The following is a 70,739-nucleotide window of genomic DNA, read 5'->3' as shown; positions in this document are numbered from 1 at the left end:
GTGGGACCCTAATTGAGAGTAAATAATTATATATAACTGCACTTATCAAATTCAGCCTTAAAAAGGGGCACAAAGTTCAAACTTTGGATTGTTTGATTATAGGTCAGTCATCAAAAAACATCACCACCAATGGTTAGCAAAAGGATATAACAAATAAAAGCATGATCTCACCGGATTCACCTTCAGCTCTTCTTCATTCATGCCTAATCCAACTATCCGATCTTGCTTGTATCCTGCTGGGAAATGGCTGACCTAAATATAAGGTTGATAATGAGGTTATGACAACATAAATATGTGAAATAACAAGACCTAAAGATTTAAGAAATTTCTTACCCAACTGCTACACATATCCAAGATGCTTACTCCTGGAGTGTTGCTAGGAGGAAAGACCTCTGAGTAATACTTGGTCAGTGCAGCAATGGCAGGATCATCAATATGTGTTACCAAGCGTGGGGTTTCGTAGAACAATGAATCTGGTGACCTACAGAAATCAATTGTAATGCTTCAGAGATACACAATTTAATCCTAGTACTTAACCTGAGCAATACAGCACTGGAATTTCAGTTTGATTGTAGCTTCTTTAGAAACCAAAAGCCAACCCTAACAGTTTCTCCAGATTCCAATTTCTTATTATATGGCTTTTTTAACAAAATGAAATTGCAGAATACTATTTCACACTACCAGGCCTACATCAGGGATTGAAAATTGTGGTTAATATAAGCTGCTATAGATTGTCAAGGAAATGAAGTCACTTCAGGCATTAAAAACAGAACACTCAAAAGCATAAAAGCAAATTCAAAACCCTAAGAAATAAACAGGACTGAGAACAGAAATTGATGCCAATAAAAAATTTAGTTTAGAGCCTTTACTCATCAAAGCGCTGGAAGTCCTCCTCTTTGAAGGGGAACTGCTCTGGCCATTCCGCATTCTTCAATATCTTTGAGAGGAGATAAAATGCAGATTGTTGGCAATGTCATCAAGTATGAAAAAGAACAATAAAATTCAAGCAACAATTTAAACAATTCAGAGCCTAGTACATTATCCTTTAGCAATGGCCTTGGAAGTTGGTACCCTGAATTGGCACTATGTAAATTTAATTTGCAGAATAGAATCCAAGTATTTCAGATAACCACTATACAATTGGTTTGATAAAAACAATGATATCCACTGCACAATTTTTTATTTCATGTTTGGAATTCTTGTCTGCACTAATGTCTATCCCCATTTTTTCAGCATGAATCGATCACAATGATTCCAAAACGAAAAGACCAAGCACTAAAATATCTAAATTAATAATCAATGAACAAAATTCATCAATGCACCACCCATTAAATTAATTGTCTTCTTTATATTACCATCCACCAATTCTCGAAATAACCAAATAATACCAGCCCAGAAGCTAAACAAATGCAATTAATCAAATTCCCAGAGCAATTAATCAAATTCCCAGAAACCAAACCAAGAAACATGGATTACTCTTTGAAAATTCAAGTCTATCACAGCATTTCATCAATACAGTACCAACCAGTCTTCAAAATTGAACATGCAAGAAAACCCAGAAACTAAACCAACATTCAAGTAAATGAATGGTGAAAGATTTACCTCTTCAACAGCACCCTTTTGTCTAGCAAAGGCAATGAAAGAATTCCCTCCAACAGAACCACCAGCCATGCTCATATACTGAGTCCAAAATGAAAACCCAAGTCCCAATATCAAGCGCCGAGGGGCTCTGCCTCCTCCTCCTCCACTTGTCCACTTCTTCAGTGCTTTTGATAGACTAGGATGTACAGAACCAATGGCACAAGTGACTGAGTAAGAGGATGAACAAGGATACACACCACCAGCTAGAACTACTGGCAGCCTGTGATGTATTCTGAGTCCAATACGATTGGCCATATTTGACCTTCACTGGGACATGTTAGTATGTTTACTATTCAACTTTTGCTTACGTACGTGTGGTTATATTATATAAACGTTGGAACATCTGTACGATGAGTATGTACAGTGTTTGGTCATGGCTTGGAATTTTTTGATCACATACTAGTGATGGACATGCAGTTACGTGGCTATGTGTTCAATCTCAATTGTCTTATATGGATTTCTTAGCCCAAAAATTATGTCTTTTATTATATGGATGATGGATCATTGGAATTATCTTATATGGATTTCTTAGCCCCAAAGAAAAGGTCTTATATGGATCATGGGAATATAATTTTCGTTGTAACTTGTAAGATCACTTAACCGAAAGGCAAAAGGTTGACTCATCAAAAATCAAAAACAAAAAAAAAAAACCGAAAGGTTGATCATAAATTTGGAGAATTTGTTTCTACACGGAAACTAGACTTTTGAGAACTAATTTTGGACTGGGAAGAAAAAAAAAGTCTTAAGCACATATGGCACGAAAGAAAATTCGATTTGATTTTGATAATCCGTGGGCCAAAAAAAAAAAGTCTTATATGGTTGAAGGGAATAGAAATTTCCTCCAAATTATTTTATTTTAAAAAAAAATAGTCTAAATCAGAAGCAAAACTTCTTTGACTGACCAAGTCATTAATTAAGTAACAATTTAATTTAAATAGTTATTTACAATTGTCTAAACCTCCAATAAATAATTGACATTTTCAAAGTGAATGTGGATGGGACAATCTCTAAAGATAGGTTATGAATGCCGGAGAAAGAGAAATCATGGCAGCAAAAGGAGGACTCCAAATTGTAAAAGAGTTGGGTCTCCCAAAAAAACAAAAAATTTGGAGACAAGGCTCCTTATTGGTGATGGTGGGTGCTTTTACTAAGGCAAAAGCAAAATTGTAATCCATTTGGAATCATAATTGAAAACGAGCATTAAAAGAGAATTTATCAAATGTGAGTGAGTTCATGAAAAGAATTTGTAAAGAAATAGTTCAAACGTTAGCAGTGGCACAGGAGGCCACAAAAATAGAAAATCCAAAACCTCATAAGCAAGCCCATGCGTAGGCCACAAATAAAATATAGAAAAACAAAAATAACTGATTGATCATACTGTATTTGCTCAAAATTTTATCCTAATTACTTCAAACCATGAAAAATATTCTGACTTCATTAAATGCTAATTAGCGAGATTACTCAAATTTAGTAAGCTCTTCAATGGGTCGTTTTCCCTAAAAATGCATAGAAAAGCTGGTTTGGCTAATCCGATAGATTATCCAAATTGGATTGTTATAATAACCCAAAAAAGGCAATAACTTAAGGCTGCCATCCTTCTAAAAATCCAGCAACCAAGAACTCCCAATAAGATGAATATTAGACATGTTCCTGACCTATTAAAGCATTGTCCCAAAGTCATGCATTAATCAAATTTTATCTATCTCACCAACCACATTCATACCTTTAACTTAAGCCCAATCTTCCAAGGGTCTGTTTGGAATTCGTTTATTTTGCTGAAACTAAATTTTTTTTGCTGAAAGTACTTTATATAAAAGTAAAAGTTAGCTAAAATAATACAGTAAAACTCATGAATAGTACCAAAAAGTGCAGTATGCCCATAAATAGTAGCAAAAATAAGTTGGCAAAAATCATTTTTACCAAACACACACTAATTGTAAGAAGCGGACTTCCAAATTAAGTTACTCTTTTGTGTGTGCGGTAGCATGAATAAGTCTCTTTCTCCTTCACCATCTTCTTTTTTTCCCCTCATTGTATTATGATTTTAATATAGCAAGGGTTATTTTTTTCAATTGATGTCTTCCCTTTTGTGAGCAAGTGTATTTGAGAGGTTCTTCATGAAGTATCACTAGCCTCCTTTTTTTGTATTGGAGTGAGTAGTGGGCTTGTCTCTTTTAGATTTTCGAGCCTACATTAATAGGCCCAAAATTCCCTTTACTTTCCATCTCAAATCAACTTTTATTTATTTATTTACTATTTTAAGAAGGCATCTCAAATCAACCTTGACAATGATTTAATGGCTCATGTGATTAAAATATGTATAAATAGCCTTTTTAAATCAATACATAATGGATTAGAATATATTCCACTTTAGAGGAAAACTTTGATTGGTCATGAGTATTAATAAAAACTTGATAGCATTAGAAATCACTGGTCCCCTTGTTAGTGTATGGCTATAATTGGCGATCACACTATAATGTGGTGCACGCACATATATGCGCACACACACAATAAACTCCATTTGGTAGATGTTATTGCTTCACAGACATAACAATATTTTTTTGGTAGAAGAGATGTATCCTTTGGATAGAATATATATTTTCACCAATGGATATGTCCAGTATTTATAAATAGGACTCTCACTTGGTTTGGACACTATTTTCTTTGCAGGCATATTGTTTTGCATATGTGATCACCACTCTAACAAGATTGTCATCCACATTAGGGACCAACACCCTCCACCCATCTCCCCTTTCTTTTTAACATAGAAAGATATTGCCATACTAAGTTTAAAATGATACCAAACCTAAAAAAAAATTCACTAGTACTACCTATCAAATAAAAACAAAATCACACTACAAAAAAAGGGGTTGTCCCAGCGTTTGCAAAACCGTTGGGATAGCCCCAAAAAGCGCTAGAATAGGCCCAAAGTCGTCGGACTTGTACCAGCACTTTTCAAAAGCGCTGGGATAGGTCCTGACGCTTTCCAGACCTTGTTCCGTCGTTTTTACTTGTATCAGGATAGTCCTTACCAACAGCTTTGAAGACCTATACGAGCGGATTTAAGGGCCTATACAAGCGCCTTTTAATATATTTATATATATATATATATATATATATTTATAAGCGCCAGTATAGGTCTATCTATAATAGTGGTTTTATAACTGTCCTTATAGGGTATTTATAGAAATATGAATATAACCTATACCAACGCTTTTAAAAGTGCTGGCATAGGTAGTATCTATTCCAGCATTTTCGAAAGCGTTGGTATTGGTCTTCAATGGATATAATAACAAGGCCTATACCAGCGTTTTTAAACCGCCACAATAGGTTCTACCTATGCCAGCACTTTGAAAACCGCCAGTATAGGGCATAACAGTCTTGCCTATGCCCATGCCCTATTCCAAAGGTTTTTTAAAAAGTTTATAGCACTTGTAATGTACCTACAATACATATTTTCCAATATATATTTTATATCAACTGTAAAGAACCACTATTCATATTTTCCAATAGCAAATACAATACCACATTAAACCAACAAACTAAATATATTTAATTACACCATATCAATAATTACATCCCAAATGTCTAGAATGTTATACCCAAAATAGTACATCCCAAGTGTCTAGAATGTTATGAACAAAATAATACATTCTACACAACTATGTAGAATGTCCTGCACAAAAGAATACATTCTAACTATGTAAAATGTGATGCACAAAATAATACATTTCAATTGTCTAGAATGTTATAATAAAGTTTCCAACTATGATGTGTATATATATCAAAGTTTGAAACTTTATTATTGTTGAGGTACAAATTTTCGGGCCTTAATTTCATTAGCCCACTCTCAAAAATACCCATACAAGCCCATAAATTATTTTGAGCCCACATAAATATTCTCCATATATATTACCCAAATATTCTCCATGTTATTGGGTTTTCATAAATATTCCATATATAAGCCCTATAAATTACCTTGGACCCCCTTACAAATATTATCCATTATATCCCACATATTATCCAACTTGGGTTTTCACAAAAATACTCATCATATTGCTACCCTATTGAGCCACAAAATTATACCATCTCTATAAAAAGCCCAAAAGCATTTACCTTGTGGGAAAAATCCAAAAGGCCCAACAAAACCCCCCTCTAGAGCCCGTTACAATACGGCACTCTAAAACCCGTTATGATACAGCATCTCTAAAGTCCGTTATGATACGACATCTCTAAAACCCGTTACGATACGGCACTCTAAATCTCTAAAGCCCATTACGATACAACATCTCTAAAATTCCTTACAATATGGCACCTCTAAAATCCGTTATGATACGGTACCTTTAAAACCCGTTACGATACGGCACCTTTAAAAGCTCGTTGCTATACGGCAATATTTTTACAAAATCTTACGAAGCCCAAATATTAATTTGGCACTTATTTTACGAAGCCCAAATATTATTTTGGCATTATTTCACAAAGCCCAAATACTAATTTAGCAGCTATTTTACAAAGCCCAAATATTATTTTGGCAACTATATCATAAAACCCAAATGCTACTTTGGCCCATATTTACAAAGCTCAAATATTATTTTGACACTTGTTTTACATATACTAAATCTCCCACTCATGGGAAATATAATTACTCATCCCTCAAGAAATACCTCTCTTATAAGATTTATAAAGTCCCATGTATATCACCCATGACAAAACTATTCATTTTGTAGGGATAACCAAGCCCAAAGAAGCTTAACTACAAAGCCCAACTGGGCCAGCCTAGCTCACACACAAATTCCAACAGCTAGAGATTACATGAGCTGACCAGCCAAATTTTAGCACAACTAAACAGCTAGAGCCCATTCCCATCAAGTCCCAACTTGTCCAATCAAATCAGAAGATGACACATGTCCATCAGGGGTTAAACCCTTCCTTCACAAGCTGAAATTACATCATTTCTTATGTGACATAAAGTTGAAGGTGATGTGACAGAAAGCTAGGAAGTTTCAGCTAGCTGTCACTTCTTTCTTCTCTAACCCATCTGGTTATGAACCAGGAGTAGCCATGACCAGGCTATTAAAGCTCCTGAAACAACTTGAAATCAATTCATTTTCATACTAAAAATGTGTATTCTTTGGTTTATGGACCAAACACATGAACCCCAAATGAAGAAACTTAGGGAAATGTGGTTTGAAGGGCACCAAGGGGATCCCAGCAGAGTTCCCAGTAAGGGCTCCAAGGTTGACACCTGGTTTGGGGTGATGCAATCTGTCCTAGGGAGCTCTGATTCTAGCAGCAATATAACCAAGATCATTAGCCTAATGCATGCTCTAATCCCACCAGCCAAGGCCAATCAACATTCAATGCTAAGTTAGAATCTCAGCTGTTATTACCCAAAACAGCAAGAACCTTCTAAAAGTTGAGCTTACCACTCTTAGTTGAAATCCTAGGAACAATTTTCTAAGGATTTTCTGAAGATTGAGAAAGATTTAGCAGAGATTATTTGCTAATTACTCCCTAAAAACCCAAATATAGATGGAACTTTCCATTAATGCTTCACCAACACACTAAGATACACACCAAGAAAGAAGAACTCTTCCTTAACCTCTCTGTTTAAGCCTTCTCTAAGCTCTGAAAAAGTCACTGACTTCTTAGTTTCAAACTTAGAAACTAAGTCCCCAACTCCTAGCTCACAGACACTCTTCATAGCTCTACTCATAAACACTTATCTACCCCCATCAATTTTACTATACACACTCTCTCTTACTACTCATACTGCCTGAAATGTTCCTTATTACTCACTATATTCACGAGCATGTCTTGGCACCATTATGATCTTGCTGCGCTAGCTGGAATCTTTCCCTCTCCTTTCATCTCACACTAAGTTTTCTTCATTATTTGTTATAATGGAACCCATGATATTTACTTATTCATTTACTATTGATGGTTATGATGTAGGTGTTACTATAGAATTTTTCCCTCATATTGTTGTATTAGAAGACTCTTCTCTAGAACTAATGGATGATGAGTCTGAAAGTGTAGATATTTTCCTTAATCTGTGAAATAGCTAACAGTCGGAGGTTTATCCTTTTTTATCTTACTTTACCGCTAGACTATTTTCTGCAGAAACACCTTACCGCTGGGTCATTTTTAGCAGAAATATTTTATTGCTGGCCTATTTTTTACAGTATGTTTTTTAACCATACTGACGTGTCTACTGTAGGGATTGTTTATGAGCCATTCTTGTCAATCTCAATCTAGGCCCAAGGCATAAAATACAGTGAATTCTTTGAATCTTCACCAATAGCCTTTGGACTGTGCATCAAGCTCATCGTCGAGTTTCGGTTTAGACCCCCAACCCAACATAAATCTCATTTGTCGAGAGGGAAACTTTTTTGCCCCCAACAATTATAAATATCAAAATGTCATAGTAACTACTCCAAAATAGGGTCCAAAGTATGGCCTAATGCATATCATCAGATGATAAGCGCTGATCACCGGGAGACTGGATATCCACTGCAGAATCTTCGTCAGCATTCTACGAATTAAGAAACACACAATGAATTAGTGTACTAAACAAATAGAGTTAGTAGCTAAATGACACAATATCACTAGTATTACTACCAAGTGCCACATTAGCAATTAAAACATTAGTTATATTCAACCAGTACAATAATAATTTTGTGTCACTTATATAATACTTGTAAATTTTGAGATACTGCTAGTTTTTCCGAGTATAAATTTATAATTTTGAGTTGATATATCTACATGGATATACAATGAAAGAAACATTGCTTAGGTGGGTGACATGATGTGACCACCACTAATTGTAAGGTCAACATCAAAACTAAAATACAAAAAGAGAAAAGGTTTTACTTGTGTTATCGGTGTTTCTACTGGTGTTGATGCATAATTGGACACTCTAAGGAAAGGGTTATTAATGTGTAAAATTTTGAATCTTGCGACAGTGAAAGTTGAATTAGATGTTAAAGTTGTGTATGGTTGGATAACTAAGGAGTATAATTGTAGTTTAGTTCATGGTTCTCTTATATTGGATTGCAAGACCCTAATCATCCAAATTTATTAAGTGTAGATGAGTTACTATTTCCGTGAAGCGAACAAGTGTGTTGACGCTTTGACAGAAAGAGCTCCAGCTCTTGATCAAGACATTGTATTTTTTGATGGTCCATTTGTGAACTTATGTATGCTTTTGTTTTATGACAACCGACGTCTGTATTAAGAGAGGCGTTGTCCTCTGAATTATGTAGGCATTGATTCTATTTGTTAATGCTGTCCTGGTATTCACCCAAAAAAATAATGGAATGCTTGTTTGTCACTTTCTTGCATGATAAAAACTTTGAAGTTTGAAGCATGCTTTAAATAAAATGCATGTGAACATAATTTACCTGACCACAGCTTGATTTTTACCCTTGAGACAAAAATTAAAAAAGAAAAAGACTGCTTGTTTGTCTAATTAGTAATTCTAGCGGCGAGACTATTTTAAACTTTCTTGCATGATGTGAATAAAATGCATGTAAACATAGTTTTTGTTTCCAAAGTTTGATTTTTACTTTTAAGATACGATAAAGAATCACATCGAAAAAAGCTTAATGCTTTTCTTGGGATGGTAATGATGATGATATATTCTCACTTCGTCAAAAGAGGTAATATCTAGACTTTTTGATATCTATACCATATCCAAGGTTGTTATCCTTTTGTAAACGTAACGGAAGGCTTTTGCTATTATACACGGAATTTTAACATGACCAATTCAAATTGTATAATCGAAATTTCTTGGTCAATCTTTCTCTAGTCTAAACCATTGCCAATTCAAACTGCTAGTCTAAATATCCTGATCAAATTCTCTTAAAACCATTGGTTTAATCACACTTTCTAACAAAAATTGGCTGGTTAATCTCATTGAAAAAAGGGTATGATGATTATTTGGTTGGGAACTCTGGTTCTATATGAGAAGCACACATATACTTGATGTGTTTTCAAGTGGGGCTATACATGCTTGAGAAATATGCTATATACCTATATGCTATATATGGGTTTTACTAACATATGCTGTTAGGGTATATATTAGTAAATTATTTTAGAAAGTTTTTTATGAAAAAAGTGATTATATTTTTTTGATAATTTTTTCAATTTTTCATAAAAAAATTTCTTAAAATGAATGACTAATATATGCCCTAAAGGCATACATTAACCGACACTATATATATATATATATATATATATATATATAGCAGGAGATACTTTCTTACTGTTAGAGCCCTAGAGAGTGGATGACAGGGGAAAAAACCAAAATTACAGGGACCCAGTCTTAAATAGCTGAGGCGGCCCATTGTTTTGCAATTTGTGACCTTTCACCAAATTCAGCTGATCAATTTGGTGTTCATGAGCCATGACTACCATTGAATTCAATCAGGCTCATCCCATATATGTATATAAACAGTTTTTGAAATTAGATGTAGAATCTATATAGGTGCATAAACAACAAAATGTGAGTAAACTAACTTGGTTGTCATAGATAGGTAGGTAAAGCTTAGGGGCCCCCATGGAAGAGCAATGTAGGGTGGACAATTGAGTTCTCTCAAATCTAGTGACAAAAAAGAAATTGTAGTGTCTCTGATTAGAAAGGGTATGAAAACAAATATTTTAACAGAATAATGAATGGGGATAAATTGCTTGCAAGCTTGCAGCAACTACTAGTACAATATAAAATAAAAATTGCCAAGTGAATGTGAATGTGAATGTGAATGTGAATGTGAATCCAATGCCATTATTATCAGCTGGCATAGGCATATGTTTTTTAGTTAGGTTGCATGTGGGGAAAGAAGTCTTCTTTATCATTTCTTTCATGGATCATTTAAAGTAATGTTAAACCTGCCACAGAAAGAGACTCACTTGGGACACTACTCACTAGCCTATCCAAAAAGTATATGCCAAAATGTATCGTTATCATAGCTCTAAACAAAGTGCTAAAAGCAAAATGTAAAGTGTAAAGTGCAAACGCCTCTGTGTCACTTACTATTTATTTTTCATATCAAACACCACTTTCTGAAATAAACAAAGTAAAAAAATAATTGTGCAAACAGATAAGAGGTGTGTGGATTGAACTTAGATCAATCAAGTAGGAAACAATTTCTTAAGGGCAGCTTTGGCAACCTGAGAACCTAATAAATATTTTGGGAAATTTAAATGTGGTTTGGTCATTTTACACATCCCTAAAATTCACTAAAAACATAAATTTAACAGCAATCATATCATCTTATGTTACTGGGAAAAAAAAAAAAAAGAATCATGATCACATTTAAATTTATATTTTTAGTGAATGTTAGGGGTGTATGGAATTTTATATTTTCATATTCCCAGTCCAATGATGATGAAAAATTATTTTCAAGAAAAGGCTTAAGATATTTTAGTGAATTTGGTTGTATTTGATATGGAAGTTGACCTGACCTTTGCATCCTATCACATGCAAATGAAAAGGCAAAAGGTGGTGGTGGATCACTGGATCCCCTTTCTAATTTTGTTATAAAAAAAAATTAATTACTATTTTGAGTTACTTTTATGCTATTTCTCAATCAAGTTAGCTTGTCATATTTTCAACGAGAAAGGTTATGCTTCCACTCAACAAAATATGTGACAAAAATAATAATTTTTATTTTTGTGATGGTGACAAAAATCATAATTTGGCACGAGGTGGCATCTAGAATATCATGGAGGTGGCGTTTATATTTTACTTCATGGTTGAAGTACAAGTAAGTTTACCTTCAAATAAAATCTTGGTTTACTAGGAATATTATTAGAGCTTATATATAGGCTTATAATTAAGAGTGAGGCTTGTGTCCAATGACCAGTTCTACTAGATACGTTAGGATACAAACAAGTATCTAAAACTGAACACGTGTATGCATCTTAATATGTCTAGTAGAATTGGTCACCGAACATATGCCCTCCTATAAGCTTATCTAATGCACTCCTTTAACACAAGGGACAATTAGCTAGCACTCAAGTACACCCTAGTGTCAACTGTCGCGTGGGAATTCATCCAATGTTTCTGTAGTTTACTTCAAATATTTCATTGAATATCACTAAGTCAAATGCCAACAACGCAAAGTGTGTTTTTATTCACCTAATGTTTTACTTTATTGTCCACTTGAGCCATACATATAATTATAGTGAAGCTTAAGACTTTATAAAGTTTATACAACTCAAATGTAAGAGTTAAACTTAAAGCAGCAAGTAGCTTATCGAAACGAAATCTTACTTGACTTGGAACAAAGTACCTTCTCCAATGCTTAAAATTCCTTTGCTAATTGCTTGGTTCAAATTGAAACAATGGGTAAGTTTCTTCCCTCTTCTCCTCTTGTCCTGAGATACCTTTTTCCTCTTTCTCTTTTCTGCTTGGAATCTTTGGTTATCTTATATATATAATCAACTTAAACGTTTTCAACGAGATTACTCATTCCAATATCTCATCTTTTAGATCACTCAATGTGGCCCTACATATTTTCTTCTAGATGACCAAATAAAAAGCAAGTCCATTGCAAAGTAATATTAGCTTCTCTCACACACGTGTCAAGAAAACGATTCTATAGCTCATAACCAGCGCCTTGTTAGACATGTTAAATATGTTACAGATTTTTGTTATGGGTAAAAGATGTTTGTTTACATCTTAATACTGTAACCCTTCGATTTAACTTTTCTTTAATGTTTTCTCTTTAAGCGGTATCCAAACAAATATTAAATAACCAATGAAAATACTTGTGACAGTTGTTATGGCAATTCTGACAAATTTGGAGCAGGTGGGTTTATTATTACGTGACTATCTACGTAGACGGATGGCAAGTTTCGCCTACAATTAGGTCATACTACCAGCTTTATGATATAACTTTTGGACTGTTTGCATGAGCAGATATCTACCCTAGCACATCATCTTGATTAAAAACACATAAAACTTGAATTTGAGATTAAGTTAGCCTTTTTAATTAAATTTCTTTTTAGTTCTTACTTACATGCTTTTCTTTCCAAGAAATTATACTCTCAAAATACAACTAACATGATACTTTAGTTTCATATCAATAAAAACAAACCATTTAATACAAAAAAAAATATGACACAAGTTCAAAAACTCTTGTGAAAAAGTTAAATTCTTATTAGGTGGTCTATTTTTAATGAGGTGGAGTATCATGTCTTTGGTGCTCTTCTCTTATTAATAATTGTAGGCTCCCATTAATTAAAGGCACGATGGATTGAAGTCATGTTATGTCTATTAGGAACCTAACAAGTATGCTGATGGTATGACGCTCTTATGGTGTAACCTATCAACTTTTTAATAAATTAAAATTTATTATAAGTTTCCTGAGTTAATAAAAAAAAATGTCATAAGTTGGTGTTTGTAATTATTTGTAGGATGCTAAAAGTTTTGTAATTTAACAAATTGACACCTTATAGTGTTTTCAACTTAAACATCTATAGTTCAAATCTCCCTCTCCAAATTATTATTATTATTTTTTGAATGACATGCGATTAGCTTATGTTGTTAATGGTTAATGAGTATATTCATTATATATATAAGAAATATTAACATTATAATTATTTCCTTTAAAATTTGGCACGAATGAAGGTTATTGCATAATTTGTAAATTGAGGATTCCACCTTTATTCATTGCTGTCGTTCTCTTCTCCCAATCCCTCTCCCTCCTTCTAGCCTAATTTCAAGGAGATCTCTCTTCTTCCTTTGGCGTTTTCAGAATTTTACTCTAAAACGTAAAATCAACCTCAATAATAATAATTTTAAATAACTTGTTAAATAATAATAAAAAACCACGCTTTCACACAAGGTCCAAAATAATTTGACTTAAAACAAAAATTAGTCTCGATAAAAAATTCTATCCTCCCCCCCCCCCCCTTCTCTCTCTCTCTCTCTCTCTCTCTCTCTCTCTCTCTCTCTCTCTCATAAATAATATAATTAATAAAAAGAACTAAGGCATCACATAATTTAAATAAAAATTAAGCTTATAATACTATTTAAAGAATTCTAAATAGTTTATCAAAATATCCAAAAGCATTATAGCTTAATTAGTTGATACCTCGGAATAAAGTTTGACTTCAAACAAAGTGGATAGAATCTCTCCCAATCTATTATATGATGATACAAATAACTATATATATATATATATAGAGTAGTTTTTATTTCACACACATTATTGTACATAAACACTTTTTTGCACTAAACCCCTGACTTGAAGTCAGGGATTCATTGCAAAATAAGTGCTTGTGTGTATTTTAAAACAGATCTAAATCAATAAATACATATATATATATATATATATATATATTTACTTATTTATATATCTTATTGTAGCTAAGTATACAAGTAAATATATAATGGACGGTCTCACCTTGCTCCTCAATCGACATCAATTGAATATTTTCTTGACCCAACAAGGTTATGTCAGGTGACAAGTTTACATGGAAATTTAATCTAATCCCAACTCGAGACTACCCCTAGTTATGTTTCGTATACCCATTACATGAAATCCCATTGTCTCTTATTTCACTTTAAGTACCTGTTTGAGTACTGATGAATTTCCCAGCATCTAGCGTTTTGCTTTTCCCTTTTTTCTTTTTTTTTTCTTTTTTCGAGGAGCATTTTGTGGTTGTGGTTTGTTTTCCAGTGAATTCCGTGCACTGTTTACGGGATTTACAAATCTCTTTTTTCAACAAAACTTTCATTAAAATAAGTCTCACGATACTATTTACATATTTAAAAATTATTTTGCTACAATATTTTTAGTTTTCAACAAAATAAGCAGTATTAAAACGAACCTTAAAACAAAACTAAGCTCAAAATATTTCAAATTTCTTCTCTTTTTTTAACACCTAAAAAAAAAAAAAAAAAAAAGCCCATGCCCATCTATAAATACACCCCTCCACACAACATTGCTTCTCCCCCCTTCCCTTCTTCCCTCTCCTAATTTCCAGGAACTTGCTCTCTCTCTCTCTCTCTCTCCAAAGTCTCAAACTCTCATTTCTCAACCCAATCTTTCAACCCCAAAAACCAAAAAAAAAAAACTCCTCATTTTGAAACACATGGAAGAAACACAAGTCAGATTTGTAATCCCAGCCTCAGAGGCCGAATCCATGGCCCAAAAAGCCAACCTCCCTTCCGTCCTCCACCTCCTCCCTTCCCTAGTCCCTTCCGCCCAGCGCCTCGCCCGCACACCCATCTCCAACTTCCACGTCGGCGCCGTCGGCATCGGCGGCGTCTCCGGCCGCGTCTTCCTCGGCGTAAACGTCGAGTTCCTCAACCTCCCTCTCAACTACTCCATCCACGCCGAGCAATTCCTCCTCACAAACCTCTCCCTCAATGCCGAGCCTTCCCTCTCCCACTTCGCCGTCTCCGCCGCCCCCTGCGGCCACTGCCGCCAGTTCTACCAAGAACTCCGCAACGCCTCCTCCCTCAACGTCCTCGTCGCCGACTCCGATCCCCCCACCCCCACCGCCACCGCATTCACTCCCTTATCCCACTTCCTCCCCCACCGTTTCGGCCCCGAAAACCTCCTCTCCAAACACCTCCCTTTCCTCCTCGAGCCTCACCACAATGGCTTATCGTTTCTAAAAAATTCTCAACCCAACGGCTTCACCACAACCACCACCACCACCACCAACAATTTCGACAGTTTACGTAACGCCGCCTTAGACGCCGCCAACAAGTCGCACGCGCCTTACAGCGGGTGCCCCTCCGGCGTGGCGCTTATCGACACTGACGGCAACATACACAAAGGGTCGTACGCGGAATCCGCAGCGTACAACCCCAGCATCGGCCCAGCCCAGGCCGCCCTCGTCGCGTATATCGCCAACGGCGGCGGCCACGGCTACGAAAAGATTGTGGCAGCCGTGTTGGTCGAGATGGAAAGCGCCATAGTGAAGCAAGAACACGCGGCCAGGTTGCTGCTTCAGACCATATCGCCTAAGTGTGAGTTTAAGGTTTTTCTTTGTGTTGGTGGTACTAAAAGGCCCTCATCAATATGAAATATGTGTTGTTATAAAAATTTATATTAATAACACTGGTTCTTCTTGTGCATTAAATGAATGGATTCCAGTAGTTTATTCTGTTGTTGCATAGTGAGTGAGAGAGAGAGAGAGTTAAGACAGCTACAGCTTAGGCAAAAGCAAAAGCAGAAACAGTTATATATGTCAACTGAATATTGTCATGCAAATATTGTGTTGGGAAATTACTGAAGTCTGTATTAGAACTTGGAATCTGTTGCAAATATTATTGCAGCTACTTTCATTTTCTTGTGATTGTTGTTAAATCAAATGTAGTAGCTATTATGGAAGTATGAAAAACTATTGTAGGAATCGGGCTGCTAGTATGGAGCATTGTTCTCGAAGCACCTAAGTTTTTTCTGCTAACATGACCTTTTTTTTTTTTTTTTTTTCTTTTAAGTTTCTTATAGTGCACATCGACATGATTTCAATTATAATTCTAAAATTGTGAAATCGTGTTTTAATGTAACACGATTTCAACTGACATCATATAAATACTCTGTACGCATCGGTGTGTAATAATTAGCGCTCTCCATGTGTACCGATAAGGGGAATCAGGCCCCCAACACTGGCGTCATTCAAATAATAACATTCTCTCCATTAAGTGATGGTCTACGCCCCTATTGCAAATTTTGATTGGTCGGTGGTGGAGTTACATGAGGTGGAGTTCCATCTGTTCCAATAATCCAACATCTTTGACATACTTCCATAACTCCCAATATGCTGACAAAAAGGTACCGTTTAATAATTGTTGGCCACTTTGTATTTGTCTATTTTTACTCTTTTTTTTTTTTCGGTTTGTTTTGGATATTTAGTCTATGAGCAATAATGCATTTGAGATTAAAAAAAAAAAAAGAGACGGGTTAAGTTGGCTTTATGTGGTGGTTTGGATCATGTCAAAGATTAGTGGTACTTCTGTTATAAATAGGTGCAAGAAATAGATTGGCATTTAGTTGTTTAATCTCAATTAAGACTCCTTTAATCATTCATTTCAATTTGTGGTTGGAAGTCCTTTAAATAAATGGTGGGATTGACCACATGATTACTAGTTAAGCATAACTCCACAGCAGTACAATCAGAGTTTGATATATGTACAGGTGTTAGATAAATTGGTTGGTTCTACTTGCATTACAATTAATGTGCCGTACAGAAAGATAATTAGAGTCTCAAAGAGGATAGAATATCTTATGAGATTACCATCTCACTATAAATAAGACCCACACATAATATGATAGAAACATATCATAAAACCGATTCATAAGATATTTTTTCCTCAAAAGAGATGCACTAAAACATTAGCGACTAAAAAGGCAGGGCTGACTAGCACTAGCCAAAACAACGACTAAGAATATTCACCAACCACCATATATCCGCATCAGCCTCAATCCTCATCTCCAAAGTCTAGCTCAGCAACACTTGACCAAGTTGAGATGCCAATTGCAGAGAATTTATCAGATAACTATTCTAGCCCACCCAAAAATAAAAACAAAACAAAGTTATTATTCACTGTGTGAGCATCTAATTCTCCTTTTTACATTCGGTATTCCCATGCCACATTTCAGCATCAAACCCTTTTAAAGAAGCTCTCAATTTTATTTTAAAGTTTGAGCACTATCCCAACTCTTTGGTAAATTTTCAGAAATTACAAGCTCTGAGTCTATGTTAGCATTCATGAGAACTGTTATGATATGTCCTATTGCATGACAATAGTAAAACACTAAAACCATATATGGTTAGACATGGGGAAAAATTTACATACTTCTATAGTAGTGCTTTGAGCTCTCATAAAATAAGTGGGTCCCCACATGAAACCTACCATGGAACCCACTTCTTTTGTGAGAATATGAAACACTGCTCCAAAAATATGTAAGAATTGTCCCTTAAACACAACCTATCTGTGTCCCATTTAATGTACTAAAGCAATAGATAAAAGCTTTGCGCAGCCAGATAATAACAAAATTATATAATAGTCACATGCAGGCCGGAAATGTGTTAATTATTTTCTTACCATATGTACCGTTTTCAGCAATATATGGACAAACTCTTTGTCACATAATAAGAAAGACCAAAATTTCCCCAAATTTTCCAAATTCTAGCATGGCTAATTGACTATTGACAGCTCACTATGCTCGAAAGGAGTGGTTGGAAACCTTCATATAGGCTATGTTAGGAGCCTAGCTGTGATAGCTGATTTATCAAGCATATGACATTGACACTGCTAGTCATTGTCAAAAACACTTGAGAATTGAGTTTTCCTAGGATAGTTTTCTATTTTATTTTTTTACAGAGGATGGATAACTCTCTAAAAAGTCCATGCATGCCAATCTGGCCAACACATTTACAACCAATTGAATCCAAGATCTCTTTCCTGTAAAAGAGAAATAACATTAGATTACAAAATCATTAATGTTTCTTGGGATAAACATGCAAAGATTTGCAACTTTTGCAGCATATATCATGCTGAAGTTACTTGGACTTGTAAACTGACAACTGGCAAAATCAATGACTAATCTTGCTTTGTCACATAATTAGAAAGACCAGAAATATTTACCATAATGTCTCAACTAATCTTGCTATGGATTAAGACATCAGCTTTAAAAAAAAAGTAATAAGGATGTGGAACAGCTCATGTTTTGGATGGTATGAGTCAAAATAATGACAGTCAACTTTGTCCCTCTAATTTGACTCTTGGTGTTGGAAAAATTCATTAAGAAAAAATGTTTCCTAGGATTTTTATTTTTGTGAACTACTAAAATCTAAAAAGAACTCATTGTCACAAACTCTAATCAACAAAGTGACAAACAACAAAAGTTACACCACAGTTGTGTCCTGAACATGCATTTCCTGTGCAAGGAAAGATAGCTTTGGCAAGTATAGTCCGGAGAGACCCAAAAGTAAAACTTGGTTTAGTTACTACTTCATCTTTTTCTGGATGAATGAAGTTGTACTCAACCCCCAAAAAAGTAAAAGTTAATATATAATCAAATTTTATAAGCAAGAATTTAAAGGAATAGTTTACATAAAAAATTTCAAGAATGTAAAAAGGAATCCCTTATGATTCTTAACATATAATCTTTCCTCTTATAGCATGTAAGATTCAAGAAAGAAGATTTTCCAACCCCAAATGAAAAGTAGTGAAGAAAGAAGAATAACAATAATACATACATTCCACATAAAGGAGATAGACTCACCATGCTAGTCGTTGGCATATTGTAGATGGTGTTGTCTTTGCTTAACCTTTGAAGATATCATTCTCTTCATTCTCTTTGAGTTTTGGCGGGGTAAAAATGCATTCTCATATACAAACTGCGTTACTTTATCAAATTATGATATCATTAGCATAGAGGAAGGAGCAGTGAGAAAGAATGCATTTATCCCCCGCCAAAATCCAAAGAGAGAAGAACCCAGAAATCTTCTTATGCTTTATGAGCTATCTCTGAGGCATGATATATATATATATATATATATATATAGATGACAAATTAGCCAAAACCAGTTCATCTTTCTCATGTCAGGAATGCTGTTCTGGTCTATGTTGTATGGGCCCCAATTCAACGACGATGACCTATTATTTTACTTGGTCCTTGTGACTGACTTCAGTTTTGAACATTGAACAATTAGAATTCAAAGCACGCTTTTTTTGGTTCCCACGGGGGGTGTGGAACTAAATGGAAAAGGCATTGGCATTGCCCACCCTTTATTTCTCTTTGGATTATTATAATAGCTTTTGTGGTGTGAAATTGTTTTGCTTTTTCTCTTGCTCTTTGATTTGGAAGTAGTCTCATTTTTTTCTAGGTTCAAATACTTGGTCAATGTCAATTACCTTTGATTTTATTCCATTGAAACAGAGTCTAGAAGAGAGAGAAAGAGAGGTCAAGGGATCTAATTAATTTTCAGTTGATTTTATATGATATCATTGTAACTTATTGGGCACGTCTAAGATGGGGAAGTCTTGCATTGGAAAAGCAAAGGGCTTGAATGGAAGAATTTTAATTTGAATAAAAGAAAAAAAATAGAGATGTGAGAAATAAAGTGAGTGTAAAAACAAAACAAAAAAACAAGCTAAACAAAACCCCCCAATTTGGGGGGAATTATATGTAACACAACAAATTAATCAATCATCAAAAACCCAAGGAAAAAACAAAAGGGGTGAAAAAAAAGGTTAATACATTTCTCACCTCTTGTGATTCTAGATTGAAACAACAACATCCTCAACATGATGAAGACAAACCCTTATGACAGACTAAAAGAAGAGGAGGCAGGATTTTTGAGAGGCATTTTCATATCTCCATTACCACCTGATACAATCCCTTCGTCTCCATCCACAATGACCAGATCATCTGTCTCCTTCAATGCTCCATGAACCAGTACAACCACAAGTCCAATAGCAAGTGCTACTATGATATTTTTCTTGGCATTTGTGAGGAAAAGGCTAAGGACAGTGATTGGCAACAAGGCCAGCATCACCATTCTATCATCTATATCATACCCCATGACAACCAATGGTTCGTCGCGTAGAAAGTATAAGAACAACCATGCAACCATCATGACAATGAAGACAATCATTGAGACGGGATGCCAAAGCAAGCTGAGGAAGAGAATGAACAATATTATAATGGCATAGTTCATGCGGAAGACTGCGACGTTTATCTTGATTCTTTGGATTAATTGAGAGACGCTGGTGGGAAAGCTGAGATCTTGAAGTTTGATCATCTCCTTCCATGGCCTTGGCATACCAAGACCCGAATTGATCCGTTCGTTTGCAAGTGAAACAAACTGTAAATTTGATGATGATGATGGTGTTGCCGCTGGGATTGTTCCATACGTCGTCATTTTCCAGAGATTTGCATGTAGAGAGAGAGAGAGAGAGAGAGAGAGAGAGAGAGAGAGCGGCAATGCTAGAGGGGAGGGGATTTAGGAACGTGTACCATGAAGTTCTAATTTTGATTGGTTTTGTAAAAAAATGGTACATTCTATTTTGGGTAAACTCTATGGCTAAATCTATACCAGAAAATATTACATGTTAGTTAGATTTGGAAGTGATGATTCATCAAGTCGTTGACCAAGTTAAAGATCTTAATTACGGTATATGGAGGATTAAGGACCATGTTAGTGAACGCAATGAATCACCTTTCGGCCGTGACATAAGAACATGAGCTAATTACCATCAAGTTTTTACGCCACATCAGAGAACAGATTGTAGTAAGACCATCATGTTGATAAATTTCCTTCAAAAATTCAAATGCACAAAAATTAATTGTGTAAAACACTTGGCTTAGGGAGATAGGCCAGGCAAAGTGAAAAAACTAAGGTTGAGTCTTTTTTTTTTTTTTTTTTAAGGATAAACGACAGAAGGTTGAGTCTATTTTTAATTAATGTGTTTTGTAGTACATTTCTGAGTCCCAACTCACGTTTTTTTGTCCAGTGAGCCATTTACATGTTTGACATGAGATTCTTTTTGAGGTTTACACCAAGTTTTGCGACCTCCACTACTGATACATACATATATATATATATATATATATATATATATATATTAGATAGGTTTTGAAGCCTATAACATCCACTCCACTTAATGATGATTTTCTTCACTATAAGGCTACTGCAGATAAATGATGTTTTGAAGTATCAATACAAGGATAAGTTGTTATCGTCAATAGTAGAAGAGTATGTATTGAATATACAGATCTACAATGCCACTATTTGACATAGAAGACTTCAACAATGCACCGTTCTACCTCTAACTTGGAAAGCAAAATGTACAAGACCAGATAAGATAAGCTTGATAACCCCACCAATTGGGAACAAACTCATTCATCTAAGAAAAGAAATATTCTTCATATGTACAATATGTTCATATGTTTGTAACATTGTGGTAGAGTTGCTTTAGAAAATTCAGCTTCTGGAATACATGAAAGTGACAAAGTAGGAAGTCTGATAACAATATAGTAGCTTGAAAGAAACAGAGAGCCTTGAACAAAATTACAAAATGCGGGGGAAAAAAATAGAGAACAACCTTTCACTGCTAGGATCATCAAGAGCAAAAAAGTTGCAAGTATCCATTATGATCAAGCACATTGATACGCATAATTTTCCGTCATTTGACATGGTAAAAAATGCACCAGTTTGCAGCTCAGATGCAAGAATAGGTAAGAAATGCACTTAAAATGTCCACACCTGTTTATATATCAGGAACCATTGCGGGAGAGTTTGATTCATATCATGATTCATAAAAGCTTTCTAATAAAGACAGCATCAAATGCAATTATACAAAAGTGAATAACCCAAAGAAAACCATAATCAACTTTGAAGAAGAAAAGACAATCAAATGAGGTTTCAGATTTTTTTTTAATCCTAATATATTGATGATCATATTCAAGGAAACACTAAAAGTATCTCTATATAAATTACAAAACACCTATATCAGTTAAAAAGGAAGTAAAATGGTAGAAATTCAACACAATTGTTTCTCAGTAAGAAGCATCATCAAATCAAGGTTTTCCTTCAATTTTTTTTCTGAAGCAACAGCAAATATTATTCACTAAATATTACCAAGCCTTAACATTCGTAAAATCATTTAAAGGAACAAAAAGTGAAATGGCAGAAACTCTTAACACTGTACTCCAACTGGATTGTGGCTTTCATGGGTTGGGTGTAAGGGCCTCCCCCCTTATTATTCTCCAAGGTCCATAATAGAACTTTGGCTGCATTAGAGGGACAGCTTCCCCAGGGTGATCTTCCCAATACTTCTCCTGCACAATACAACAAGGCACAGTTCTTAGATCCTAGAAAATTTGATCCCAATTATTAACGGCAACAGTAGAAATTTCTATCATTCTTAAAACGACAACTGTTAAACTTCATATTAATTGTATACAAAAATAACCAGACTCATAATTCTATTCCAACTGACGCTATAAAGAAATCTAGTCAATGCCATCCAGACCTCAAGTGTATCAAAAAATGGCATGCCATGAAACTCAACATGATACGAGCAATTGAGAACTAACTTGAGATGAAAGTGGGGGGAAAGCGTGCCTTAACAAAGCTAATTGCCATTCCACTAGGCAGTGTAAGTTCCACAAAATGCAAATAAGGATTTTCATTTTCTCTCTTATCTTTGTTGCACAAGATGATGATGACACATAGAACAAGAACCAACAACTCAAAAGAAAATGGCAAAGAAAAAAAAAAGGCCAAGTCCGAGGATCTTGATCATCTTATTCATCCTTTCCCTGTTTTTCTCGGTTCCTTCCCCATGGTCAGGGAATATCAACTTCCATGTGATCAGCTTTGTGAAAAAGTATTATGAGACACAAATAGGAGCAATGATAACTTACTGATAGTACCTAAGACATAACTATAAGCATAGTTTACTCCCGAATCTAGAAACAAAGCTATCCCTCAAATCTCCACATCTAAAACAAAGGTATCATTTATATGACAAATTGAACAACAAAATCAAATAAAGAACAGTGGGGAAGAAGAAGAAGATACCTGGAAAAGTGTTCCGAATAGTAAATAGTTACCTTGTGGAGTTGTTCTGTGATGGCAGAACCAATGACCCCAGTGTAGAAGGCAGCAATATAGATTGTGACTAAAGGTTTAAAGGACTTGGGTCGCCTGTACGGATCGACCATGTCCCAAAGTATCGTTTTTTCCCACTTCGTGTACACATAGTCTGCGTATCTCCTCCATAGATAGCTTGCCATTAGCACTATAATCTTAAGAAGGTTAGGGTCTTTTCCTTTTGTTCCCCTAAGGTTTTCAAAAAATAAAAAATAAAAAAGAGAGAAAAAAAAATTAGGAAATGTAAATTTTTTTAATACAGAATTTCACACTGACCACCATACTCTTCACTGAGGGATGAGGACCAAGCACCTACAATCATCCCTCACTGTCCTAGGTAAAGACCCATCCAAACCAAACTCATTCATTGTTTGATTACTCAAAGACCATCACTATTTTATTATAATGACCACAAACCTGCACTATGCATAGGTAAGTTTCAACTCAGTACATTAGTTTTTGACAATTAATATTTGTAATTTTTGCTTTTGAAGTTTTAGTTATCTTCTAGAGGGGTCAGTGGAAATTGCCTTTATTAAAACAAAAACAAAAACTTCTAAACTGACCATTTGATAATTTTTCATTCAAGTTTCTCAAATGACACTTCATCAAGAACTTGTTCAACACTGAAAACAACCAAGCTATGATGGGCAAAATATAATGATGAATTAATAAGTCAAAAGAAACAAGAAAAGAGAAAGGCCACCAGATAATATATCAAAAGTTTCTTTAAATGCAGTCCAAAAGAAAAGTCTTCAAGATTTGTCCAATTCTAAAGATGTCACATTCTTTGTAGAATGTCCTCCCTGCCAAATTGACATCCCTGATGTGACCAATCAGCAGGCACATTTGAAAACTTTTTCATTAAGATAGGAACTACCGGAAAAATCATAAGATTAGTATTCGCTTCTTCTAGAGCATCAAGAACATATCATTAAGGTTGATAATCCAATCAAAATATTTACATTGACTAGTAAGTTGACAATTGTACTTCAAAATATTCATATAGCTAATGATTTTATCTAGACCCCAAACTTCTAATTTAGAATGGTAAAAGTCTTCAAGATTTGTCCAATTCTAAAGATGTCACATTCTTTGTAGAATGCCCTCCCTGCCAAATTGACATCTTTGATGTGACCAATCAGCAGGCACATCTGAAAACTTTTTCATTAAGATAGGAACTACCGGAAAAATCATAAGATTAGTATTCGCTTCTTCTAGAGCATCAAGAACATATCCTTAAGGTTGATAATCCAATCAAAATATTTACATTGACTGGTAAGTTGACAATTGTACTACAAAACATTCATATAGCTATTGATTTTATCTAGACCCCAAACTTCTAATTTAGAATGGTGAAGCTGTCTAGTGTTTTTATTTTTTATTTTTTTTCATTTTTGGATTTTAATCTAACAACAAAAGTATATGGACTTTTCACCTGAAAGAACTCTTATTGCATTTTAATTTATCTTTTGAAATTCTTTTTTCCCCCTTGATCTCTCTTGCCCTCAATTGATGAACTCAAAAGCACTTAATGATAGATTAAGCATGCTATAGAAAAGACTAACAAACTGAAAACAGACAATGGATGCAAAATATTTTGAAGGGGAAAAAAAGAATCGCATATGTAAAAATGACTTGATAGATTAGAAACAATAACAAACTGATTCATGAATTTACCCTCAATAAAAATACTAAATTACAAAGAGATTGGGAAACTAAAAATGTACGATTAAGCCTCCCAAAAGTTTCAAATCAAAATCATTTAAGTTTAAACATAGGCCATCAACATTCATCATTCAGAAAAATTGCAGTTAATTATTTTGCCAGAGGAAAGAATCAAATTCACATTCATAAACCATTTACAGTACTTTGCTGCTTGGCTGAAAATATCTTCAAAGGAGCCATTAGTTAATGCTTCAGGGGAGCTAAGGTTGTTCCACATAAGAAGCAATAACTTCACGACTTGATTGAATCAAAAAAAATGCTAGCATAAAGAAGCTGAAGAAATAAGGTAAAAAGGCTTTCAAACAACTGATATATAATATGCTTCAAAAAATTTCTTTTAAACAATTGCTGCTAGCAGTTACATAAATACTATGACTATATTATGTTTCATTATTTCCAAATAAAATTTTTTTAGTTAGTTTCATGTGAAAGATTTGATATTAAACAGATAACCCCATCAAAGTATGTATTGTCTATCTTATGCTTATTTAAAACTCATCTGGTAGCATACTTCTATTTTTAGAGTTAGCTTAGTATTAGACCTTTGGAAATCCATCAATCTTTCATATTTCAGTTCAAAATCAAGTTCTCTTATAAAATATAGTTTTGAAGAGAAGGTAAGCATGGTTTGTTGATGAACATGTCCATGAATAAAATGAACCATTAACCACTATCTGCTATTATATTCAAAGCGGCCATTCATAACAGAAATTACACAAATGGGGGAGAGCATTCATATGCAAAAATATAAAGTTAAAGAAAAGATAAGAACTGTTTCTTGGTTAATCTGTCCATGAATTTCCTGAACCATTAACCACTATACGCTATTATATTCAAAGAAGCCATTAACCTAGATCATTGAAATACAAATATTTGTAGTATTCTTAACATAATTATAAAGCCATTGCAGGTCTATGTGACAACAATAATTCATATATAAAAATTCCCACTCAACTATAAAGGAACTGTAATAACCCGAGATAATGTGCTGGATAAATTGTTATTTGCATTAGAAGTATTTAAATTTAGGCTTGGTGATAGATCTTTATCTGGATAAGGTAGTATTAGATTAGTATTGTTATTTTCTTGTATTTAAATTGATCCCTATGTTTTAGGATTTGTTGATGAGGTTATCTCATCCTTGGCTATTTATGTGCGTTGAATGCATTAATGAGAATTAAGCAGAAAATTAACCAAAAATGTCTATTTCCTCTCTCAACTTCAGGAGATTGGTCATCTCAAATTGACTAACAATCTTTTGCATTTAGTCAATTATCTTGGTTCACAACAGGAACAATGAAAACCCACAACCATGTCATGAAAAACACATGAAAGACCCACAAGCAAAATGGAAATTTAGGGACCTAGAATACTGATTAAAATCCAGAGAGGCATGACCATCAAATATGCTTTTTTTAAGTAATCTATCAACAAAAGGGAAAAACTATATAAAGATCATATATAATCCCAAATACCATGAAAAAGAAAAAAGCCATACTTATCAGTCAAATATTTTTTTCCCTGCTCCAAGGAATCCTAAGAAAGAAGTTAGAGATTAGTATATATTTAGATGGGATTAAAGGATAATTAGCCTAAAATGATGTCACAATCAATTGAAACAGTAACAACCCATTCACAAAATAATACATACATATGGGAGGCAAACCAATTCTTCAGACGTAAATAAATTGTATGGTTAAAACAGAATTATGAAATAAAAATTTTCCTTCAAATCGGGGAAGTTGCTAAGAGAGGTGTACCCTGGTTCCCAAAGTTCCAAATCCATCTAGCATGGGATAAGTCATGTCTACATCCTGTTGTAACATCATCTATAAATGTATAACTATATACTAGCTAACAGATTAAGTAGAAGCCAGACTGCATTCCTCCCAGGCAGGAACATTGCACAAAACATCCTTTTAGCTCAGGAACTGGTGAAATCCTACATAGGGATAAGGTGCCTGCTAGATGCTCCATTAAGGTTGACCTCATGAAAGGATATGAATCAATTCATTGGGATTTTACCTTACACTGCTTGACTGCTATTGGAGCCCCTGTCAGATTTGTAAACCAGGTGGAGTGCATAGAAACGCCTTCTTTCTCTATTGCTGTTAATAGCAGCTGAGGGGGGTGCAAAATTTAAGAAAGGGTGATTCCTCTTCTCCATAACTATTTGTCTTAGGTATGAAATTTCTTTCTAAATTCTCCAAGAAAGGGCATAAAACTCAGGAAACTTCATAATCCCACCCAATGTGCTATGAACCCCAGTTTACACACATAGGCTTTGCTGAAGATCTAATGGTATTCTCAGGAGCTGATCTAAGCTTGATCAGGATCATTAATGAAGCTTTGGAGGAGTTCAAGTGCCTATCAGGTTTATGTGTAACTCTACTAAGAGTGAAGTGTTTTATTTCTGGGGTGCAGCCGCATACTTTGAAGAACCGGATTTTAGAATTGATTGACTTCAAGGAAGGGCATATTCTAGTAAGATCTCAAGATTGCAAACCCCTGCTAGATAAGATCAAGGGCAGAATATCATCCGGGACATGCTTAGCCCGTAAAGGGTGAATGCCCTTGCTTGTCAACAAGCCGAGCTTTGTCGAGTATTGAACGTTCAAGCTTGGCTTGACAACAAAAATAAAATGTTCAAGCTTGGCTTGAGTTTGAACCAAGCCTACAAAACCTTGTTTGAGATTGAGCTTGTCAAATAGTCTAAATTGGTTTATGTTGACTTGATTCATTAGTCAAGTCGAGCTTGAGCTCAAAATCAAGCTTTTGAGCTTGAGATCCAATACAAGTACTTATCAAGCCCATTTGGTTCAGACTCGTGGTCCCAATTCTCAATTAATTAAAGGCTTAGTAAGATATTAGTTTATATTTCAGGCTCATATCAGGCTTATTACCAAGCTCATAAATGAGCCTAAACTCAACTTGTTTTTTATCGAGACCTATTGTTCATGAGCTTGTTCATGAACCTTTTGTTTTTTGCTTGGACTCAGCTTGTTTATTAAACAAAATTAAAATTAAAGCTAAGTTTGGTTCGTTTATAAACAAACTATGAACGATCTTTATATTGAGCCAAACCGAGTTGTTTATAAATAGCTTGGTTCATTTACAGTCCTAGTGCTTTACTGGCAATTAGCTAGAGATGAGTCCAAATGCTCTTTTTAGAAAGGTTCCCTAATGAAGGGAGAGTCCAAATCATCCAAACTCAGGAAATGTTAACACTAAAGAGCGAGCAAGTTATTGGTGAAAGAAGGAAACATGTGAAATCCAGAATTCAAAACAAGTGCAGACCCATTTCCCCTTTTTTTTTTCTTTCTTCTTCTTCTAGAGTGTCTGTAAATGTACTCAATTGAATCGTTTGTGTTTCTTCTGCTCTTTAGTATTTGTGGCAATGTGCTTTGTGATTGAGCGAGTGAGCCGTCTATGTTAGCTTAGGCACTTGCTGTACTTGTGTTGCTGCTTTGTTCTCTAGCTTGTTCCAATCAAAGTTTAAGTTTTTCTTAGATTAAAAAGTAAAACCAAACACACACACAAATTAAATGGGTAAAAGGGAATTACGAATTAAAAAAAAAATTGCAAAAACTAGTTGAAAATCCCTTCTCATCGCTGAAGAACCAAACCACAACCATGCAAACCCAAAACACCAAAACTATTTCACCCACAACCACAAACCAATCAAATTTTACGAATAATAGAGAGAGAGAGAGGGCGGGAATTAATTGAAATTCTTACCTCTGAATCGGTTTTGGTATGCTCAGAAACTGTTCAACAAAAGCTTCAGCTGCAGAGCGAGAGAGAGAGAGAGAGTTACAGGTGTGGTAGGGGTGACAGACGGGTCTGGGATCAAACCCACCAACCCGACTACTCCTCTTTGTATTCGTGTGGATTGGTGACTTGGGTTGGGCTGAACTTTATTTTGAGCATTATCGACTTGGGTTCAGGGGTTGATAGAGATAGTACCGTATATAATTTTGTTTAATTATTTTTATTTTAAATTTTTTCAGTTTGATTGATTTTAGAATTATGAGAATTAGTTTGGATGAATTTGAAAATTTGTAATATAATTTTGATAAATGGGTCCGGTTAACGTGTGTCCTTAAACCTTCCATTTTTGAAAACATTTTCTCGGGAATTAAAAAAGTTGTAAATATTTATTCATTCCTAGAGAAAATTTTTTTTCTAAAAATGATTAATTATTATGTGCCGTTAGGGCACACATTAGCAAAATCCTTGATATATTATATGAACTATAATAATTTGTCAAAAAAAGTGTTTATAATTTTTTTTTACAAGGTATAAAATATGCATGCACAACCCACCAACTCATATGGGTTGGGTTAAATTAGTTTCTACACATGATGGGTTGGGAATTTCTCAACTCAGGCACACTACACCTAATGACGGAGAAAAATGGGTAGTGCCTTGGTGGGTAACGATGTTAAGTGTTAAACAAATTAAGTTAGTCATGGCATTTATCGCTTTACAATGCTGCCATTGACGGTTTGAAGGAATCTCCTTCAACCCAACCTATGTGGCATAGCATATTTTCCTTCATTAGAAAAACTAGGGTTCGAATCCCTTCACCTCTATTGTTGTAATTATCAAACATGATTATTCATTGATTAGAATGTTTCACTGATCAAACCAAGAATTTGTGCTTCAGGGAAAAAAAATTAATAATAATGAAGAATTCAATTTGTGCGTTTTTTTGCGATTTTCACATCCAGGACCCTTGCCTACTAGAGTTTTCTACCAAGTTCTCCCCCTTGGAACTTGGTAAAGAAGGTTTCAGGTTCTAGCAGTTCAACTGTCATCTTTTTTATTCTTTTTTTTTATTTATTAATAAGTAATTACATAAACAGATTATTTCATCCACACTATAATAAAATACTAAGTAGCCTAAAAGAATCATGCACAAAACAAAAAGTGTGTCTTTAAAGCCTATAAGAGAATTGTTACTAATGATACCCCAAGCTCGAGACCAATCGTACATAGCTCCAACCATCAAGGATTCCAACTGAGACATTGGAGTTCTTTGCATCTTCAAAAGCGCAACTATTTCATTTCCTCCATAATGTCCACATCAGACAGTGTCCAGTAGCAGTCATCTTTAACCCCCTTCTTTTCAGCCCTAAGGCAAAATGCTGCATAACCCATTGCTAATCCAAATACCACACAGGAAACATTCCCTGGTAAATTTCAGCTGATTACCAAATATAGTTGTGATTAAGTTTTGATTAAATTGAGTCAACTTTTTACACTAGTAAAGGATTTTTTTTTTTTTTTTTCCCTTCTTTTTTCTTCTTCAACATAAACAATTTGAAGATATCAACATTGCTGCTAACATTTCATTTAAGATGGTAATTCAAGAAGTCCCGTGATCAAGCATGGAAAACTAGTTAATGAAAAAACAAACATTTAATAAATCCAGAATTTCCTCAAAAAAATAATAAATCCAGAATCTGAATACCATTTTCACCAAGTTTTGAGGTACATACATAACAGCGAGATCATGATAGCAAAGAATGCAGTCGGATACCACTTTCTGCGTAGTATTCTAGACAAAATATACAGAATATGAATAGATAGGTCACCGATGAGGTTTGTGCATCATATACAGGGATGGGCATTAAAACCGAAAGGCCTGAATTGGGGAAGCTCTATGCTGATGTAGATCCTGATGGTTTGTCGTTTGGAGCAAAGGAGGCTTCTAGTTTGAGATCTCCAACTCCCTTCGGTGGGCCAATGCTGCAGCGAGCTGTGCTGTGTGTTTGAATAGCATCCTTTATCTTCTGAAACTGCAAATGATTTAGAGATTAGACGTATTTACTACATGAAAGATGTAAGTACTGATTCAAGAGTTTTCAAAATTGAATTGTCACAGATAACTGATCATCTGCATTACTTTCGTACTATACAATCCTAAAGATACTGAAAATGAAAGGCATGATTTGTCCAGATAGTCATGCACCCAATCTCATATATATATATATATTGATAGATAAGATTTCATTAAAAAAGACTATTGCATGGAAAAGGACATGAAGTAGATTTGAGAGTTTAATCTAATGATGGGGTTCTAAAATATAAATTTTCCATTTTAGATTGCATCAACCTGCATTTAAAAGATCAAGATAGACAGTGTAAGATGCTTGTACCTCATCTTCTTTCTTTAAAGTGTATGATTTAGTTGCCAAGAAGCAGAGAAATATCATGTCATTCTTGTAGGTCTCCCAGTAACCAATTAAAGAATTTTTATTTTCTGAATTTGATGCTGGTTCTAATAAAAGCATGCCATAATTAGAGTTAAAAACTCACCTTTGCAAGTGAACAAGAAAAGGCCTCCAATTGTCCATCAGCTCCACGATAGAAGTGAAAATAAGGAAGCACCTTAACATTCATACTTTTGCACATCGGCTTATTCTCATCAAAATTGATTTTCAGGAATACAATTTCAGGGTGTTCTTCAGCTGTTCTGCAGAGCTGACAGATTCATTACAACAGAATCAGGACAAAAACATCACAAGTCACCAAAAAGTATTTCTAGAAACAGCATAAGAAATCACTAATTATTTAATTATCCACATCTGTCTCAAGTCCAGTGTGATGGCAAGTGCCTTCCACCAAAAGCGACGGGTTGTAGGTTCAAGTCAGAGAATCAGCCTCTCTAAAAAAATAGGCTACCTACCAATCACCTCTTCCAAACCCCACAAAAGTTAAAGCTTTTATATTCAAGCCTTTCTGTGTTCCAAGGAAAAGAATACCATCTCTCTTCAGTAAAATTCAAGAGGTTTTTATCTAATCAGTAAGGTTGACATTGTCAAGGCATAAGATCCACTTAAAATGCCCTCAGTCCTAACAAAAATATAGGCTGATATTTCTCCACTTGTGTTTCTCAATGGCAGGTGACACATTCAAGCTACCTGAACCTGTCTGGTCCAATCGTTCAGTTGCTCTTTCTAAGAGATGGCAATGTAAGGAGAAGACATGATATTTTACTCACAACATCCATTGATTACTAACATATCATAGTTTTATGTATTCTATTCTCTAGAATTATCTGGAAGTTGTTGGAAACAAGATAACAAGAATGTAACTAGAGCTTATTTTTGTCAACATGGAAGCTTTGATAATAATCTTAGAAAGGAAGAATGGACAGATGTAATGAACAAAGCCTACTGGCAACAAGAGTTACCTTAGGGAATAATGCCCGGCAAGAAGCACACCAGGTTCCATAGAATTCTACAATAACTAATCTCTCCCCGGCTTGACTTAGTGCACTCAAAAATTCTTGTGTAGAATGAATGTCAACCATATTTGGTGCATTCCTTTCCCACCATTTTGGTTGGTCAGTTTCAGTCACAGTTGCCCGAACCTGCAGTGATGTATACAAAACTAGCATTAGATTACAAACCATAAGAAAAAACATTATTTACATGCTTCAATCATAAGAATACTAACTGAACATAAACTCCAAAATAATATCAGAATTGCAGGTAGCAAAAGGTAACTGACTTATACATGTAAATAAGTACACACAGAGACATGTGTCAGCTAGCTTTTGCGAAGCTATAGCTCACAAGTCCTAATCAGAAGGACCAGAAGTAAGAAAGTCTGCATCTTTTATCTTCCTCAGGAGATGGTTTCAACTTTCAATTGGAATGTTAATTTTGCTCGACTGGTACAAGACTTGGAATTGGAGTCAGTGGTCACCTTTTTGGATTTGATTTATTCTGGCTTGGCGAGAAGGAATGGAGTGGATCAATTATGCTGGAAAACTTCTGCCAGTGGGGTTTTTTATGTTAAATCTTTTTATAAGGTTTTGTGTTCTACTACCCATTCTTCTTTCCCTTGGAAGCCTTTATGGAGGCTGAAGGTGACAACAAAGGTTAGTTTCTTCATGTGGACAGCAGCTTTGGGGCGTATTTTAGCTACGGATAATTTGCAGAAACGCAGAGTAGTTGCGTTGGATTGGTGTTGCATGTGCAAGAAGGATGGGGAGTTCATTGATCATTTATTGTTACATTGCCATGTAGCTAGAGAGTTGTGGAATATGATTTTTTCCTTATTTGGGGTTCACTAGGTTATGCATGCCATGTTGTGGATCTCCTAGCAAGCTATAAATGTAGCAGACGTAAGTCCTTGGTGATTTGGATGATTCCTCATTGTATTATGTGGGGGTATTTGGTGGGAGAGGAATCCTCATGCTTTTGAAGGATGTGAGAGATCAACTCATGTTGTGAAGTTTTTTCTCCAAACTTTGCTAGAGTGGACAAATGCTTCGGGTGTTTTTACTTTTAATTCTTTGACAGATTTGTTAGATAGTTGTGCTTTCTTTGCTTTATAGTTTTTGTTGTTTTTTCTGGTTCCTTAGTACACTGCCTGTGTGCTTTGGTTTTTTGTATTGTTTTCTTTATTCAATGAAGTTATATTACTTATAAATATAAAAGTAAGAAAGTCTGAATCTTTGAACTTGCCTTCCAATGCCTTGCATGATATACAAAGCATTTTAGAGATAACATGTGGGCTCAAGAGAATGGTTGTTGTTGGGGTAGAAGAACGTTTGATTGCAATGTTAGAGAGGTGATGAGTCTAAGAGCTAGGACAGAACTTAATGTTTATGGTAATAATAAAAAATGATAAAATGTGAATCTGATGAGGTGAAGACCCACCCCACAACCAAAAAAAAAAAAAATGTAGAAATTGCTTTTAAGTTTTAAATTGTCATATCAGAACATATGAGCAGAGGACTCCTAAAAGTTGCTTATCTATTATAAGGTTGAAGCGTTTTGAAGGTAATGAAGAGGAAAATCCTAATAGAGCATTTAGTTAATGAACTAAATTTGAGCTCATATCATATATCCATAAATATAAATTATTATACAACTAAAAAAGTTGAAGCAGAAGGAGCAAATATAAGAATCGAGCAAAAACTCCAATTATATGATTTTTTTGCTAGCTACATCTTATTCTCTCCTTGAGTTTATCCAATCTCATATTCCTCCGAGTGAAAGGAGTGACACTCTTTGTTGGCAGCTCAAAGGAGATGGTAAGTTTGACACCCGGTCTTTCTACCATGCGATTCGGGGAACTCAGGATTCTTTGTTTCCTTGGAAGGGTGTTTGGAAACCAAAGGTTCCTAAGCGAGTGGCTTTCTTTTTGTGGATAGCTACTCATGGTCGGATTCTTACTTTAGATAATCTCATGCTTAGGGGTCGCTCTTTGGCAAATCAGTGTTGTAAGTGTCATTGTGATGGGGAGTCGGTGGACTACCTTCTTCTTCTTCATTGTCCTGTTACACATACCTTATGGACTTTTATGCTTCAAGCTTTCGGTATTCATTGGGTTATGCCAGGATCGGTGGCAGGATTGTTATTTTGTTGGCATTAATGTCTTGGGAATCATACTTCAAATATTTGAAATTTGATTCCAGGTTGCTTGATGTGGATTGCTTGGTTGGAACGAAATTGTTGTTCCTTTGAGGACACTAAGAAGACTTTGGAAGAGTTAATGGTTTTATGCCAGCGTTGTCTTTTTGAGTGGTTTCGTTGTTGGGGTTTTACTAATTGTTTTTCTCTCTCTGAGTTTATGTTTTCTCTTAGATTTTTCCTGATTTCCCTCTTTTTTGTTGTTTATTTTATCCTTTTCTTGTTGTTCATCATCATGAACAACTTGTATTTTTACTTTCTATTTTCATTAATAATATTTCTTTGATTACCTATAAAAAAATAAATAAATCCTGAATTCCAATTCTATGAATATGGTCGCCAACCAGAGGATCGGCAAATTAGCATCCAAACCAAAGCAACCATCTTTAACCATGAGCAAGCATAAAACGATAAAAATCTACCTTACAAACAAACAAACAAATTTCAAACTTTTTTTCTTTTTTAATTGGGTCAAATCTAGAATTTCAACTCTAACTACAAATTGAACCACTAATTGCAACACAATATATCATCTACTGATTGTTTTTCTCTCTCTGAGTTTATGTTTTCTCTTAGATTTTTCCTGATTTCCCTCTTTTTTGTTGTTTGTTTTATCCTTTTCTTGTTGTTCATCATCATGAACAACTTGTATTTTTACTTTCTATTTTCACTAATAATATTTCTTTGATTACCTATAAAAAAATAAATAAATCCTGAATTCCAATTCTATGAATACGGTCGCCAACCAGAGGATCGGCAAATTAGCATCCAAACCAAAGCAACCATCTTTAACCATGAGCAAGCATAAAACGATAAAAATCTACCTTACAAACGAACAAATTTCAAACTTTTTTTCTTTTTTAATTGGGTCAAATCTAAAATTTCAACTCTAACTACAAACTGAACCACTAATTGCAACACAATATATCATCATCTGGCAAATTTAACAGATGGGCTTTCTCTCATTTTCACTTTAAAGCACATAAAATAAATAAAAAACACAAAATTTTCCAACAATTACTAGCAATTGCAACACAATATCACAAAAATCCAACAATTTCAGCAAATGGGTCCTCATAAATTCAATCAATTTTCACAAATACACCATAATAATTGTTAAAAGAACATAGATACATACATAAAATAAAAAAAGAAAAGGGCAAGCGCTTACCTTTAAAGAGGCCAACTGCTTTCTGGGTGTGGAAGCAAAGCGGGCAAAATCTCCAGCAGAAGAAGAAGAATACAAAAGAGGATAAACCCTCTTATCTGAGTTGGGAATGGGAAGGAGACCCGGTTGGAGACTATTCAAGGAGGAAGAGAAGGAGGTGAGCAAAGAAGAAGAAGAAGAGAAACGGAGAGAATGAAATGAAAATCGAATAACATCAGCCATTTATACACACACACAGAGAGAGAAGGTAGAGAAAAGCTTTAGGATTGGAATTAGTACTAGTATAAATTTTTTTTTTTTTTTTTGTAACGGATTGAATTACAACATGAGGAGGTCAAAGGCACACTGTGTGAAAACAAATAGCCATGAAATTGAGTCTCTAGGGGAGAAATCTGAAGTGAGTGTGTGTGTGTGTTTGTGAAGCACAGAGACCATACAAAGGAAAAAGCTTTCGACGATAATTAATGTTGTTTTACTGCTTCTTGTTGGTCTACTCCCAGTCCTGGTGTTGTTCTTTGTAAGCGGTTGGCTTACCCACCAAGTTCCTCTTTTTTTGGGGGATTTTACGGGTTTTCTTTTTATCTGTCAGGATCTTGGATTGAGCTAGGTTTATTTATTTATTTTATATATATATATATATATATTTAGTAACACAAGAGTTTTTTTTTTTTTTTTTTTTTTTAAGATAGTTTCAATTTATGATATCTGCTCTTAAAGACACTAATTATTTTTTGAAGAATTTACCATTTGAATTAATTAGAACCCACAACATAAAAGTACTTAAAATAAAATAGTTATTATAATAATACGTATATTCTCCGCTAACATTATTGTTAATTTATAATATAACATAAATTTGAAAGTCATAAGTCCAATCCAATCCATCATGCTACCAATTTATGAAGCTTCCAATGCAGTCTCAAATTTTTACCCCTCAACTATTGAATTAAAAAAATAAATAAAAAGTAAGCGATGGCCCCTTTAAAGCTAAAAATTGGAGGGGGAAAGAGGGGACCAAAACTTTGGATTTTTTTTTTTTTTTTTTTTGCGACAATTTACCATGAATGAGTTACAACTTATGATTGCCATTAGGGCCCTATTCATACAAATCAATGAAGGCCGTTATATTATATTGTGAAAACACTTAATGAGAGACATTTAAGCAACTAGCAGTCTCAACGTTAGGGTACAATGAATAATAGTCCTTCTACACATACTTGTTCACATCTTACTCACATAACATTTGAGGCAGTGATCAACTAGGTCCATCACAACACAAAAACATATTGATGGTGTGCAAAAGTCGAGGACACTCAACATTCAAAGACTTTTCCTTGAAATAATTCTCACATATTACAATTTGCACTTTGCAGGGTTTGTGTTTTAGACTTTTAGTCCTATTACTGACACTAAAAAAATCACTAACTTTTTTCACATCTTATTTACACAATATTTGATACAGTGCTCAATTAGGCCCATCATAACATAAAATACACATGGATGGAGTGAAAAAGTCAATGATACCCTCAATGTCAAGTGATTTTTCCTTTGAATGTTATGGGAGTAAAATGTGAAAAAATATGTGATTATTTCGATGTTCATAGCAGCACTAATAAAAAAAAGGGATAAGGTTTCAGTCCAAAAAATTTAGAGATAAACTCTTTAAACTCCCACCATATCTTTTTATTGGATATAAATTTTGAAAATCCAATAGTTGGATTGCATGTTTTTTATGTTCTTAACATGCATGTCAAATTTTGTTTAAATCAAATGTTATTTACTATTCGATCAATAAACTTATTTTTTATGTATAATTTTTTACCACAAAAACTTGAAATTTAAAGATGTCATTGATAACATAGTTATTGATCTTGGATTTTTTTTTTTTTTCTTTTTTGAAATTTCGTAAGTATGATTAGATTTTCAAAGTTCACATCTAATAAAAGATATATGAGAAGTTTTGGAGAGAAACATTTTGACATTTTCCATTTTAAAAAAAAAAAATCCTTGTTTTATTTTTCAGGAAAATGTAGTAAAAAAGTTTAAACACCCCAACACCACCCCCTTCCCAAAAAAATAAACAGAGTTACACAAAAAGAATTCTCAAATAAATTAGGGAAATTAGGGAAGGCATCATCTTGAATACCTTCAAATTTCTAAAGCAAGTAGTTTGTATGGTATTTTTCCCATCTGAACATCGCCCTTAGACCGGTTGCAAGATTCCCATCCCTACGCTTTGAGTTATTAGCATAAATTCCATACATACATACATATTTCGTGGCAGATTCTCTTTCTCCAATCCAGACAAAAGGGCAGATTCTCTTTCTCCAATCCAGACAAAATGATTAAATAAGAGATATTTGGTTTCTGGAGCAAATAACAGAGGCAATTTTCATAGTCTCACAGCTATATTTTGTTGAATATATTCAAACTCATCTGAGAACCACAAAATTGGAGAAAGTTGTGCTATCCACATCAATTGTTTGTACTGTCCCACCCAACATTCACAAGCCTAGTCAACAGGAGGGTGCTTGAGTTAACTTATGTTTTTTAGTTTATTTTTCTTAAAAATTAAGTTCAGTCAAAATACAATTTTTTTTTTTTTTTTGGGGGACCAAAAAGAGTATTCAAGCCACTTCGAGTATTTGACTATGAAAGAATCCCATTGAGTGACCCCAAGATGCTGGTAAAAGATTTCGAATCCATGATCTCATGAGATGTTAGGAATCACTAAGCTAACCTCTTGGAGTTCAGTCAAAATACAATTGTAACTAGAATTCTAGAAAGAAGTGGAAATTTTAAAGACCGTATCAAACCAAATAAATTAAGTACATTGCTTTACTCTCAACATTGCTTTAAATCCAAGGTTACAGATGGTTGCAGCCAAGGAAGATTGTTTATACTGTTATACAAGATAGCTACATCACAACTAGATATAAGCCTGCGATAAAAAATAAATAAATAAAAACTAGATATAAGCCCTACCCAAAGTTTGCACAAACCCATACAAGAAATCAGTAACATCAGCATCTAAAATTAAATCTATGTATGTACAAATAAATCTGTTTCGCTTGACTTTTTAGTTTTTATTGAATTTATTTTACTTATTTGCATATAAACAACTTGTTAGTCAAAGTCTTGTATTTTAACTAGTACAAATTAGTATTTCCAATGGAAATGTCTAGCAATTTAAAATATAATAAAAATTTAAACCTCCTTTTTTTTTTCAGCTATAACTGTACATTTACTCAACTATAAAGCTTTAAAAATATGTACATAAATAAAATAAATAAATAAATAAAACTGTTAACAAATAAACAAACAATGTAACCCTCATTTTGACTGACAAATTGGCTTTTAACTCAACTTAAATGCCTATCCAACAAACGTAAGACATAAAAGAAGTTTACTGGAAAGGGACATCAATGGAAACAGTTTTGACAAGTAGCCTGTAAGTTTTTCATTTTTCACTAAATAATGAGAATTTATTGTGCAAAATAAACGGTGGAATGACCCCCTTCTCCACCACACAGTAAACAAGTACATACTATGCTAGGTTTACATTAAGTACAATAACTAGAATGGTCTCACAAGAAAGTAATAAGCACAATCACAAGCAATAAGTCAACTCAAAGAAGCCAATAGCCTTTTAAATTTTAATTCGATTAATACTTCCTGATGTTCCCGGTTCAAATCCGCCGTCTCCTATTGTAATTATCGAATTTATGAAAAAAAAAGAAAGTCAACTCAAAGAAAGAATGTCCACTTTGGCCTTCAGAAAATGCAATTTCAAACCCATAAACCATTATAACAAAAAGATACAAACTGATTAATTGGTCTTAGTGCCAACAGGTATGTCTACACAATGAGTGCTATGATGTCCTATAAATGGATCATGCCAATCATAACAGAGGCAACTAAGAAGCAATCCTGATTCTAAGAAAATCATGGTTATGACTTGTGGGATGAAATATCTTTATTACTAATAAAAAATGGTTGCTGAATTGAATAAGCAATGGCCTGCAGTCAACATAATCTAGAATCAAAAGCTAGTTCCATCATGTTACAGTCACAGTGATCACATGTTACAGTTCTGGATCTAAATGGATACTAGGGAGATTCTACAAATTAAAATCCACCAATTTTCTCCTTTGTCCACTGTGGAAGCACAAACACAATTAGACATCCATGACACCCAACTATAATCTTTCCCCTGCTGATACTTCATACATGGCACAAGCACACTATGAAACAGCAAGAAATTTCACAGATGAGTCACTGAAAATGAAGAAGACCCTGAGCTAAGGGTTTTTTTTCTTTTTGATAAGCCCTGAGCTAAGGTTGACTTAGGTAGACAGGCTTATTCAAATTATAGTTGTCTGGAGCATCACCAAACAGTACCATTCAGGCAAATTTCTTTATTTTTTTCCTTTTTTGACTATGTTTCTACAGAAAGACCTCAATACACGTCCATAGGACACAAGTAGACATGCATTTGTTGGAGTTCATGTACAGCAAGCTAATTGAATTACTGCAAATTTTAGATAATTTAACCAACTGCAAACTTCAAGCAAATGAAAATAAGTGCCACAAGCAGATATCAAATACAATGTTCATCTAGTTCTAGACTCAGTCATGCATCTGGTATATGCATCTAGATTATATGAAAAATACATGGAGTTGTAGATCCAAATGCTACTGATTCTACCTCAAGGAAAACCTTCAAAGAACTTTACAAAAATACAATAAATTCTTTTTATAATGCCAGGGGTGCTTTTCTTACTTGTGCAGCTCCTAATAGTTGCAATTCGAACCAAAACCATAGCAAGTAAATGGAATATATTATTTATGTAACTAAGTACGACTCAACATGTTGCTCATGGGATTCTAAGACAATTGATACTGTTACCTTTCTTCAGAGCATCATCATTTTATCCATAACCATCTCTCTTTGCCTGCACATATTGCTTCATGATAGAAAAATCTTGCCAACAACCACTCCCCCAGGATTTGGCAGCTGACTCCACTCGAGAGAATGTTTACCATTGGATTTTAGGAACTAGGCAAAAGAACAGACTTTGGAAATGATGCAGACCCATTATTGGGAGCAGCCTGAACCTTGAGAATCGAAGTGACCAAGTTATATATCTGTACATTCTCAAAAGATGGAACTTTCTTCCCCCTTGCAAATTGAGGACCATGCCCAATGAAAATGGTCCTCATGGAGAAAACAGAATTGTCATATCCATGTGAACCACCGCATTCTTGTCGCTTTGATCTCTTCTGCTCCACCTTAAATGCCTCTTCAATCAAACCTATTACTGGTGGAATCCGATCACTAGAAGCATAATGAAGCCTACTAGGCAGATCCTCCTTGAGATACATTCTCAAATTATTCCCATTATCAACCTTCCCTGACTGTAACCCTTCATTCATCTTTGCAACAACATCCCGTGGCTCAACACCTGGAGGCGGGCGAATTGCCAGCAGAGGTGTGTGTGACATAACCCAATTAGCTGGAATCTCAATCCAAGGATTCAAATCACTTAGAAAAATAAGTTTTTTATCACATGTACCAACCATCCCATGATCACCCACCATAATTATAGAAACATCCTCAAACACACCTCTCTTTTCTAAACCTTCAATCAACCTCCCAATCATCCTATCAATTCTAGCAACAGCTTCAGTTATCTCCGGATCATCGGGCCCCACACGGTGACCCTGATGATCCGGGTCCTCAAAATACAGTGTCATAAACGAAGGAATATCGCTACTAGGCAAATCAAAATAACTTAAAACAGTATCAACTCGTTCCTCAAAAGGAACAGAACCATTATAATACATACAAAACTTAGCAGGACAAGTCCAAGAACCTTTCTTTACCTCAGAACCAGGCCAGAAATACGTGGCAGCCTTCAAGCCATTATTGACCACAGTCTCCCATAGAGGCTCACCCAACCACCACTTAGCATCATGGCTCCCCATAGTGAAAGCCTCACCAGTGATTGGATCCAAAAAGTAGTTGTTAATAATGCCATGATAAGCAGGGTAAAGGCCAGTGACAATTGAGTAATGGTTAGGAAAAGTTAGAGATGGAAAAACCGGAATCAAACCCGTCTCAGCCTCCGTCCCGTTAGCTATTAAGCGACGGATATTGGGTGTGGAGGTCTTGAATTGGTACCCAAATCGAAACCCATCTGAGGAAACCAACAAGACCACAGGATGTTGAAGTTTTGAGAGATTTCGAGCTTTTGACTCTACGGAAAAGGAGGCTGATGGGGATGAGGCTGAAGAAGAAGAGGAAGGGTAAGCGGAAGAGAAGAAGAGAAAGGCAAAGGCTATGGCGGCTGAGAAAGCAATACATGTGATGAGAAGAAGAGAAATAAAGAGGATGGTAGTTGTGGAAGCTTTGTGAGGAGAGTCTGTTGAGGAAGAGGAGGAAGAGTCTGTGTTGAAAGAAAGAAGAGCAGTGGATGGGTTTGAAGGGTCATCTTCCTGGGTTGGTAATGGTGTAGGCTTTGTTGTAGCTGAAATGGAGGAAGAATCAGAACCCATGTTGGGAAAAAATTGTTTGCTTTGGTGGGTTGTTCCTTCTGGTTCTTCTGAGGATTTTGCTTTCTATTCTTTCGGTTTTTTTTTTTTTTTTTTTGGTGGTGGGGGAAGGAAATTGAAATTCTTGAATGGTATATGAGTTTGTATTTAGTAAAAGAAGAGATTGAGTGAAATACAAGGGTTTGGGTTGGTACTATCAGCGTTTGTTGAATGTTGATTGTTGATAGGTTGCTATCTGAGATTGATGACTTTTCTAATGTGATTATTTCTGTGGACTGGTCTGGTATGGTGGTAACCAGTGGCTGAGTGAGAGATTCGAGTTTTGAGGGATATTCTTGGGATAGGTGGAATTCATCTATTGGTGGAGTTTTCAATGGACAGGCGGTATTGGGCAGTAAAAGTAGCTGCTCAGGCTGTTTTTTTTTTTTTAATAAAGGTTTAATAATTTGAAATTATTATATTTTTCTGTAAAAGGTTTTTTTTTTTTTCTCTTTTAATAAATTTGATATTTATCCAAATTACAGTGTTTGTGTTCTAAATTCGGTCTGTGTTTTACTGTAATAGTAATTAAAGAAACACACCATACTATTGTAATCAAAGAAAAGTGATGAGTAAGTTTTAACCCATAAATACATATTTTAAATAAAAAATGATAATCATAAGAAAATAAATGTGGAAGTTAAACATTGCCTATTTTATAAGCAAGGTTACACATGAGAGTTAAAGATCTATTTTTACTATGTTATTCTCAAATTTTATCTCTACTTAAATTTAGGTTGTAGAGATATTTTAGAACAAAAACAAAAAAAAAAAGTCAAATTCAAACAGTGAAGCTTCTTAAATAATAGAGGGATATTTGCAAAATAATAAGGGAGGACAAAATAGTAAGTTAATACACGTTTAAAAAGTTTTAGCAAACTAGTATCTCGAGTTTTAGAAGCTTAAGTTGTATACAAAAATCGAGTCTCGAAGACTCGCTTTATACTTGATGACTTGGACAACAAAATGCCATATAGATATCAAAATTGAGTCTCTAAAACTCGATTTTGTTAGTGAAAAACGTGGAAATCGAGTATGTGAGACTCGAGAGAACAAGAAAAACAACGAAGAAGGAGAAGAAACCCAACAGAACAAAGAAGAAGAAATCCATGAATATGAGACTAATTCGCCTTCTCCGGCTATCCCTTCCTGGCGTCGGAGCTCAATATAGTCAGTCGCTTTATCCCCTTAGTCCCGAGCAAAGAAGAAGAAACCCACATGAAATTTTTTTTCAAAAACCAAAAAAAAAAAGAAAAGCATCTCCAAAAACAAAAACAAAAAAACCCAACCTTAACAATGAAGTTGTGTGATCTCATCGAGTCTCCCAAATTGAGATAAATGCTTTTCCATTACCATTTTCACTCTCTCCTCGCATTTCAAATCTCAAATCTCTTTTGCTTTCTATATATATTTTCCTTCTAGATCTCGCACTCAAAAATGAGCGCAAACACAATCCGATGACGGCGTTGAGTTATTGGATTCCGAGCCGAACTTTTGCTTCTAGTGGCACTGGTGCTCGAGATTGTGCTGCCGTTTCTCTTCGTTAGAATTGCGTTTTTGGTTCTCGAATCCACCACTGCTTACTATTCTACTCTCGGTAAATTCCAATTTCCCTTTTCTTAAGAACAGAACGAAGATGAAGCCCAGTAGAAGAAGAACAGAACGAAGATGATGAAGATGAAGAAACCCAGAACGAGAGTTGAAGGGTATATGATAATGAAGGAACTCGAGTCTATAAGACTCGAGTTCCACGTGGATTCCACGTAGATAATTTTTGTTTGCCAGCTATGGAACTCGAGCATTAAAGACTCGAGTTCTATAATGAAACTTGAGTTTTAAAAACTCAAGATGCTATTTTTCCACATTGTTTTGCAAAATCACCGCTAACGAAATTGTTAAAAATTAAAGGTCAAATGGAAAAAAATTCTAAATAATAGTATAGATAACCATGAATTTACTAATTTTTCTTTTACTTTAGTACCCCTCTTTCACTAAATTAAGGAGAATACTTTATTGAATGATGGTCTCTAGTTAGATTTTTATTTTTTATTTTTTATTAGCCAATATAAATCATTAAATCCAAACACTCTTTATTAGTCCTTATTCTTAGGTTTCGTTTGGGAGTTCATAAGAGAATGGAATGATCATAGAAAATGAATGAAATGTATTTAAACAAGGAAAATGAATGGAATTGAATGGAATTAAGTAACCTTGATTGGATGTTTTAGCCCTTGTTTGGGAGAAGAGAATGGAATGGAATGGAATAGAATGAAAATAATAATTTTAAAATATTTTTTCCTTCCCTTGTTTGGGAGTTTAAGTGAGAGGTAATGGAATGGGTAAAAGGGAACGCTCATTCCTCTTTATTCTCTTAAAACCTCAAATTTTCATTCCCCCAAAATTGATAGGAATGAAAGGGAATGAAATTAGATTTAATGAATTTTTTACTAAAACTCCCAAAATACCCCTATATATTCAACTTTTTATTTTAAAATAGAGGCCTAATAGTAATATTATCATAAAACGATTCTATTACATTCCCTCTATGTTACTTCCAAACAATATTACTTACATTCCATTCATTTTCATTCCTTTATTTTTAAACATTCAATCAAGATTACTTAATTTCATTCAATTTCATTCTTTTCCATTTCTATCCCTTGCTTAAATACATTCAATTCCATTCCATTCTCTTACAATCATTCTATTCCATTCCATTCCATTCCCTTATGAAAGGAATGAAAATGAATGGAATGTAAATAATCTTATTTGGGAGTAACATAAAGGAAATAAAATAGAATCATTTTATGACATTATTATTATTAGATCCCTATTTTAAAATAAATAGTTGAATATATAGGGATATTTTGGGAGTTTTAGTAAAAAATTCACTAAATCTAATTTCATTCCCTCCCATTTCTCCTAATTTTGAGGGAAATGAAAAATTGAGGTTTTAAGGGAATAGAGAGGAATGAGTATTCCATCATACTCATTTCATTCCCTCCTACTCATTCCATTCCCTCCTACTTAAACTCCCAAATAAGAAAATAGACTTTCCATTCCCTATATTAAAACTCTCAAACAAAGGAAGGGAAGAATATTTTTAAATTATTTTTTTCATTTATTTCCATTTCATTTCATTTCATTCCCTCCTTCTAAACGAAGGCCTAGTCAATAAGTCAGGGATAAAAAAAAAAATTCACAATTGTTGAATTAACTTATCTATTGTAATTGATGGATAATAAAGTGTTGTCTATTAATTATTGATGCATTGTAAAAATGTTGTTTAATGGGGGGTAGGCATATAAAAAAAAATGGCAAATTAAACCTACCTATGATTTGACCCGTTTTCACCTTGCCTACTCGTGATTTAAAACGTAACACTTTGCCCACTTGTGTTTAGCTCTGTTTAGTCTCCGTTACCCAACTTCGGCTTTTTTGTTTAAAAACAACTTTTACCACCAAAACATAACATAACACAAATCAAAAGGCTAGGGTTTGAATTTTTTTCGAAAAATATAAATGAATATTACATATAAAATTCCAAACAATTACAAATCAATTTGTTTGAAAGAGCTTGGGTTGGGAAGTTGAATTTACTGTTTGGAAGATCTCCTTTCCATTGTAGAAAATGACATACTTGGAGATGTTGCCAAAGAAAACGAAGTGGGAAAGAATGATGAAAGAAACAAAGCCACAAATGTCTTTAAAAACACTTGAAGTTACAATTCATTTGCAGGAGCAAGTGACACAAACATTCAAAACATAATTGGAAAGGATGTTGAACCACATAATTGTTGGTATTGAACGAAATCCATCTCCTTTCATTGGTTCATCAATTTTGGCTTTTTTTTTGTAGAGTTAATCTTGTTAATCTTCTAGTGCAGATTCGAAACTTTCAACATGTTCTGCCCATTATTCTTTCCTATACATCATAAACATGAAATCAAAAATCAAACAAGACAATATGATCCCAACTTCAATTGCTTATCGCATTTAAAACCCCCAAATCTCATCATCTCGCCATTGTCCCTCTCTTTCTCTCTCATCCACCTACAGACAATGCAACCACCATCAAAACCCACAAGCAACCACCATTAGAACCCACCACCACCATCGAATGCCCCACAATCCACAACCACTACAAGCCACAAGCCACAACAACACCAAAATCAAATCAAACCCATAACCTAAAAGCAAAACAAAACAAAACACAAAAAATGAAACCCATGAAGTGGCGCAGTCCGATTGGCCTCCTTAACTCTAGGTGTTGCTGGGTTTTCATCTGATTGGCCTCCTCAACACTAGGTTAGCTAGGTTTTCGTTGTGGTGCCCAATTGGTCTCCTTAATGCCACGGAGAGAGAAGAGATGAGAGAGAGAAACCAACGAAATGAGTTTGAGAGAGAGAGAGAGAGAGAGAGAGAGGATGAAACATATGAAAATTGATACCCAAGTCTATCTATTTACTTTCTTTACAAAATCCCCTATTTGATCTTGTTTCTTTTTATAATTTTGATATTTTTAATATTTTTATGTTGTTGGAGGAGCAAGACATAAAATATAATAAAAAAGACTAAAATACCCCTGTTTTTAACAAAGGTGGATAATAAAACCAAACAGAGTTAAACACAGATGAATAAAGCGTTAAATTTTAAATCACGAGTAGGCAAAGTGAAAACGGGTCAAATCATAGGTGGATTTACTATAATTTTCCCTAAAAAAAGTGACATTATTATAGTAAAAATTTACCAAATTCTTGTGAAAAAAATCACAATCAATCATGTAATAAATTGAAAAATAAGAAGAAGTGCATTTGTCATTTGCAAGACTACAATTGATGTGAAAATAAAATTTCAGGCAAGAATTCAAATTACACCTATTAAGTTTGGTCAATTTTCATTGTGGTCACAATCAATCTCTCTCTCTTTGGTGTTTGAACTTGAAGTGAAAGAGAGATCACATGCAACCTTGGGTTGTCCTTGTTGCCACCCATTGCGACTGGTTGGTATTATTACCTTAGTCTTCATTTGTCTCTTTAGGATTTTCTAGGAAACATTGTTTCACTGTAGCTCCAATTGTTTAGCTTGGAGTTTCACTTACATTGTTGATAAGGCAGTGTATCCATGAGGATGAAAGGTGAAAGAATGTAATTAACTGTTTGATTTCATTGAATAATTGCTTGAGATGTTTTATGGTAGTGGTGAATGTAATTTTTTTTTAAGATACGATAGATTTCAAATATATGGTACATGCTCCATGATGATTGCTTTTTATCATTAGTCGAAGATATCAATTGGTTTAGGCGAAGATTAAATCTTAAATTTCTTATTCCATGACAAAAGAATTTACTGGTTGAGTTGAGCCCTTAAGTTAACTAGAACTCATAGTGGTGAACAATGAACACAATTAGTCACAAATTTGGTTTTTTTATTTAGTTTTATAATAATTTTTTAATTTTTAGATGGAATGTTGTGTTGTCAAGTGTTGGGTTTATTTGATTTGGATTTGTAATTTTGTAGAGGCTAGTGGGTATCGATCTAGGGTGATATGGCTTGAAATCTTTTGGTGTTTGATTTTTGCTGAATTATTGGTTTGATTTTGTTAAATCAATTATGGTTTTGGGTTGATTCTCAAAAAAAAAAAAAAATTTGATGGTTTTGGGTAATGCTCTATGGAAGGAGCTTTACTATTTTTATTTATTTATTATTTTATTTAAAATGAACTTGTTTATTATTAAAAATAATAATTTTAAATAGTTAAAGGTAATTTTGGATGGAATGATTAATGGTAAGAATGAAGGTAAACTTAAAATTACTATAACGACAAAAGTCAAATTTAAAAAACTAACCAAACTTAATATGTTTGCAAAATTTTCATAACCAAAAAAAAAAAATTCATAAGAAAAAGAAAATTTTAAAATTTGCCTTCTTTATTCTTTAAATAATTTTCTTTTTAAAACTACAATATAAATAGATTCCAATTAGTTCAGTGGTTAAAGTCTATTATCATAAAATATAAAATAATAAAATTCAATCCTTACATCAAAAACCAGTTGTAATGTTTAAGAAGCTTTTGAAATATAAATAAATAAAAACAAAAAACTCTCTCGGATTAATAAATAGATACTCTCATTCCAATTATTATTAATTTATTATTAGCCTCATCACATGCGCTTCGCACGTGCGACGAGACTTTTTTTTTTTTTTTTAGTGTTATAATTTTTCATTTATTCTAATTTGTGATTTACATTTTTTTCCATAGAAATTGTGCATTTAAGACTACTAATATTGTTGCCAAAGGTCTTGTAGTTAAATTGGCACATCCCCATATACAAAGTGCTTGCAGGTTTAGGGGGGAAATGATTCGAACTGCGAGGTTAGCAGCATGTTGTAATTATTATTATTTTTTTAAAAAGACTACTAATATTGCTAGAAAGATCATAAGGTTAGGAACATGGGTAGATAACCATTTAAAAAAAAAATTGTAATAGGGTAGATAACTTTTTTGATAGACCGTGGGTTTTTTTATTAGGTTTTTTGTTTTTAATTTTTAAAAAGAAGTTAAAAGTAGTTTAAATTGTAATCAAATCTGTATATATCTATTTAGTTTTTTTTTTTTTTTTTTGGATAAACTTGAGAATGTTTTAAAAAATAAAATTGATTTGAAGATAAACGTGAGGATGGTTTTTTTTTTTTTATAAAGGAAAAAAAAAAAAACATATAGTTGCTTTGAAGAAGTGGTCAAGTGAGTTAGTGGGAGAGTGATCCTCTTTTGTAGGAAATGTTTTAGGTGAAAGAGATATATTTTTACATTGTTATCCTCAAGTTTTGCCCCTATTTAGAGGTAGGCCGTAGGGGTATTTTGGAACAAAAAAAATTCGGTCCAAACAGGGGAAGCCCTTAAATAGTAGTACTAGCCTTTGAGCACGCGCGTGTTCAGAGATTCTTTTATTTTTTGGGTAAGGGTTAATTTAGAGTATTTATTTTATTTTGAAATTATTACATTTTCCTATCACAAAAAAAAAAATCTAGGAGTGTACTTTATTTTTCTACCAACCATCAAATATGATTAAAACTCCTTTTAATTCACTTTTCTTTCCCCACACTTTTTTCGGTAATGTGGTAGCCATCCTCTCCTTCTACTCTATGATCTCACGTTTGTTTGATTTTTCTTTATATGAAAAAACGTGCTTGATTTATTTATTTATTATTTTTTATAATAACCCCTGCTTGATTTTTATAATAACCTACTAACCATACATAATTCCCTTTAAAAAAAAAGAATAAGTAACTGAAGATAAAGAGAAGGACAAAGTTTAGCTACAAAATTGGTTATAACTTAAGGCTACAAACTCACTCAATAAAATAAATAATACAACATATTTTGAAAATCTAACCGTTGAATTGCATGTTATTTACGCATTTAATACACATGTTAAATATTGTGTCAATCGGATATTATTTACTATATGATCTATAAGCTTATATTTTGTGCATAATTTTAAATTACAAAAACTTGCAATTTAAAAAATGTATTGATGACATAGCTATTAATCTTTAATTTTCTTGAAATTTTGCAAGTATGGAGAATATAAGAAGAAGATGTAGTTCAATGGTGGATTTGTCAAAATTCACATCTAATAAAAAGATATTAAGTAAGTTTGTAGCCTAAGGCTACAACCAATTTTGTAACTAAATTTTGTCTGAAAAAGAAGGAGAGGTATATGTTAATAATTTGCTAAATTTAAGGAGATGGATGGGAAGTTATAGTAATAGTTTTTTAATAGGATTTTTTTTTTGTCCTTTAAATTCAAAATAAATAAAGAAGATATTTGAAAAAAAAAACACACACACACATGAAATCATGGAATAAGGAAAACAAATTCTATTAAAAAAAATTAAAAACGTTTAACCAAGAGAGTGGTCCTATTTATTACAAAAAAAAAGTGGTTTTATTTTGTTGGTAATGTTTTAATAGGAGATAAAAGGTGTAGTTTTACCAAATTATTTTTTAGTTTTGTCTCTATTTAAATCTAGGAAAATAGGGATATTTTGAAAAGTAGTATAAATAAGTTAATATTTTATTCTATAACAACTCTCTCCGACAAAAAAATACAAGGTGTTCTTCCCAAAAAAAAAAAGAAAAAAAAAAGGTATTTCAGATGCATGTATCCTCCCACTTATATGAGGGTAGGTCCTATACTTGTGAAGTCTACTTTCATGTGTGTGTGAAGATGCATATATCCAAAACACCTAATACCGCCTCTCCCAACGACGGTTAACCGGAAATTCTCATTCCAGTGACTGTAAAAGAACATAACTCATAAGAGCACTCTATAGTCTATACTCTAGTCTCTGTATATATATCGTCACTCAATCCATTATAAACCACACTCGGAAAACACAACACTGAAGTCAAAATCCTTTCTTTCTTTGTATTACTATTGGGTCTCCAACTCAAATCAAATTTGAAAAAGCAAAAAAGAAACTAAAAGTCTAAAACAAAAACAAAAGCAAAAGCAAAAGCAAACAATGGCGGCGTACCCGGGAATGAGCATGGGAGAGGCGCACAGAAGAATAACGGAATACCTAAACCGCTTCTCCGACGCCGTGTCGAACCAAGACGCCGCCTCTCTCCGCTTCCTCCTCTCTCTCTCCTCCAACTCCCCTTTCCTCCTCTCCCTCGCCGACGCCCTCAACACCTTCCAAGACTCCGGCCGACTCATCAAGCACTCCGATCACTACTCCCAGTTCTCCGATATCCTCTTCAACCTCTTCCGCTCTCTCCAAACCTATCGCCTCGGTAACCTCTTCGATTCCTACCAAGCCTTCGAAAAATCTGCCAAGTAAAACCCTCTTTTCTCTTTGTAAAAATTCCAAATTTCACTATTTTTTTTTTTTTTTAATTTTTTTGATGAATGTATTGTTAATTGTTTTTGCAGTGCTTTTATCCAGGAGTTTCGGAATTGGGAATCGGCGTGGGCTTTGGAAGCTCTCTATACTCTTGCTTACGAAATTAGGGTTCTTGCTGAAAGGGTATGGTTGGTTCTGTTTGATTTTTTTTTTTTTTTTTGGCTAAATTACTATTTATATATCAATGTGTGTTTAGGAGAGTATTAAATTGGAGTGTTGGTGTTTGTAGGCTGACAGGGAATTGGCTTCCAATGGGAAATCGCCGGAGAAGTTGAAGGCGGCCGGCTCGTTTCTCATGAAAGTCTTTGGGGTTCTTGCTGTATGTTTCTCCTTTCAAAAAATCTCTTAAACTAGTGTATACAAATGTATATGTCTATGTTCATGTAAGTATGTTTCCCATGAAATGTACTTATATTTAAAAAAAAAAAAAAAAAATACTTTCCATGAGATGTGAAACTTATCTTGTTTACTTGTTCAATCTTCGTATTAACAACGACTAAGCCTTGGTCCTAAAACTTTGGGGTACCTGGTATATATATTTGTGAAATGCCTTTGTTCTGTAATGGTTTGGTTAAATGAGCTGCCTTTTGTTCTAACGGTTTGGAATGATTTCTATGTTGTAGGGGAAAGGCCCGAAACGTGTTGGAGCATTATATGTGACTTGCCAGTTATTCAAAGTTTACTTTAAGGTAATATTTTTTATGTTTCTTTCTGCGTAGTTTGTTGGTATCTTGGTGTTTATTTTATCTTCTAATTTGCTTTTGGTAGTGTGGTGACTTAAGATTTGATAAATGAGGTTGCTATTGTGAGTTAATGGGTAGTAGTGTTATATTAAGACATGAAGAAAAGAGCAATGTAGAAGGTAGACATAATTTAGCTGTTAAAGATGTCTTGACTCTTCCAAGTACTGAAGGACTTTTCTTCCATTCTTTTGCAGCTTGGTACAGTTCATCTTTGCCGCAGTGTGATCAGAAGCATTGAAACTGCTCGTATATTCGATTTTGAGGAATTTCCTAAAAGAGATAAGGTTGGTGTTGAATTTGGTTGTAGAAAGATTTTATTTATTTTTTGTTATTGTTACAACATTGATAATAGATTGCCACTATTTTGTGCTAATCTTTCCCCCAGAGGCCTTGACTATCATGATATGCTATGCAGGTCACCTACATGTATTACACAGGGCGTCTGGAAGTGTTCAATGAAAATTTCCCTGCTGTGAGTGGATTAAATTCCTTTTAAGTTAATCATATATTTCTTGCTTGTTCAGACATAAAGTTGATTTTTTTTTTTTTGGGGACTTACCCTTTGGGGCTTGGAGTTTGACACTTTAATTCATACCAAATTATTGTCATTATTTATTTAATTTTTAAAATTTTTATGATAAATAAAAACTATTGATCAACTAGAGGGAAAAGAAAGGATACAAGATATTGGCACAAACTAGCAGTTATTAAATAGCAATAGCTTCAGACAGGAACACCGAAAAGAAAATTTGTGGATTAGGAACTCACAACTTGAAAATGAAAAAAGAAGGAAGCTTGCAACCTAACAGCAACTAAGACAGTTAATACTAATAGATGAACAAATAGGTTGATAACATAGATGAAGAAGTGCCCTTGTCTCACACAAGGACTTGCTTGTGTTGTTTTTATGATTTTTGGTGGCTACTTAGCTCATCTCATCCTGCAATGGAGTCAATGGATTGTAAAACAGAAGCCACTTCTTTACAGCTATTCTAGTAGAATCTAGCTTTTCTTTCTGGCCACATCTGATAAATATGGGCATTCCAGGCTTGCATTATTTATCTGTATATTTGTTTTGTTTTGTTTTTGGTGAACATTACGGGACAAATTGAGCTCCAAACCCCAGAGAACTTGCCTTTTAATCTTCTTATAGCCTAATCTAACTCATCACCTTGATAAGTCACTCACGCATCCAATGGATTTTATACCCATGAACTCACCCTCCACCTAGAACTTATAACGGAAGGAGCTGCCAGTTGAGCTAGAGCTCATTGGCTTAACACATCGCTCCAATTATCAATTGCCCATCACTTTTCCAGAGTTGTAGAGCTTTCTGAAATAAATCTTTGGCTAATGAATCACCTAAAAAAAATTAAGTTATCATGCTCTGTGTCGTCTTTCTATGAAAAGCACCAAAGTGCTTTTCTCACTTATTGTTGTGCTGTTAACTTTGATGGGGCAAACAATTGCTTACTTGTTATGATGTTTAATCTGATTGGATTAAATGACTTCTGCTCATTTCTGCGCATGCAAGAGTTCTGAAATTAAATATTTGACTTTTTCATAACTTCTTTTATTGACAGAGTCTAACTTTTTGACTTGGCAGGCCGATAATAAATTATCATATGCCTTGACACATTGCAATCCTCGCAGGGAGGCAAATATAAGGTTGGTCCAGATGTGCTTGCTTCATTTATTTTGCATCTGCATGATAAAGAGACTTTAATGGGCTTCTTCATTATCTATAATAAGAATTTCATGTACATATACTGAAATACATGCTTATTGCTGGTTAAGTTTTGGATCCAAGATATCTATTTTAGCATGTATGATTAATTGGCCATACCAACTCCTGAATATTAATTTTTAACCATAGAAAGTTCACATATTAAGATGATTTATGAAATTGGGAAAGTCAACCTTGAAAAATAAGAATTCATGGTGGTTCAGTAGCTTTATAATAATGACTTACATACTCCTTTTTTCATTGGAATAGGATGATACTGAAATATCTGATCCCTGTGAAGCTTTCCATTGGCATCTTACCTAAAGATTGGCTCCTGGAGAAGTATAACCTGGTTGAGGTATGGCATTCCTATTAATTTTTTTTTATTTTTTTATTTATTTTATTCAGGTGCCTGTTCCATAAGACATTTTTTTAATGTTTGGCAGTTCTTGCCAGTGGACATGAGATACCTTAGTGTCACCTAGGTTTGTTGTATGTTTGATTAGTGCAACAATATTGACCTGTGATCTTTTCAAGAGAAAACAAACAGAGAACAAACTAAATTAAAAGAATCAATCTGTGCATGTGCTCGTTCACATTTACCAGTTTGAACTTGGATAACAAGCTTTTAAATGTCTCACAAGCATCGATGCACATAAAGCTTTTCTGATTGGGTTTTACGTATCTAATGAACTTTTTTGTTTTTGTTTTGTACTTTCACAGTACAGGGATGTTGTGCAAGCTCTAAGAAGGGGAGATCTCCGACTTCTTCGCCATGCTCTTCAAGAGCATGAAGACCGGTATGTTTGACTCTCTCTCTCTCTCTCTCTTTTCACTTTTTCAGAGAATTGGTGCATTGAAAATTTTTCTTGAGAGTGAACATTGAGTCCTTTGTTTTATCAGCTTCTTAAGATCAGGCGTATTTCTTGTACTAGAGAAGCTAGAACTCCAAGTTTACCAAAGATTGGTAAAGAAAATGTAAGTTTCCATGTCACTTTCATTATTCCGGAGTTAATTTTTAAGTGTTAGTCAGAAGATGTGCTCATGATTAAAACATGCTTGTCGTACAGTTACATCATTCAAAAGCAAAAGGACCCAACCAAAGCTCATCAAGTGAAGTTGGAAGTAATTGTTAAAGCATTGAAATGGCTTGAGATGGACATGGATGTGGACGAGGTACTTCTGTCTCTCTCTCTCTCTCTCTCTCAATTGGTAGTTTTTCTTGGTGGGAAATCTCATCAGATATCTGTTGCAATTTTTGTAGGTGGAGTGTATAATGTCCATACTAATATACAAGAATCTTGTGAAAGGGTACTTCGCGCACAAGAGCAAAGTGGTAGTTCTAAGCAAGCAAGATCCATTCCCTAAATTAAATGGAAAGCCTGTCAATTCATAGGATCTCAATGGCAATAGATGGTTCCATTTGTTTAGCCATATGGCTTCTGTTGTATTTGATGTAGAAAAATTGGTAAATTTTGATTGGGCAAGGATCAGCATTGCACAGCGCTGATTATTTTAAAGGGGTTTTTTTCACCCTCATGAGTAATAAAAAAATACGAGTTCACTTACAATTTGCAAGTGGTCTAAAATTCTGAAACTTTCCATAAAGGTGGACATTGATAATTCTAACTCTTGTATTGTCTACAAGTTGCCAAGCATGTTAAAAGAAAAATAAAACAAAAGTTCAGGAATTAATATATATATATATATATATATATATAAGTACAGATCTTATGTTGGAGAGCATGAGGTTGTGATATGTGGTGCATTTTTTGATGTTCTTTTTATTTATGTTTCTACTTTAACAAAGTTTGCATTTATATCAAATTAAGTAAATGTATATATTAATTATCTATAGTTGTGCATTAATTATTTATATTTATATTAAATGAATTTATAAGATTATTTTTATAAACTCAATTTAAGAAATAATTTTTAGTTGGAATAATAATAGACTTACAATATGACACTCTTTCTCATGTTTAGTTATTTTGACAACAATTGACACAAAAATTAAATAAAAAAAAATTACGAATTCACTAAAATTAATCTTAACTCCTTAAATTTCCTAACTCTTTTCAGTGACACAACCCTTTAATCTTAACACACGTACGTGCATGCATACATTCATACATACATATATATATATATATTGTAGTATTTATTCTATGTAATTAGAAAGATAACTAATAGAATGAATGCATTTATTTTGTTATATTAATTATTTTAAGCATAATAAAATTTTAATGTCATTTTTCTAAGTTTTATATGAGAAACAATTGATTTTTTTTTTTTAAAATTTTTTTTTATGTGAGGAACAATTGATTTGAAATATGGTATTCTTACTCAAATTTTAGTTGTCTTTGCAATAGTTGAAACAATGTCCAACAAAAAGGAAAAAAAAAAAAAAAAACTTTACTAACACTGCAAATTGAAACAATGTCTAACAAAAAGGAAAAAAATAAATAACTTTACTAACATAAAATCCAAAATCCAAAATGTAAAAAAAATAATTGAAGGATATTTGCATTTTTTAGTAGGCATGAAACATGCTTATCTATATGAGCCATTACATCATGCAATTTTCAATTTAAAAAAAACACACACATATATAATATGATCAAATCACTACACTATTTTTAGTGTCTTTTTATTTTGTCTATAAAATAATTAAAGATTACCTTTTTTTTTTTTACAAGGAAAATTATTGAATTTTTTTAAATTATTGAATTATTTATTTTTATTTTATAGACATCGATAGTTGAGGGTGGGGATATGAATCTCTCTATTGGAAATTTAGGTGCTAACCAATTAAGCTAAATCTTATTGAAATATGGGAGAAAACTAATAATAAGTTGCATTGCATATCGTGTATGAACTTAGCTAGTACCACATATTAATCTTTTTGTTTAAATCAAAGCTTGAAATGATATGTATCCAGCTAACGACATGAAGGTTCATCCAAGCTACGGCTAATGCTAACACAACACCGATCCTTGTAAAGAATTAAAAGGGATAAAAAAGAACAAAAACCCATCTACTGGAATCGGAAAATAAATCAGAATCGAAGTGACGCCATTTCCATTTTTTTGTATCAATAAAAGTTTAAATGGGCACAAATTGATCCACATCCCTAAGCAAACCAATGAAAAGGAATATTTTCATATACAGTTAAGAGAACGTAATGGTGGTTCCAACTCCAAAAAACTTCATAAGGCATAACCACAGGTCTATGCACTAGCTGCAGCTTGTTCTTCAGCAACTTCAGATGGAGTAAGAAGGGTACAAATGAGGTTGCGGTCACCATACACATTGTCTATGCGTCCTGGTTAACAAAATCCAAAGAAGTTCAATTAGTATTTAACATTCATTTGTCACTTCAGAATATATGCACATAGCTAATGCATAGGCTTGGTATTCTATTTTGTGCGCATTAAATCCATGGGTTTTAGGTTCTGTTAGCTATATGGAACATATGTGTAAAGTAAAAGACAACTTAGCAAATAAAATTTTCAACATTATCAAACATACCAGTTGAAGGCCAGAACTTAGCAGCTCGCAGCCAAGAAGCAGGGAAGGCAGCATACTCTCTTGAATATGGTTTTGTCCATGTATCCTCCATGAGTAGCGATGGTGGATGAGGAGCGCCCTGTGCATGTAATTCTCGGTTAATTTTGTTTCAAATACATGTATGTACATGTGCTAATAACCAAGCTATTACATACAAAAAGTGTAACTTTGACCTGTGCAACCCCAATTGCAAAGAGTAATTCTATATCGAAGTGTAAAAAAACTAATGAGGCAGTTTGTGGAGAAACATATTTTGTTTACCTTGAGAACATTGTTATGAATATCAGCTTTCCCATTTTCAATTTGAGCAATTTCTTCTCTAATGGATATTAGAGTGTCACAAAATCTGTCTAACTCTGCCTGTAAAGAAGATAATAATTTGTTCTTAACCAACACAAGAAGACAAGAAAAGGAGGAAGAAAAGGAACAATTGGATTACCTTGCTTTCACTTTCTGTTGGTTCAATCATTAGTGTCCCTGGAACTGGCCATGACATTGTTGGTCCATGAAAACCATAATCCATAAGACGTTTAGCAACATCTTCAGGCTCTATACCAGCTGTGTTCTGCAATTAAAATGACTCACGGTAAGCCAATGTAAACTTACAGAATTGGGAATCCATAGGAAGAGTATGATTTGAGATACCTTGAAAGCCCTCAAGTCAATGATGAATTCATGGGCAACTGTTCCATTGACTCCTCGAAAAAGAATGGGGTAGTGGCTCTGTAATGTCCACATCATTATATCAACACATATATGCTAACATAAAACCAAAAGATAAAAAGGATGATTCAAGAACCTCCAAACGTTTTGCCATGTAGTTTGCATTCAAGATTGCTATCTTTGAGGCTTCAGTGAGTCCCTTAGAACCCATCATGGCTATGTATGTATATGAAATTGGCAAAATAAGCGCAGAACCCCAAGGAGCAGCAGAGATGGTACCAAGAGGTTGAGCCCTTTTTGGTGCTGGAATACCGACTGCCGGTACCTGCAAAGGCAAGGAAAAACATTATTGTGACAGATTGATGAATGTATCTTATAGAATTGCAATCCAAAAGTTGGGAACACATTTTCTAGGATTATCAATGAGAATCTTAAAGCAAGTGGTTCATGTCAGATGCACCAAAATACCCAGGTGAATAATTATTTTTTCATGTTCAATATACTCAACATGTTTGACAGTTGTTTAAGGGTTTGCATATAGTAGTATCATTCTTCACTCAGAAAGTTAAAATTTTCAGAACAGATTTAAGACTTATTCTAGCGTATTTTGACATCATATGTGATGTGACGGGTTTCTCTTACCACAGGATGTGATGGTAGAAATGGTGCCAAGTGTTCCTTCACGCCAATGGGACCCATACCAGGACCACCTCCTCCATGAGGAATGCAAAATGTTTTATGCAGATTGAGATGGCAAACATCTGCTCCAATCCAACCTGGGCTTGTTAAACCAACCTGTAATGAGGAAAAATAATCTGAAATATCATTAACAAGGATATGCATATGTTCCTAAAATTAATTAATAGTCACAAACAGCTCAACTCATCTAAGCCATAATTCCAACTGCGGTAGCCAATTTCTAGGATTCATGTATGCAACCTTCTATTTATCTACACTTTGTAAGCCGAAAGACAGGCATGAGTAGGCTACTTAAATTACTGGAAATTGGATCCAGCTTTGAGGGAAATATACTAGTTGGCAAGTAAAAGCATTAAGGTGAAGAAGATTTTAATATTGATTTATGAGTTACTCTTTGAAACACTCTTCAATCACTTGTAGGATATGAAATGAATTGAGAGGAGAGAGAACAAACCTGTGCATTCATGTTAGCCCCATCCATGTAAACTTGACCTCCATTGTCATGAATAATCTTACATATCTCATCAATGCCTTCTTCATACACACCATGAGTTGAAGGATAGGTAACCTGGTAATGGAGTAAACGATCATGCACTTTGACTATGTGTAGTGGAACTTTTGTTAAAGTCAGTGGTTTTTTTCATTTTTTTTTGAAGTAATACAGTTAAGAATTCAGCTAACCATACCATGAGTGCGGATAAATTCTCCCTATTTGCTTCAGCAGCCTCTTTTAACTCATCAATATTAATGTTTCCTTTTGCATCAGTTCCAACAGCAACAATTTTCATTCCACACATAGCAGCACTTGCAGGATTGGTACCATGTGCAGACACAGGTATAATACAAACATTGCGGTGATGGTCTCCTCTGGCCTGCATTTATTATTGACAGATGGGTATGAAAACTAGAAAAAAGAAGAAGCATTTTTTACTGTGTTAAAAAAACTCAAAAAGAAAACAATAATGTGAAGATATGCACTTCTAAAAGGAACAATCAATTTAGGTTTGAAGATTTCAATATACCATATGGTAAGCACGTATGACCATTAGCCCAGCATACTCTCCAGCAGCACCAGCATTAGGTTGTAAAGAGAAAGAGTCAAATCCAGTGATGGTGCACAAGAGTTTGCCCAAGTCATCAAACATTTCCTAAGAAAATGGAAGATAAATGGTCAATATGATGGCTAACCTTTGCCTGCACAAATTTGAGATCTCAAAGCAAAGTAAAAGCCACAGAAGAAGTATCTGACCTGATATCCCTGGGCTTGTTCAATTGGAGCAAAAGGGTGAATATTAGCAAAGCTAGGCCATGTCACAGGCATCATCTCTGTCGTGGCATTTAGTTTCATTGTACAAGATCCTAGAGGAATCATGCTGTGGCACAAGGACAGATCCTTTGATTGTAACCTATGAATGTATCTGAGCAGCTCATGCTCAGTATGATACCTGATAAAAATAAAATAGTCAGACCAGTTCTTGGATTGAAAAGAACAACTACTGAGTCATTAGAGTAGGATTTCTACGTGTTAAAGATCGGATGGGCAAGATATGGACTCTCTCTGATAAGCCCAGTTGGGATCAGGGTATCAACCTCTGGTGCAAGAGATGCAGCACTGAATGTCACCTGACAATCGCAATATGAAACACTTAAAATTGAACAACCAAATAATGGGAATAGTTTCAAACATTTTATCATAAGTAAGAGGGACGGAGGCTCTCACTGGTTTGCCACAAGCAAACACTTCAAAAAGCTGGTCCACATCCTCTAGTGTTGTTGTCTCATCAAAGGAAATAGTAATCTGGAATGCCCAAATAAAATGATTTCTCAATATCACTATCAAATGAAAGCATAAAACAATAGTGATCACAATGTTATCTAAAACCGCAATTACCGTGTTTGAATCAACAACCCGCAGATTCATTTCCTTTTTGTAAGCAGCATCAGCAATTGCCTTTGAGTCGGAGCACTTGATCCTCACGGTGTCAAAGAAAGGAAGCCCCTGAACCTCCACTGTGCCAAGCTTCTTCAGGCCACATGCAAATGTTGCAGCAAGACCATGGACTCTCTGTGCAATGGTCTTGAGTCCTTCAGGCCCGTGATAGACAGCATACATGGCAGCCATATTTGCAAGTAATGCCTAAAATTCAAAAAATATTTTCCTTTAATAACAAGCATAGTCTGCAATTCAAACCTTCAGGTTCCAATTTTTTCTTTTTTTACATGAAAAACAAGCAAAGGGAATATAAAGGCACTTGTGTTATTCAACAAGGTTTGCGTCATTGTGATAGTATTATTTCCAAAGGTTGCACATTCAAACATATGACAACAAATAAAATTTGAAATCAATGATCACTCACTTCTCCACAAATTTAGTAACAATATCAGTTATCCAAAATTTGCACTTAACCTTTTCGCGGATTCAAATTATCATTATATTTATTCCTTTTTTACTTCTTTTCACTGAAGAGTTGCAAACTTAAAATAATTTATCATCTACTTGAAAATTATACTAATTCTAAATATGCAAGGCAGCCTAAATCAAAACCATAAGTTTGACCAACTGGATAAATAAAACTATCAAACCTGAGCAGTACAGATATTGCTGGTGGCTTTATCCCTCCGGATATGCTGCTCCCTAGTCTGCATTGCCATTCGAAGTGCAGGCTTTCCCGTAGAATCGATACTAACACCAATAATTCTCCCAGGCATCATCCTCTTATGCTCCTGTGAAGTAGCTAAGAATGCAGCATGGGGACCCCCATAACCCATTGGCACACCAAACCTCTGAGCTGACCCAACAGCAATATCAGCACCCAATTCACCAGGTGCCTTCAAAATGGTCAGTGCTAGAAGATCAGTTGCCATAACCACCTTAACCCCTTTAGCATGTGCGTTCTTTATAAGCTCCTCATAATCCAAAACCTCGCCTTGTGTCCCTGGATACTGAACCAAAACCCCACAAACATCATTGGATTCATAATCAAAATCCTTAACATCCTTAACAACCACTTTAAGACCAAACCCATCAGCTCTAGTCTCGCAAACATCAATGGTCTGAGGGTGACAATTATTAGCAATCAGAAATGTCTTCTTTTTACCCTTTTGGATGTTATTACACATGGCCATTGCCTCTGCCGCCGCGGTTGCTTCATCGAGCAATGAAGCATTGGACATTGGCAATCCAGTAAGGTCAGAGACCATGGTTTGGTAATTGAGCAAAGACTCAAGCCTGCCCTGAGATATCTCAGCCTGGTAAGGTGTATACTGTGTATACCAACCTGGGTTTTCCATGATGTTCCTTAAAATCACAGGAGGGACATATGTGTTATAATAGCCCATCCCAATGAAGGACTTCAAAATCTTGTTCTTTGAAGCCAAATTTTTCATGTGCTCTATCATTTGGCTCTCTGTCAATCCCTCATCGAACTTGGTAAAGTCCATCGACCCAATACGGATTGACTTGGGGACTGTGGCATCAATGAGAGAATCGAGGCTTTGGAAGCCACAAAGTTGAGCCATTTTGGCTTGTTCCTCAGAGGTTGCAGAGTTATGGCGGCGAGGAAAAGTGTCACTGGGTTTGAGTGAATCCACGGATATGGATCTGATTTGAGAGTTAAGAGAAAACCCATTTGGAATTGAGGCACAGGTTTGAAATAGTGAGCGAGAGTTTGCAGGGATCGAGGGAGCTAGAGATGAGAAATACCTTGAGGTTGAAACAGAGTATGTAAAAACAGGGGAAGGAGAAGAAGAAGGACGTGGGTGTTTTGATTCGGACACGAGTCGTCGGAGAAACGCCTGGTTGGCGAGCCGACGAGCACGGTCCATGAATCAGAAATAGAGTCAAACAGAGGAATGTGAAAGTTGGTGAATGAAATGAGAGAAGCAGAGGAAACAGAGGATATGGACTGTACTAGTAAATATTTGGGCTATCTTAAGTTACTTTGCATGAATTGAAAGTGGGAATTTTTTTTTGAGAAAGAAATGAAAGTGGGAATTGGTGAGAGAAAGAGAGAGATATAAATATGTTTATATAACAGTAAAGTTCTTGTATACGAAAGTGGGGATTGGGGGTTGGTGGATGGTATTATTTTTTCTCTTTCACATAACAATTCTATTTAAATATTCATAATTAAAAAAAAAAAAAAATTGTATCAAAGAGGAAGTATATATAAAGAGGAAGTATATATAAACTCAAGCATCGTATGAATTGGAATCAAAGATATAGAATCATAGATAGAGTTCTAATGTGTGACAACATTTTCATGATAAGTTAAGTGTTAGTAGATTATAAATCAAAATAGAATAAAATTATATTTCAAACCACTGTCACTCAAAATAAGATTTATCTTAAAATATTATGATATTTTATTATATATATGCACAACTTTTTTTTTTTTTTTTATGGATATTTGTACACAATTTATTTGTTGTGAAAATATTATGACATGTTAAAAAAGGCTTATTGTAATTATAGATTTTTTGTTGTTGTTAATTTTATATCAATTACTAATACTTATTTTTAATGCAGGTGATAATTCAAATTTATTGACGGATTGATGCTGTTTTGGAGTGACTAATAGCAGAGAATATGCACGCACTTCTCCACTCTTTGCTAGCTGACTTTGCAATTTATTTTCTCATCTGACTATCTGATCCTCAGAGAATCTCTGCATCTCTTTGGAATCATGGGGAGTTGGTAGCATGCGCAGGTCAAAAGATTCGGTGCACGTTAATCATAATTCGTAAGGGTAGGGGACTAAGAATTAAAGATAGTTATTACCAAAAAAAAAAAAAAGAATTAAAGATAGATACATCACAAATAAAGTGCACACGCTTCTACCAAACTTGGCAAGCATGTGACCAATTCACGGGATTGGCTCTGCTTTGATCTCTCTGTCAGTGCAGAATTTTGTCACATCTGTCAAACTTTCGTTTTACAGAAACTGGTACCAAATATCTAGTACCACAACTTGTTAAAGGAGTGACTTGACTTGTGAGCTGTGAACTTGTGATTCATTGTTATAAGAACCTATCATTTACATTATTGTTTAAAAAAAAAAAAAAAAAAATCTAATGAAGATGTTTCGGATGCACAAAATAGCATATGTTGGCCACCTTTTATTTTAAAAATTTATCAGCCAACATATTTATTTACACATACTTAGCATTTATACTTAGGGAAGCCAATTATGGTGCACAATATTATTATTTTTTTTGGGATTATATATATCCTACTAAGTGGTTGCCCAAAAATTTTACAAATTTTAAAACTAAGGAAATAAAATTATTTATTGTTGAATATAAATAATAAAAATAAAAATAGATCATTATTTTTTATAATTAATTAAGTAATAGATTAAAAACTTTATCCTTTTTTTGTTGATGTAGTTAAAACCTTTACTTATAGGTGGAAGGTTAAAATTGCTTAGTTGGAAATTAAATGAATATTAAATAGTATCTATTTCACTTTTAAAAAAGAGTAATACATATAACAAATTAAAAGATAATGAGGAAGATTAAATGAAAGAATTCTCACCAAATGTGTCATATGACAAAATCTAATACTTTTTTTTTTTTTGACTGTAAAGATAGAAAAATCTCATACTTTTATATATATATATATATATATATATATATATAAAACGTTTTTGTTATATATATATAGTTTTACTTTTGCTTATTGTTTGAGTTTTTAACTTGAACAGACTTAGAGAAGATTCCCAATCATCTTTGATGTTGAATGAATTTCTTTTTTGGGCCAAGACAACGGAATTTGATTAACTATTATATTTTAAAAGCCACAAATATTCAAAATAAATTTTAAAGTTTTAAAAGTTTCAAATAAACAATAAATTTTTAAAAAATCCTAAATTAAAACCATACACCTATTTGATATTTATAGTGATGTTATTGATAGAAAAATGTTTAATAAATAAAGCAAGTTTGTGTGGTTATTTCAATACATATATCTATTATATTTGAATATTAGTTTACTCTATCACTCTTGATGTCGATTCTCATATAAAAAAAAGACACTTGATGTCATTTTGTTTAAACACTTTTCATTAACAGTGTCACGTATAATGAGTTTATGGTTTGAATTATACGTATTTGAATGTTTAGAGTTTATTTTGAGATTTTTGAAATGTGAGGTTTAATTTTAAACTACCCATAAATAATAGAATTGAAAATGTAATTTATCCTAAAATCATTTGTGTACATCATGCTAATGTGTGTATAATTGCTCCAAATAACATGTACAAGATGAAATTTACATGTTTATAAAATATGACAGTTCTTTTTTTTTTTTTTTTTTTTTTGAGAGAGAGAGAGAGAAATATGGCAGTTCATTGGTTGGGTGGGTGATGCTAACATTCTCCAAATAATAATAATGATGCTACGTACTGATGATGCAAATTACTTACCAACCAAGCACCCTAGCCAGAATCAATCAACCTTGAAATTTCTTAGGAAACTCAGCAATATGAGACCATCCTGAATAGAGTAATGTTGCACAAAAAATTTGACAATAATTTTCACATCAATTAAGTTGACAAGTTTTTATTGATTTTTATTTGAGTCCATCACTAATATTACTTTTTCGTTTACTATTAACAATTTGTCATGTCAACATATCTTAAGTTTTTGTCAAATTTATCGTGTCTATAAACTTTCTCGCCAAAGTATTTAGGAATTAGTCAATTCATATCTAAGAAACTATACTTTAGGTGTGGAACAACAAGAGCAAATGAATCCACATAAAAATCAAAGTCTTTTTATTTATTTATTTATTTTATTATAATTTTAAACAATAATAGTCAATTGCAAATCATAAATTAATAAAGACTCAGTCTACTTGCACAAATCCTTTGCTATTTTTATAGGCATTCAGCAGCACCCACTTTTAATCAGAAAGAAGAAAAATCTAAGTTGCTTATTATTTTCCAAGAGCATAGTACTAACACTTAAAAAATCAAAAGCAGTTGGTGTAGGATAAATGCTTCTGTCCTACCTTTGTCTCCGCCGGCCTGACTAGTCAACAAAATATTATACTTTAAGCACAAGGAGTTATTTTCACCAACCGCACTACCAACCAATTTGTGTGTCTGTGTTTGTCATATCACAACTCACAAGCCAATAATAAATAACTAAGCTGAACAACCAATGGTATTATTACTTATTAGTGTTTAACTAGTTTTGGAAGTCATAGGTGCTTATGAAGATGCCAGGATAATTTGTGGTTCCAAACTTATAAGCATTGGCCCCAAATTTATCTAAAAATAAATGTTCAATCAATAGTTTCTAATTAGTAGAACATCCCAACATATTCTAAAAAAAAAAAAAAAAAAAACATCCCAACAATTACAATCAAAGTATTTAGTCCTAAAATCTTGAAATTTATCGGCTACACATATTCTTCTATTACTTACCTATTTAATTAGAATAAAAATAAATTCATTTATAATAAAGTGACTAAATCTTACATTGATTGTCATCTTCTTTTTACCCTCATTTTTTTTTGGCCTTGAGATAGGTTGTGAATAAAATGTTTGCCACTAAGCACAAACAAATGCGGAGTCAAATGTCTTTTTTTTTTTTTTTTTTTTTTTTGTTTGTTTTTTGTTTGTTTGAGAAGGTGGAGACACATGCCTTGTAGTATGATAATACAAAAGAATAATAATAATAATAATAATGGCTTTTGGCTATTTACAATTTATTGACTACAATAATGGCTATTAACTATTTACAATACTACTATTTGTCTTGCATTTGTTGGTTACAAGAGTCTATTCACCATGTACAATTGTCCCTTTACTGTTTGCAAGGAGATCCATAATATTTCTCACATGCTTATCTTTATCTCTCAATTCTAAATGATATCAAATTCTGCCCCAACAAAGTGCGGTGAGTCTCACCATTTTGAAACAGTTAAGGAATCTAGGTGGGGGAGGGAGGGTGGGTGGGGGTTTAATTTGCCTGCCTAGAAATTCCGAAGGTTATTAATTTGTCTTGTAATCGATTTGCTATATTCAATTCTCACCCTTTTTCTTCTGCTCGCATCTTTAGAGTATTTTTTTTTTCCTATAACTTTTTTCTTCTTTTTTGATAGATTTCCATTTATGTATTTCTTTTTCCATTTATATAATAAGTTAATAACTCTTGGTTATTTTTAGAATCAAACACACCTAAGGGAGAGAGAAGAAATGATATTTCAACACAAAGACACAATACAAATTTCACTCAAAAGTCATGATAACTTTTAAAGGAAGGTATAGTTTATTTTTTTTATATGCAAACTTCATTTATAAAAGAAAAAGGAAATCATTTATATTTTAACAATGTTTTCTAAAGGCTCAAAACCTACAAAAGAAAAGCCAATGTTGAAATAAAATAAATAAAGCAGAACAAGTTTTATTTGAAAACATTAAAAAAAAAAATTATTACATTTTAAGTAATAAAAAAAAAATCGCAAAATTCTAATGTTATAATTTATCTTCCTCAATAAATTTTTTGTATAAATAATAAAATATAATTATTAGATAATAAATTCAAAAATTTAGAATTGTTTTCAAGTTAAAATTTGAATTTTGAAGTGCAAATAAGTTAGCAATTTTGTTTGTAATATAGTACGAAATTGATAATTTAATATGTCTAACTAGTATCTTTCTTTTCTTTTTTCCTTTTGTAGTGAATCGTAACTGAATTTTGAATTTAAAAAAATAAATCACAAAATAACAAGTTCATGTGTAATTAAACCCCTAATAGATCAATACGGTATAAGAAATATGTTATTTTTCATGTGTACACGCGTGAGTCGCTTATAACTTGTCCTCCTGAACTCAAATTTGGGCTCCGTCATAATTCCAAGTACGCGAATTTTGGAGGCCAGTTGCAGATAAACTCGTATCTTTTACTACTTTTTCTTTAAGTGGCAATGGCCAATGGGTTATCTACAGTTTGTATTTGTGACGCAGTTTCTCTACAATTGTGGCTGGTGACTGGTCATGAGATTGCTAAATCTTGCATTGCTTTCGCAGTCTTCTTTATATGACAAATACATTAAAAATTACAAAATTGAAGCAACTCTGAGGCTTTTCAAAACTTTTGGGAGCAACAGTAACAACACACCCAGAATATAAAAAATTATAAATAAACAAAAAAATCTGGGAAATATTCGGCCATAGTAAGGGCAGTTCAACCAACCCTAATCCGAGCTCCAGGCGATGTATGCATTAAGGCAACAGCTGAGGTCTGCCATCACATCAATGCCACCTGGAAACATACAGCTGATGCATGCTATCACACCATTGAAACATATACCAAGGACCATATGTGAGTTTCAAGCACCCTCTGAGGGGAGGGTGGTCTGTATGTTTGAAGGCATCAGGATGTTAAAACCATCTGCTGCAGTAGACACAATCATTCCCGGAATCTGGGAATGCCAATGAAGTTCTTTCAAGTCTTTCTGACCCTGTTTAAAGTCAAAAGCACAGTTGATTTAACATGCTGAACTAACTCTTCAAGATCAAACAAAAGATATATATATATATATATATATATATCTATAGGAAAGAGAGGGATTTACCTGGTGAACAAACAGAAGTTGTGGAGGTAGATCTGCAGGAGCATTTACTTGTTCTTTTGTTTGAGCTTTGAACTCTGCCTCCTCTTCCTCATCCTTTTCTAATGAAAGGTCCCATATTCTAGACAAGGAAGCCAAATGAAGGAACAATCCATTTATACTTCAGAAAAACATAACTTAAAGGAAGAAAACAAAACATACTTCTATTCAGAGAAGAAAAATAGCAAAAGTACAAACTTATGTTTGGATGATCCCTTCTATCAGGTTTTTCAGGCCTTGATTGCATTATTACATGTTACTTACGTGAGTTGATTGTCCGATGATGAAACAGCCAAAGTAGAGGCCTCATGTGCACTCCACTCAATGGATGTGATAGGGTGTTTATGGTATTCAAAATGTGCTACTACAGAATCTCCGTCCTGCTCACAAAAAAATCACATCTCACATCAGCATTATCAACTAATATCCTTCTTCGGCAGAACAGAAACTTGCAGTCAAATTAATAAAACAAAAGGCCTTCATATATAACAATAGAGCAGGATGAGAGAAGAAAAAGAACACTAAGGTAAGCAGAGTAACAGAATCAAAAACCAAGTTACAGATCAACTTGGCCAGCTTTATCAAGACTAATAACAGCCCCATTTAGGAGTGTGCCAGCAACAGATCTGAATTTATAGATTTAGCAACGCAAATCATAAAATTGAAGTAGAAGAACAGGAGATTGAAGTTATTTCAGATGAGGCACAAGAAAAGGCAAAAAGATTGATGCTGTAATACACTAACAAGCCTTACTTTGAGAATTTATCAACCTCAAGAAAATATGAAAGAATATCCTAAGTCAGACCAGGCATACCTTGAGCAATCTGAGATCGCGAATAGAAAATGTACCATCGTCACTTCCAGATGCCAACATACAGCTAGCCAGCCTAATCAGAATCAAGAAAATGCCAAAAATCTCATTAAATAAATGAAACATGAGACAAGTAAGGATTTTCGGCTCAAGGAAAAACTGGAATTATTAAACACCTGTTCCATGAAATGACATTCACATCTGCATTATGTGCCTTAAAAGATGCTGCCGCTGACTTCCCTAAACGGGTATCCCATATTGCAATAGTCCCATCCACAGAACAAGAGGCAAACACATGAGGTTCTGTAGGGCTCCACTACACAGAAAAGAGTTGGAACAAGAATGGTTACAGGAATGAAAAAATAAAAGAAAACTATTGAAGTTGAATCATCAGCTTCAAATGCATATAGTTAAAACCCAAAAGATACAAATCAACTACTGATGCACGGTTCAAATACATACTTGCAGATCTTCAACACTTGCAGCATGACCAATAAATGGAGTAGCATCAACATTCCATGTTGCACCAGATGTAGGCTCCCACAAATAAATACAATTCTTGCAGTCCCCTTCAGACAATGAAGAATATCATCAAAGCATTAGACCATTTTCCATACATTAAAAAACTAGCAATTAAAGTTCTTGTAGTGGAGAAGCACAAACAAAAATAAAAATACTATCTAACAGTACCAGATACAAGCCTTCCAGGGACAAGAGGACTCCAGTCTATAGCATAGCCTTCATCTTTGTGCTTGAACTTCATTAAAGGAGCCTGATTGAAAACTGAAGAAGCTCCCTGGGCACCTTGCGATTCTGATTCTGCTAAACTATTCAGATGAGAGCTGAAGTCCCATACCTGCTCAATAGATTAGCAATTATTACAAAAAACAAATGTCACAAGTTCAATTTTTAAGTTCCTATTGTTTAATTCAATTTTTTTTTTTCCATTTTCCAAAAACTTTAAAAAAAAAAAAAAATCATATAAAAACTGGATTAATCATGTCATAATTTTTTTGGGTAAGTTACACATACACCTAGTTGATTTTCAACTTACAAACTCACCCTCACTCTTTTAGGAGGGGGAAGTGCTATTTGAAAACTGTGCCACAATTTCCAAAGAATATTTTATGTTATCTTGAATATCTTTGTTGGTCCACTTTCTGAAATTTTGAGGCACCAATGTCAGTCTGTCACTTATAATGGTATATTACTAATAAGGGAAAAATATACAAATCTCCCTATGCTTTCCCCTTAAATCACTGAACACCCCCCCCCCCCCCACCAAATTTTCAATTGTAACACTTAATCCTCCTATGGTATTATTTTATGTGTAAACTGTTAATTATGTAACACTAAATCTAACCTCCCGGAGGTTTTGAATGAATGTAACTCTAAATCCCCCTGGGTTTTTGAGTGCAACACAATTCCCCATGTAGTACTGTTTTATGCGAAAATCATATGAAAGCATGTCATCACATGAGCAACTCACAGTTTGTTTACATTTTTCCCCACTAAAAAGAATGTTCAGTTTATTTACAAAATTGCACATTACACCCCTAAAGTTCCAAAATTTGGTTCACTCCCCTAACATTAGGGTTTGTTTTGATTGGGAGTCCTATCCATGACAGTGCTGAGGTGGCCATTAAGTGCCACCTCATCTAAAAACGATGTTGTTTTGTCCACGTCAGTAAAAAAAAATATATAATTTAATACTTTATTTTATTTTTCGTTATTTATTTATTTTTCCGAATTTTAATTAATAATTTTTTCTCTATCATCACTTTTTCATTTTCC

General features: G+C 34.0%; 9 protein-coding genes across 12 annotated transcripts in view; 2 read left to right on the top strand and 7 right to left on the bottom strand.

Annotated features, from left to right (window-relative positions):
* LOC126714243 (uncharacterized) overlaps positions 1-1,962 on the bottom strand; it is a 4,488-nt gene extending 2,526 nt beyond the window's left edge. The window contains exons 1-4 of one of the 2 annotated variants that reach the window (XM_050414293.1): positions 1,603-1,962; positions 870-937; positions 334-481; positions 181-252 (exon numbers count right to left, since the gene is read on the bottom strand). In XM_050414293.1, the coding sequence (XP_050270250.1) occupies positions 181-252; positions 334-481; positions 870-937; positions 1,603-1,896 (582 nt within the window). In that variant the 5' untranslated portion in view covers positions 1,897-1,962. Of the gene's footprint in view, positions 1-171; positions 253-333; positions 482-869; positions 938-1,602 lie in introns of both variants that reach the window. The other variant, XM_050414292.1, reaches the window with a different exon arrangement.
* A 12,628-nt stretch (positions 1,963-14,590) lies between these two features.
* On the top strand, positions 14,591-16,028 carry LOC126714242 (cytidine deaminase 1-like). The gene has a single exon (XM_050414291.1). It carries the CDS (start codon positions 14,746-14,748, stop codon positions 15,685-15,687), a length of 942 nt encoding a protein of 313 aa, XP_050270248.1. The 5' UTR covers positions 14,591-14,745; the 3' UTR covers positions 15,688-16,028.
* A 3,829-nt stretch (positions 16,029-19,857) lies between these two features.
* On the bottom strand, positions 19,858-20,662 carry LOC126706914 (PRA1 family protein F2). Its single transcript, XM_050406496.1, has one exon. It carries the CDS (start codon positions 20,536-20,538, stop codon positions 19,939-19,941), a length of 600 nt encoding a protein of 199 aa, XP_050262453.1. The 5' UTR covers positions 20,539-20,662; the 3' UTR covers positions 19,858-19,938.
* A 1,466-nt stretch (positions 20,663-22,128) lies between these two features.
* Positions 22,129-28,930, bottom strand: LOC126714241 (uncharacterized protein At4g29660). 3 transcript variants are annotated; one of them, XM_050414288.1, is made up of 4 exons: positions 28,741-28,929; positions 26,501-26,538; positions 23,235-23,463; positions 22,129-22,457 (listed from the first exon to the last, which is right to left on the bottom strand). In XM_050414288.1, exons 3-4 carry the CDS (start codon positions 23,415-23,417, stop codon positions 22,347-22,349), a joined length of 294 nt encoding a protein of 97 aa, XP_050270245.1. In that variant the 5' UTR covers positions 23,418-23,463; positions 26,501-26,538; positions 28,741-28,929; the 3' UTR covers positions 22,129-22,346. The 3 variants fall into 3 exon arrangements, with proteins under 3 accessions (XP_050270245.1, XP_050270247.1, XP_050270244.1); XM_050414290.1 differs by lacking the exon at positions 26,501-26,538 and having other exon boundaries at positions 23,235-23,422; positions 28,741-28,930; XM_050414287.1 differs by lacking the exon at positions 26,501-26,538 and having other exon boundaries at positions 28,741-28,924.
* Positions 28,931-30,407: 1,477 nt separating this feature from the next.
* LOC126714240 (thioredoxin-like 2, chloroplastic) lies at positions 30,408-36,175 on the bottom strand. The gene is made up of 4 exons (XM_050414286.1): positions 35,608-36,175; positions 32,204-32,383; positions 31,327-31,491; positions 30,408-30,806 (listed from the first exon to the last, which is right to left on the bottom strand). Exons 1-4 carry the CDS (start codon positions 35,824-35,826, stop codon positions 30,669-30,671), a joined length of 702 nt encoding a protein of 233 aa, XP_050270243.1. The 5' UTR covers positions 35,827-36,175; the 3' UTR covers positions 30,408-30,668.
* Positions 36,176-40,169: 3,994 nt separating this feature from the next.
* LOC126714238 (uncharacterized) lies at positions 40,170-42,449 on the bottom strand. Its single transcript, XM_050414285.1, has one exon. The coding sequence runs from the start codon at positions 42,160-42,162 to the stop codon at positions 40,657-40,659; it is 1,506 nt and encodes a 501-aa protein (XP_050270242.1). The 5' UTR covers positions 42,163-42,449; the 3' UTR covers positions 40,170-40,656.
* Positions 42,450-50,428: 7,979 nt separating this feature from the next.
* Positions 50,429-55,151, top strand: LOC126714237 (enhanced ethylene response protein 5). The gene is made up of 12 exons (XM_050414284.1): positions 50,429-51,044; positions 51,141-51,234; positions 51,341-51,430; positions 51,735-51,800; positions 52,049-52,138; positions 52,270-52,326; positions 53,461-53,522; positions 53,851-53,938; positions 54,304-54,380; positions 54,484-54,558; positions 54,651-54,756; positions 54,845-55,151. The coding sequence occupies exons 1-12, from the start codon at positions 50,731-50,733 to the stop codon at positions 54,974-54,976; spliced, it is 1,251 nt and encodes a 416-aa protein (XP_050270241.1). The 5' UTR covers positions 50,429-50,730; the 3' UTR covers positions 54,977-55,151.
* Positions 55,152-56,634: 1,483 nt separating this feature from the next.
* Positions 56,635-62,513, bottom strand: LOC126714236 (glycine dehydrogenase (decarboxylating), mitochondrial-like). The gene is made up of 15 exons (XM_050414283.1): positions 61,096-62,513; positions 60,404-60,649; positions 60,233-60,310; positions 60,035-60,135; positions 59,762-59,957; positions 59,535-59,660; positions 59,199-59,384; positions 58,967-59,080; positions 58,456-58,608; positions 57,950-58,138; positions 57,796-57,873; positions 57,590-57,715; positions 57,412-57,510; positions 57,112-57,229; positions 56,635-56,905 (listed from the first exon to the last, which is right to left on the bottom strand). The coding sequence occupies exons 1-15, from the start codon at positions 62,335-62,337 to the stop codon at positions 56,811-56,813; spliced, it is 3,147 nt and encodes a 1,048-aa protein (XP_050270240.1). The 5' UTR covers positions 62,338-62,513; the 3' UTR covers positions 56,635-56,810.
* A 5,010-nt stretch (positions 62,514-67,523) lies between these two features.
* LOC126714235 (protein HEAT STRESS TOLERANT DWD 1) overlaps positions 67,524-70,739 on the bottom strand; it is a 7,423-nt gene continuing 4,207 nt past the window's right edge. Inside the window, exons 6-12 of the mRNA XM_050414282.1 lie at positions 69,636-69,801; positions 69,408-69,514; positions 69,122-69,261; positions 68,949-69,021; positions 68,399-68,514; positions 68,099-68,216; positions 67,524-67,984 (exon numbers count right to left, since the gene is read on the bottom strand). Of these exons, the coding sequence (XP_050270239.1) occupies positions 67,853-67,984; positions 68,099-68,216; positions 68,399-68,514; positions 68,949-69,021; positions 69,122-69,261; positions 69,408-69,514; positions 69,636-69,801 (852 nt within the window). The 3' untranslated portion in view covers positions 67,524-67,852. The remainder of the gene's footprint in view (positions 67,985-68,098; positions 68,217-68,398; positions 68,515-68,948; positions 69,022-69,121; positions 69,262-69,407; positions 69,515-69,635; positions 69,802-70,739) is intronic.

This window comes from Quercus robur, chromosome 2 (genome assembly GCF_932294415.1).
Source record: "Quercus robur chromosome 2, dhQueRobu3.1, whole genome shotgun sequence".
Lineage (NCBI taxonomy): Eukaryota > Viridiplantae > Streptophyta > Magnoliopsida > Fagales > Fagaceae > Quercus > Quercus robur.
Note: the sequence above shows the minus strand (reverse complement) of the source record. Positions and strands in the feature narration are given on the sequence as shown.

Bases quoted from the DNA above. Each gene is read 5' to 3' on its own strand.
- LOC126714237 (XM_050414284.1), top strand. From the start codon at position 50,731: ATGGCGGCGTACCCGGGAATGAGCATGGGAGAGGCGCACAGAAGAATA. The intron at 51,431-51,734 runs GTATGTTTCTCC...TCTATGTTGTAG, and splicing joins AAGTCTTTGGGGTTCTTGCT to GGGAAAGGCCCGAAACGTGT. The intron at 51,801-52,048 runs GTAATATTTTTT...ATTCTTTTGCAG, and splicing joins TATTCAAAGTTTACTTTAAG to CTTGGTACAGTTCATCTTTG.
- LOC126706914 (XM_050406496.1), bottom strand. From the start codon at position 20,538: ATGACGACGTATGGAACAATCCCAGCGGCAACACCATCATCATCATCA.
- LOC126714236 (XM_050414283.1), bottom strand. From the start codon at position 62,337: ATGGACCGTGCTCGTCGGCTCGCCAACCAGGCGTTTCTCCGACGACTC. The intron at 60,650-61,095 runs GTTTGATAGTTT...TTTGAATTTTAG, and splicing joins GCAATATCTGTACTGCTCAG to GCATTACTTGCAAATATGGC. The intron at 59,958-60,034 runs GTAGAAATCCTA...TATTTTTATCAG, and splicing joins GCCCATCCGATCTTTAACAC to GTATCATACTGAGCATGAGC.
- LOC126714238 (XM_050414285.1), bottom strand. From the start codon at position 42,162: ATGGGTTCTGATTCTTCCTCCATTTCAGCTACAACAAAGCCTACACCA.
- LOC126714242 (XM_050414291.1), top strand. From the start codon at position 14,746: ATGGAAGAAACACAAGTCAGATTTGTAATCCCAGCCTCAGAGGCCGAA.
- LOC126714241 (XM_050414290.1), bottom strand. From the start codon at position 23,417: ATGGCAAGCTATCTATGGAGGAGATACGCAGACTATGTGTACACGAAG. The intron at 22,458-23,234 runs GTAACTATTTAC...TGTATTGTGCAG, and splicing joins TCACAGAACAACTCCACAAG to GAGAAGTATTGGGAAGATCA.
- LOC126714240 (XM_050414286.1), bottom strand. From the start codon at position 35,826: ATGGCTGATGTTATTCGATTTTCATTTCATTCTCTCCGTTTCTCTTCT. The intron at 32,384-35,607 runs GTAAGCGCTTGC...ACATCACTGCAG, and splicing joins AGCAGTTGGCCTCTTTAAAG to GTTCGGGCAACTGTGACTGA. The intron at 31,492-32,203 runs GTAACTCTTGTT...TGAATCTGTCAG, and splicing joins GCCGGGCATTATTCCCTAAG to CTCTGCAGAACAGCTGAAGA.